Here is a 72,089-nt window from a genome sequence, read left to right on the forward strand (position 1 = left end):
GCACTAGGTAGCGTTCACAGAAGTTGCCACAGTACTTTGAGACATTCACAGCACTAGCTATAGCACCAGAATGTGCCCACAGTACCAGATTGCACCCACAACACTTCCCACACCTTATATATGCCAGTAATAATAAAAATGATAAAAATAAAGGGCCCTGGAGGGGGGCATTCTAACAGAGGTCATCTCAGCATCCATTAGAGAGTCTGTTAGAAAAAAAAAATATTTTCACCTGTGTGTCTCTTAACCCCCATTTTGTGTTTCTTATCCCATCTTTTAAATGCCTTTCCCCTCTCAGTCTATCTACCCCCTAGTTTACTTTATCCCCCATTTCCCCTTTGTCTCTTACACCCCCCTTTCCTATTTTTGAGTTTTACTTCCCCTCAGCCCCTTTGTGTGTCATTGTCCCCTCTGTATGTCCCTGTCCCCATTGAGCTCCTATGTGTGTTATTGCCCTCTGCTCCAGCCCCTCAGTATGTTCCCATCCCCTTTCCAGACCCTCAGTATGTGTCATTATCCCTTTCCCCACCCCCTCCCTTTGTCATTGTCTTCTTTTCCATTCCCTGTGTTTCTGCTCCCCACCCCTAGACTGCTAAATGCATGCACACACACAGACTACTTAATATACACACACAGATTGCTGAATACACACAGAGACTGCTGAATACATACACTCAAAACTGAATGCACAAACAGTCTGCTGAATACACACACACACAGATTGCTGAATACATGCAGAGACTGATGAATACATACACTCACTGCTGAATACACACACACACACACAGACTACTGAATACATACACTCACTGCTGAATACACAAACACACAAAGCAGCCCTCCCTCATTCATTGGCAACACTAAGGATCCAGTCTCTGTAATAGGTTCAATATGACTTTTTTCAAAGGCTACGATATGGTTGTAAGGTTATTAAAGGTTGGGATAAGAGAGATAAGTTTGATATGACCTGCTAAAGAGAGTACAATCTTCTCATGACTCACAGCTGCAGTCTAGGAGCAAGACAGGTTTCTGACATTTTAGACATTATGAAAGGGTATGCTGCCATTTCCCAGTGTATTTTGTATGATTTGTGCAGCCCCAAACACACTGTGGGCAGAAGTAATGCACCTAGTTAACCCTTTCCAGACTGTAACCATTTCCCTTTTCTATTATGTATCATAGTCCACATATGTGATAATAGTGAATCTGACTACATGGGACATACAGTAGACTATCCATCCACTGGTGTCCCCCCACACTACCATTGTGCCTCACTTTACTGATCTGAGGCTGTCCCCCCATTCCTCACTTACCTAATCTGTAAACTGCCACTCCCATGCCTCACATACCTAATCTGTAAACTGCCCCCCATGCCTCACCTTCCTGATCTGTAGGCTGCCTCCCGCCCATGCCTCACTTACCTGATCTGTAGGCTGCCTCCCCCCAAGCCTCACTTACATGATCTGTAGGCTGCCCCCATGCTTCACCTACCCGATCTGTAGTCTGCCACCCCATGTCTCACTTACCTGATCTGTAGCCTGCCCCCCATGCTTCACTTACCTAATCTGTAGGCTGTCTCCCCCATTACTCACTTACCTGATCTATAGGCTGTCCCCCATGCTTTACTTACCTAATCTGTAGGCTGTCTCCCCCATTACTCACTTACCTGATCTATAGGCTGTCCCCCATGCTTTACTTACCTGATCTGTAGGCCTGTAGGCTGCCCCCCATCCCTCACTTACCTGATCTATCGGCTGTATCGCCCTATCCCTCACTTACCTGATCTGTAGGCTGCCCCCCATGCCTCACTTCCTGATCTGTAGGCTTCCCCCCAACCCTCACTTACCTGATCTGCAGGCTGCCTCTCCATTCGTCACTTACCTGATCTCGAGGCTTTCCCCCATCCCTCACTTACCTGATCTGTAGGCTGTCTCTGTAGGCTCCCTACTGCCGACGCCCATGACACCTACCATTAAAATTATAGACTGATCATTCAAAATCAGTAGGGGATCAAATACTTTTTCCCCTTACTGTAATTTTAGTGCTTTCAGACAGGGTTGTGTTTTGATGTAATGTTGGCTTTTAAATGCGGATGTACATTTGTGTGTAGTATTGGTGTTTGAGTGAAGTGATGGGTTTAATTATAATGTTGGAGTTTGAATGCAGGGGTGTCTTTGTATGTAATGTTTGTGTAAGATTGCAGGAGCGTGTTTGCATGTTTTGTTGGTATTTGCTTGGCTGTATGTACATACTGTACATACTTACACAGATATACTTACAAATTAACACAGTGATACATATATATATATATATATATATATATAGACACATTGACACATACACACAAATTCACATACACAGATACACAATGACATATGCACACAACCTGACACACAGATGCACACACCGACATATATACACACAGATGCACATCCTGACACACACGCATACAGAAATGCACACCCTGAAAAACAGATGCACACACACATACACAGATGCACACCCTGAAACATGCACACACCCTGACACGTACAATCTTACATACGAAGACACATACACACACAGATGTAATAATTGTTATATTTACAGCCACCCACCTGTTAGCTTACATTTTGTGCCCATGAGGGTAGCTTGCTTGGCTGAGGTTGAGCAGGTGCATGGGCCTGTTGCAGCTCACTTCTTTCTCTTCCTCCAGGTGCAGCCTGTGCCACTGCCTCTTACTTACATTCTGCGTGGCACGTTGTATGAAGCTGTAAGGAAGTGATCTGTATTCACTTTTACCCAGTGGGCCGATGTTACAGTGGGTCTGCTCACCGTCTTAAAGCGCCTTGGCCTTTGTTCAGCAATGCCCATCGTGTGGACCTAAGTGCTTGGGACACCCAATAGGCCCCCTAACTGTGCCAGTCCCAGTGCAGTCGCACCAGCTGCCCCGCGCTGGTTATCATATTAAAGGCAGCCAATGAGCCATTAACTGTGTCAAAGCAATCATACTTCCATCATTCTGATACTTTGAAAGCACTGCTTTCATTTTTTGAAAAATGGCTACATACCTGCTGTTAAACACTCAAGTTGAAATGGCTGCTCCAGTGTCCATGACCATTTCTGCTTTTTGAAGTGGTCATGAAGGAAGAAATTAAACACATCTAGTCCAATCTGTCTTGATACACACCCTGGTATAACCTGAGATAAGCTTCTGTTTCTCCCTTTTATCTTGATTGGCATCGGCTACAGTGTTTGCTTACAGTGTCACATAATATGAAGCTTTAAGTTTAGCTGTAAACAAGTCTTTATCTTGAAACAATAAAGTAAGTGATATTTCATAGATACCAATTAACATAGATATATGTAAAGATAGAGCATAATGTTTACAGTGCAGTGTGATTCGTTTGTAGTGATAATACTCCTAAATGTTTTTTTATTTTAACAGTTTATTTGGTAATCAGCAGTTAAGGGATTAAAGGGACAGTATAGTCACCAGAACAGCTACAGCTTAATGTAGTTGTCATAGTGTCTAGAGCATGTCCCTCCAGGCATTTTAATGTAAACACAGCCTTTTCAGAGAAAATGCAGTTTTTACATTACTGCCTAGGGACACCTCCAGTGGCTCTGCATGGAAACACTGAACATTTCCAAATGAGATGGATTGAATCAATGTATCACTATGGTGAGATGCTAATTGGACAGCGTAACTTTCCAATGGCAAAGCATTGGACTGGCTGAGAGTCAAGTTTGAAGATCTCAACCAAGACTGTGGGTCAGGTCGGGCGCATGCAGTGCCGGAATAAAAGGTGAGTAAACTCACTTTTTAAATTGGTTACAGGGGTCCGGGTAGCGAAATAGTGATATTACAGCTATAGTGACAAAAAATAAATGTTTGTATTCCTCTCACTATATTTTTCGTTTATGTACATTTGAACACTTGGCAGGAATAACATTCAATATGTAATGATTCTGAAGACATTAAATGAATTACTAACCAATGAAATGCTAGCATTATTTGGAATGTCTGTCGTACATTGCAATTCATTGAAAGATTGTCTTTATAAACCCTGTGCCTTGACAAATTGTTAAATTGCACCAGAAACTCTCTCAGTTTGATCATTCATCCCAACGCAGTTGAATCAACAAGAGTGTGGCTGTAAATTGTTCGATTCTCCAGGTAAAGAGAATGTTAGTCAACCGTAAGAGGACCCCGGAAAGGAAAGAACCCTAACAGTGTGTCAGCACGAGCCAGTGAGTGTGAGTATGGATCTGTGCATGTCCCACTCCAAAACCACTCTATCAGTGAGTGTGAGTCAGAAGCAGGTGGGTGTTTGTTTTTTTTTTTTTTGCATATCCTGGAAACTTAAAATGTTTTCATGGGGTAGGTAATGGGTGAGAAAATAGTGCAGCGCACTCAGACTACAAAAATACAAAAAACAAAGAAGGCTACTAAAATGCCTAACTAAGTATAAATATGGGGATTTGGTTCCACCATATGGCCATATGTTGTTAAGCCCACCACTACTTTCAAAGTACCCCATTATCGGTGGGTCCTACACTACAATGTGGGAGACAAATAAATAGTAATAGTGTCATAAATAAAATAGTGTTAAATACTAGTAAGAGCATAGTGAGTATACAAACAAAAGTGATGAAAGCAATTAAAAGCAGTGTTAAAACTAAATAATTGATGTGTTAGTGCTGAAAATGAGTATACTCACTAATGCAGATGACTGTGTTCACTGGAAAAAATAATAAAAAAGTGACTAGACTAATGACAAACTCCTCCTTAATATACACACCTGTGGCCACCTCTAAAGGAGACTCTGAAGCTGGGGGGGCCTGGGCGGGGTGCTTAACCCCTAAGGAATCTGGTCTGGACTCCAAATATAGTATTAACAGAGAAAGGATAGGGGGCACTCCCGAGACCTGAATTTTGCATGAAAGGTGCTGCCGCTGTGACCAAAATTTCATGAATGGCCCTGTTGACCTTGTGAACTTGCTACACCTCTACAGTTAGCCACTCAGCACTTGTTCATACAGATAGGGAGGAGGGGGAAGAGAACCAAATTTTTCTTGGTGCTAGGCAGCCAGTAACTAATACAAATTAGACTGGTCCCCCCTTATATAAGCCTTGGTAAGCACCCACTTAATTAAGTTTTTTTTTATTATTATTATTTTGTCCACCCACTTGCTTAGATATTTATAATGTCACTTCATTTAAAGGAGTCTAGGTCACTGGATTTGTTATAGCCAAGTTTTGTTAATTATCCATGGCATATTGTATTCACAATAAGGACAGTCCTTTATAGGACACTAAAGTTCACTAAATAGGGAGAAAATAACACAGAAAATGCACAAAAATTTATTTTGCCAAGCATAAGAAAAAATGTCCTATTGATAACATTTATTAATATGCAAGTTCACCATATGATTTATTGGAGAACCATTGGATTTATTGGAGAACACATGAAACTTCTGATCCCACTAGAGAAACACTTGTTGTGGGACCAAATTTAATGCCAGTCCCTAAGAATTTTACCTCCACACCATCCACTCCAGCTGATACTCCAGTATCTACACCAAGGCCAACCTTGACACCAAGAGGACCAGCGGAGGCAGAAGCACTTGCTATCTCTGCTTTGGCCATGGCACTTACTCCAGTCAAACTGGCTTCTGCACCAGCTGAGGCGTTGGGACCTCTAGCTTCAGCTTCAAACACGCTGACCTCAGCCCGTGCCTTTCCAATACCAGCTTCCGCATATGCTCCAATCTTCGGAATTCTCTTGCCAGTTTTGTCATTGAAGAAATTTTTGTAGGTTTTAGCAGAAGCAAAGGTTTCTTTTGCAAAAGCATCAGGCTCTCGGTCAAATGTGTCAATCATATTAAAGACACCAGAAGGACTTGCAGTTGCAGAAAATGGTGATATACTTGGCCTCTTAGAAAATGCCCGTTTTTTTAGAACTGGTATTGGTTTCTCAGAAAAGGATTGAATCCTATGAGGTATATCAGATATCCTGTTACCAGATATGGAAACCTTAATCCCAGAACGTCTAAAATGACGCTGTTTCTCCCAAGTGTACTTCTTTGGAACATAATCATTGTAATTTTCCTGTATTTCATCTTCATCTTCAATAAATTCCATTTCCAAATGCAGATTCTATAATGTGATTAAAAGAAAGAAGAAAAAAAAAAAACCACACACCACAAGGCCAAGTTTAATACACTGAAAACATGAACTCCTAAAAGATTAAGGCATTTTAAAAAAAAATTAATGTATGCAGTGCATTAGTGAACATGGCTTTTTCACCATGTGTAACACAAATTAACCTTTTTTTTGTTGAGAATATATATATATATATATATATATACACACATACATACATACACACATATACCAGATACAATTTGTATCTTGTAATACCTTTATCGGACTTACAGAATTTTGTAATGACAAGCTTTCGGGAGAACCTCCCTTTCTCAAGTCTAAAGCATTTCTGAGCAAAGACGACATATAGAATTTAAAGTTCAGTTGTGATAGAGGTGTTAAATATATATTATTTAAAGGAAGAACATAGGATATTCACACACACAGTAGTGAAATAGCTGGATATTCTACAATAGAATTCTGGCATTTGAAGTACAGGTACCAAAAACGTGACATCACGTTCAGCATGATGTGTAGTGTGTGGTGCAAAACTGGAACACAGTAGGTTAGAAATAAGGAACAATAAAGGTAAAACATTAAGACCAAAATTAAAAAAAACATACTGCCACAACACAACTAGTCATAACCTAATCTAATGATGCAAAATAGAACAAAAAAAGGTTGCGCCTAAAATATACAGTAAAACATATAAGAGTGTATATAATAAATAATATAAAATAATACAATTTAATATTAAATATTAAATGAAATATAAATGGATAATTGTCAATAGTCCAAAACACTTATCATAAGTCCATAATGGTAGATGCCGTGTATAAGAACAGGGATCCTGAGGCGTAAAATGGGGTGTGTCTTCACAAAGGTGTCCTTGAAATCCAGTGAAGTAATATGTGAAGAAAAAAACAAGAGGAACTCCAATGGCACAGTATATAGATGAATAAAATGGTAAATAAAATAAAAGTAGTCTTACTCACACTTTTCAGAGCTAGAACCTAGCTCTGATATAACGCACGTGAAGTGGAATAATCCCCACTCAAGGATATGCGGAGTAATATTGATTGCCGAGTATCTGGCTCAGATTCAACGTCCAAGTTGGTATTATTCGACCCAGGGAGATAAAATAAAGTATATAGTGCTCTCTGTATAGTAATTAAAAGGTATAAAAAGAGAATAAATATACTACTCACAGTATATAGAGCAGGCTTGTACTGCTCAATGTAGGCACTTGGGTGGTATCATCCCCACCTAAGGATCCTTTAGGCTTCTCGTCAGGTAGATAGTATATGTATAGTCAGGTGAAAAAGAAATCAAAATGGCTATAAAATGTTTTATGCCAAAGTATTTTCTTTATTGTAAAGTAATAAAAATAATATCTAAACGCGTTTCGCCGCAAGGGCTTCTTCAAGTAGATAATAGTAAAATAGTAATGGACTTATGATAAGTGTTTTGGACTATTGCCAATTATCCATTTATATTTCATTTAATATTTAATATTAAATTGCATTAATTTATATTATTTATTATATACACTCTTATATGTTTTACTGTATATTTTAGGCGCAACCTTTTTTGGTTCTATTTTGCATCATTTCTTATCATTAGGGGATTATAGGGGACTCCCCTTTAAGGATTGCAGCCTTACTATTATTTTCTTGTGTGGCAATCTAGCGCTGATTTTTTCTCTTTCCATAACCTAATCTAAACCTGAAGATAACTTATTGTCAGGATTACTACTTGATCCAGCATGTAGAATTGTGTCACACAGAGGACTAATGGGTAAGGTATTACTGGGCCTTAGAATGGCTGGACTGACGTACCAAAGAATAGTCAGGATACTAGCCAAAGTCAGGGAACACAGAAAGGGACATGATAAAGGAAAGCCAGAGGTCAGGGATACCAGAATACAGGGAAGTCAAAATCAAAAAACAGAATATAACTGTTCAGGAACACACTCTCAGACAACCACTAGGAAAACCACGACAGGACAATGAGGAAAGGTAATTTTGAGTTTAAATACATGCTTTACCTTTCTGATTGGCCAAGATCGATCTTTGACCCCCAAAACGTGCGCGCCCGGAGCCGCGTGACATCACGCTCATGCCGATGTCGTAAATCACGTGAGTGCACGTGGGGGTGTAATTTGCTGTGGATCCGCAGCGGCCATTAACATGCCACTAGTGTCAGTCATGCAGACGCACGACCTCTGGTTGCAGAGACCGCAAGGTGAGAGAGTATGTTACACTTATGTGGGTTCCTTGCCAATGAGCCAAGGGTCTACAAGTCTCGGGTGCAGGATTTTATGGGTGCATCCCATGTTCTTGGTTTAAATAACCATTCCTCTTTATGTTCTCTGCTCCTTTCCCACTGCTGAATGAGCATCACAGATTATTAATATTTTGGGTGATAGAATTTTTTTGGTAAACCTTTCAAATGTATACAACAAATGTTTGCTTTACCACCCCCTCTCTCTCCGTCCTTATCCCATCCTGGGTGTAAATACCTTCATATAACAGTCTCATCTCCATCCCTGTTAGTTAGGACTCACTTCAAACACCCAGATCCAAGCAATACTAAATCTTTCAATTTTTTCTGATCACTTCCCACCCTGGTTTCCAGTAAATGTATAGCATGTTCCTCCAGGTGTTGGAGAGATGTATCTACTGGTAAAATATAAAGGAAATGAGGAAGTAATTGAATAAGATCTCAGTTAACTTCCTTGGCCCATCACTTCCAAATTCCCGCTGCTACCCCTTGTCTAAAATCTCCCTTATATCTAGCTAAGCCAGGGCTCGAGTCCTGCAGGAACGCATGGGAACGGCGTTCCTGCACTTTTTCCAAAGCAGGAACGCCGTTCCCGTTCCCAGTCCTGCAGGACCTGCCCTGCTACCTGCACACAGGGCCCATCACACACTGTGTTTCCTCTCCGGCTCTAACTCTCGCGAGACCCGCGGCTGTCAGAGCGTTGCCACGGGTTACCATGGCAACGCTCCGCACAGGCGAGTCTCGCGAGAGTAGAGCTGGAGAGGAAACACAGCGTGTGATGGGCCCTGTGTGCAGCGGCTGGCTCCCCCACCGGACCACCAGGCAATCTCCCCCCTCCCTGACAAGGTAAGCAGCAGGGAGGGGGGAATAAAGTAAACAAATATAGACAAATAAAGTTAAAAAAAAATGCTCCCCCCATCATCCAGCACACACACACACACACACACACACATCATCCAGCACACACACACACACCATCCAGCACACACACACACACACACACACATCATCCAGCACACACACACACACCATCCAGCACACACACACACATCATCCAGCACACACACACACACCATCCAGCACACACACACACACACACACACACACACCATCCAGCACACACACACACACACCATCCAGCACACACACACACACACCATCCAGCACACACACACACACATCATCCAGCGCGCACACACACACATCATCCAGCGCGCACACACACACCATCCAGCGCACACACACACACACCATCCAGCGCACACACACACACACACACCATCCAGCACACACACACACACCATCCAGCACACACACACACCATCCAGCACACACACACACACACCCCATCCAGCACACACACACCATCCAGCACACACATCATCCAGCACACACACACACACACCATCCAGCACACACACACACACCATCCAGCACACACACACATCATCCAACACACACACACACACATCATCCAACACACACACACACACACCATCCAACACACACACACACCATCCAGCACACACACACACCATCCAGCACACACACACACACACACATCATCCAGCGCGCACACACACACCATCCTGCGCACACACACACACACATCATCCAGCGCGCACACACACACCATCCTGCGCACACACACACACACACACACCATCCAGCACACACACACACACACACACCCCATCCAGCACACACACACACACCATCCAGCACACACACACACACACACACACACCATCCAGCACACACACACACACACACACACACCATCCAGCACACACACACACACACACCATCCAGCGCACACACACACACACCATCCAGCACACACACACCATCCAGCACACACACACACCATCCAGCACACACACACACACACACACCATCCAGCACACACACACACACACCATCCAGCACACACATCATACAGCACACACACACACCATCCAGCACACGCACACCATCCAACACACACACACCATCCAACACACACACACCATCCAACACACACACACCATCCAACACACACACACCATCCAACACACATACACCATCCATCACACATACACACACTATCCAGCACACATCATCCAACACACACACACACATCATCCAGCACACACACACACATCATCCAGCACACACACACGCATCATCCAGCACACACACACGCATCATCCAGCACACACACACGCATCATCCAGCACACACACACGCATCATCCAGCACACACACACGCATCATCCAGCACACACACACGCATCATCCAGCACACACTGCATTCATTATACACAATCTGCACTTACTACAAACACACTACATTCATTATACACACTCTGCACTCACTACAAAGACACTACATACACTGCATTCATTATACACACTCTGCACTCACTACAGACACACTACATTCACTATACACACTGCATTCACTACACACACTGCATTCATTATACACACTGCATTCATTATACACACTGCATTCATTATACAAACTCTGCACTCACTACAAACACACTCACACTACATATGCTGCATTCATTATACACACTCTGCACACACACACCATCCAGCGCACACACACACACACACCATCCAGCGCACACACACACACACACACCATCCAGCACACACACCATCCAGCACACACACACACACACCCCATCCAGCACACACACACACACACACACCATCCAGCACACACACACCATCCAGCACACACATCATCCAGCACACACACACACACACCATCCAGCACACGCACACCATCCATCACACACACACTATCCAGCACACATCATCCAACACACACACACACACACCATCCAACACACACACACACCATCCAGCACACACACACCCCATCCAGCACACACGCACACACACACATCATCCAGCGCGCACACACACACCATCCTGCGCACACACACACACACACACACACCATCCAGCGCGCACACACACACCATCCTGCGCACACACACACACACACACACACACACCATCCAGCACACACACACACCATCCAGCACACAGACACACACCATCCAGCACACACACACACACCCCATCCAGCACACACACACCATCCAGCACACACACACACACACACCCCATCCAGCACACACACACACACACACACCATCCAGCACACACACACACACACACACACCATCCAGCGCACACACACCATCCAGCACACACACACACCATCCAGCACACACACACACACACCATCCAGCACACACATCATCCAGCACACACACACACACCATCCAGCACACGCACACCATCCAACACACACACACCATCCAACACACACACACCATCCAACACACACACACCATCCAACACACATACACCATCCATCACACATACACACACTATCCAGCACACATCATCCAACACACACACACACATCATCCAGCACACACACACACATCATCCAGCACACACACACGCATCATCCAGCACACACACACGCATCATCCAGCACACACACACGCATCATCCAGCACACACACACGCATCATCCAGCACACACTGCATTCATTATACACAATCTGCACTTACTACAAACACACTACATTCATTATACACACTCTGCACTCATTACAAAGACACTACATACACTGCATTCATTATACACACTCTGCACTCACTACAGACACACTACATTCACTATACACACTGCATTCACTACACACACTGCATTCATTATACACACTGCATTCATTATACACACTGCATTCATTATACAAACTCTGCACTCACTACAAACACACTCACACTACATATGCTGCATTCATTATACACACTCTGCACTCACTACAAACTACATTCATTATACACACTCTGCACTCACTACAAACACACTACATTCATTATACACACACTGCACTCACTACATACACACTACATTCATTATACACACTGCACTCACTACAAACACACTACATTCATTATACGCACGCATTACAAACACATTACATTCACTATACACACTCTGCACTCACTACATTCACTATACACACTTTGCACTCACTACATTCATTATACACATTCTGCACTCACTACAAAGTACATTCATTATACACACTCTCCACTTACTACAAACACACTACATTCATTATACACACACTGCACTCACTACAAACACACTACATTCATTATACACACTCCACACTCACTACATTCATTATACACACTGCACTCACTACAAACACACTACATTCATTATACACACTGCACTCACTACAAACACACTACATTCATTATACACACTGCACTCACTACAAACACACTACATTCATTATACGCACGCATTACAAACACATTACATTCACTATACACACTCTGCACTAACTACAAACACACTACATTCACTATACACACTTTGCACTCACTACACACACTACATTCATTATACACATTCTGCACTCAATACAAACACACTACATTTATTATACACACTCTGCACTCACTACAAACATACTACATTCATTATACACAATCTGCACTCACTACACACACTACATTCATTATACACACTGCACTCACTACACACACTACATTCATTATACACACTGCACTCACTACAAACACACTACATTCACTATACACACGTTGCACTCACTACAAACACACTACATTCACTATACACACGTTGCACTCACTACAAACACACTATATTCACTATACACACGTTGCACTCACTACAAACACACTACATTCACTATACACACGTTGCACTCACTACAAACACACTACATTCACTATACACACGTTGCACTCACTACACACACTACATTCATTATACACATTCTGCACTCACTACAAACACACTACATTTATTATACACACTCTGCACTCACTACAAACATACTACATTCATTATACACACTGCACTCACTACACACACTACATTCATTATACACACTGCACTCACTACACACACTACATTCATTATACACACTGCACTCACTACAAACACACTACATTCACTATACACACGTTGCACTCACTACACACACTACATTCATTATACACATTCTGCACTCACTACAAACACACTACATTTATTATACACACTCTGCACTCACTACAAACATACTACATTCATTATACACACTCTGCACTCACTACAAACATACTACATTCATTATACACACTCTGCACTCACTACAAACACACTACATTCATTATACACACTCTGCACTCACTACAAACACACTACATTCATTATACACACTCTGCACTCACTACATACACACTACATTCATTATACACACTACACATACTACATTCATTATACACACTGCACTCACTACACACACTACATTCATTATACACACTGCGCTCACTACACACACTACATTCATTATACACACTGCAATCACTACAAACACACTACATTCACTATACACACGTTGCACTCACTACACACACTACATTCATTACACACATAATGAATGTAGTATGTTTGTAGTGAGTGCAGAGTGTGTATAATGAATGTAGTATGTTTGTAGTGAGTGCAGAGTGTGTATAATAAATGTAGTGTGTTTGTAGTGAGTGCAGACTCACTACAAACACACTACATTTATTATACACACTCTGCACTCACTACAAACATACTACATTCATTATACACACTCTGCACTCACTACAAACATACTACATTCATTATACACACTCTGCACTCACTACAAACACACTACATTCGTTATACACAATCTACACTCACTACAAACACACAGCATTAATTATACACACTCTGCACTCACTACAAACACACTACATTTATTATACACACTGCACTCACTACAAACACACTACATTTCTTATTCATACTCTGCATTCACTACAAACACACTACATTCATTATACACACCCTGCACTGCACTATATGCATAGGAGTGTCATTTTTTTTTTTAGGGGGGGGGGGGACTCTTGGGTGAGTTCCCACACTTTTTTTCCCAGGACTTGACCCCTGAGCTAAGCGCTTTATATAAAAGAGCTTCAATGGCTAGATCTCAGCTCACGGGAAGGGCCCTTTTTACCTTTTATATTGGTCAATGTATATTTTACGCTCTCCCCTAATTGTACAGCGTTGCTGAATATGTTGACGATTTAGAAATACCAGTAATAAAAAAATAAATATGGAAATATTGTTAGACATAGACAAAGGAAATTCTAATATTCTCTCTGTGTTAGATGAATGTTAAAAGGTTAGTTAACAGGTAAAATAAGATAAAAATGAAGGTATGCACTACATTATAGTCTTGTAAGAAAAACAAAACAAAACATTTTTATGAGGCACGTGTCCAGGAAAAAAAAAAAAGTTCATTTAAACCACTACATCCAGACATAGTTATTCAATTAATTTATAGATATTTAAACCCAATTGGCAAACTTTAGACAAAATAAACATAGAAACACACACCCCAACTAAACGCCACACTACACACTTTTAAAAAAATATATTTCTACTTTCTTCTTTTACCATTTTCTGCCCCTAATATTTTTGTGCCTAGAGCAACCACCCTTCCTCACTGCACAAGGGCACTATATCCACTCCAGCAAGCTGTAGTTGTTCTGGCACATTTCAGTTTTGTTTCCTAGTTTCAAGGGAATCAGTCTAAGACTAAAAGTATCAATTTATAGTACAGAATTCAAGCACAGAAGAAAAATTTAACATTGATTCAAGAGATACCTGGAAACTGCACTGATAGGGTAATTCCACAGACTAGACACATGTTACTGAGAGCATGGTCTTAGACACCTCCAACTTTCATACAACATTCTTGCCTTCTCTGAGCAGGATGAACCTAGCAACATCTGAACTCATGAAGAAGTCTCTCAAACCCAGGTCACTATCTGAATAACCCAGTTTAAATAGATACAAATTACATCAGTTATATGCATGAGTAAAAGAGTGAAGGCCACATTAAATAAGATCTGTCAACCCACATGATTTTGTTTACATTATTTTATACTTATCCCTATTGTGACAAACGCTCTTTTCATCGGACGTTTGCCACAAACTCCTGAAGGAGTGTGAAAGCTGACCTCCTGACCACCAACTATGATCTAGGTCTGAGACCCCGTTCGAGAGTTACCCTGTCCAGCCGCCATTAGCAGCTTTCCGTGGGTGCCCCTGGTTCGGCTCTTTTCCTTCATTCGAATGGAACCTAATGCTAGCTCCCTGGTGGCCATTCGCAAGAACCAAACCCACAAATGGTCCTCAGTGGTACTTAGCTGCGACTGCTATGGAACTAATTTCAGCATGAGGTGACCGTGCGGTTCCCGAACAACTTGGTAGGGGTTTTGGACCACTTTGCAACCCGCAAGGAGAGAGCTTTTTTAGAGGGAAGATGCCTTAGACTAAGGGTAACAAACGCTATCTGAGAGCCACCCCATATTGCGGCCGCAGGAGCTCCCGAAAGTTGACCCTGGAACGGTTTTGGGCATAGGACCACATGTGCGGCCGGTCATAACTTGAACACAGTGGCGTTTTCCCTATACTGCATGGATCTGAGCGCTATTTGGCGCTCAGATCAGGGCTTTTTGGGGATGTATTTGTAGTGTTACTGTATATTTTTATGATGTTTTGGGGTATTTTTATGTTTTATATTTTTGTGTTTGCCTCTCTGTTCCTGGGAGATAATTAGCTTACCAGTCTTTAACTCAATTATCTCCCAGGCACAGTGATCTTTTGGAAGGGCTTGCATTGTATTGTGTGGATACCCCCTGCTGGGGGTTGTGTATGTAAGCAGGCAACTTGGCCATAATAAACCAGTTCCTTTACATCCTTCACTCAGTCTGCGCTAGTGTTTGGGTAGATCAGCTATACTCTCTATTGGAGAGCTTAATTACTTGAAGCTGTACTCAGGACCCTGTTCCAGGGCGGAAAGCGACGGAGAGACCCCAGCCAAGCTGCGGCGGCTAAGGGCTGAAGCACTACTGTGTCCCGGTGGAGATGTGGAATGCGAGCTTGATGGAGGTACCCAGTTGGAGTGCCAGGCGGTCCATAACACCTATATTTAACAAATTTGTATTAGTGAGGTGTGAAAAATTACATTCAAAAGTAGCCATCCACAAATTTGTTATCCTTTAACTGGTGATATCAATATCAGAAGACCAACCGGAGCAGTAAATACTAGACAGAGTGTTCAGTGTTAAAAAATAAATAAGAAGGAAGAAGGAACATGAAAATGTGGACAAATACCAAAGACCAAAGCCGGCCAAAGACATTGTGATGCCTGGGTCGAAGGATGAAATGCTGCCCTCCCTGACCAAATGCACGCCATGCAGACTTTTTAAAAAGGCAATGTTTACAGTGCTGCCTAGGAACACTTCTAGTGGCAGTCACTCAGATGGCCACGAGAGGTGCTTCCTGGCTTAACTGATCCAATGCAGAAATGCATGAGAAGATGCTAACTGGGACAGGGTGGCGTTTTGCTGCGCATGCGCAGTAGCCTCCTAATGCTTTCCTATGGGAAAGCCTTGGATTGGCTGAGATCATCAAATTCAGATTTGATGATCTCAGGCAAGGAGGCAGAATGAGACTGGAAATAAGTTGAATAAAATCGGCTTTTACTCTAACAGGGCCCTGGTAACATAAACATCACTTTTACAACTACTGTATAGTCTTAACACTATGAAAATATACATACACAAACACAAACTGCCCAATACATAATAAATACATGCACATTGCCCAATACATAGGCACGCACATTTCCGAATACATACCCACACAAAGACACTGCCTAATGCATGCACACATTACATACATAAACTGCCTAATGCATACACAGGTAAACTACCTAATACATACATACACTCAGTCTCATTCACAGACACAGGGCAGATGCAATGATTTCTGCTGCCCTAGGCAAAGATCCGTTTTGCCGTCCCCTCATGTCACTCACTCACTGACAGACACACACTGGCAGACACACACACACACACACACACAGAAACTCACTGACATACATACAATTACTAGCTTACAGACCCACTGTCAGGGTACCTGAAGTCTCTACCTCTGAGAGAGGTAGAGACTTAGAAGTTTATCCGTCCAGAAGGGCTGTTTCCTCCGTTCCTCGCGGTCCTTCCGGCCATTTACACGCCGGCCGCGAGGGATCCACTTCCTTTTGTAACACGATGTCCAGCAGTCGACGTCATGACGCCAACCCGGACCGACCTGTCACTCAATTGTCTGGAGACTAATCAGGACTCGTCGGAGGCGTGTCTACTCTCTTGAGCCAGGGTATTTAACAGTGCTTCTTCCATTTGCTCATTGCCCTGTCGTGGTTCTAGCCTGTCTAGTCACCCAGCGCTCTTGTATTCCAGTTATCCTTTTGGTTCCGACCCGGCTTGTTTGTTTTACTCTGCTTATCTCTGTTACCCTTTGACTCGGCTTGTTCCTCGCTTACCTGTCTTCTCGTTCCCTCGACCTCGGCTTGCCTTTGACCATTCTCTATATCTCCGTACGTTAGTCCGGCCATTCTAAGGTCCGGTATACGTACCTTTCTACTGTCTGTACTCTGCGTGTTGGATCCCTGTCCCGATCCTGACATTACGACAGGGCCAATGGATCCTGCAAGTACAAACAGTCAGCTTGGTCCTTCCGATCCTAGGTTTGAAGCCATGGAACACAGAATGGATCAGATGGCCCTAGCACTACAGGCGCTATTATCTCGTGCTAATAACCCACCAGAGGAGACACGTACTACTTCTATTTCTCCTGTGAGTTCAGGCCTAGAGGTAGCCACTGTAGGTGCCTCTTCCCGCATTACCCCACCAGTACGTTATGGGGGTTCACCTGAAAAGTGTCGTGGTTTTTTAAACCAGATCAGTATCCACTTTGAATTACAACCTCGCTCCTATCCTACAGATAGGGCGAAGGTTGGATTTATTATCACCTTACTCATTGAGAGAGCTCTGAGATGGGCCAACCCATTATGGGAGAATGATAACCCGTTAGTATATAATTATAATGCCTTTGTAGCTGCCTTTAGAAGAACTTTTGACCCTCCTGGCAGAAAGGTCACTTCTGGCAGCTAGATTACTTTTGCGCCTGAGACAAGAGAACCGAACACTTGTGGATTATGCACTAGAGTTCAGGTCTATGGCGGCAGAAGTTAAGTGGAATGAGCAGGCTTATATAGATGTATTTTTGAACGGGCTATCAGATGTAATCCTTGACGAGGTTGCTACTAGAGAGCTTCCTGAAAATTTGGAGGATTTAATTTTGTTCATATCTCGTATTGATGAGCGTTTAAGAGAGAGACAGAACACTCGAGAGAGGAACCTTAGACCTTCCTTTAAATTAGCTCCCGCATTTCAAAGTCCTGATTCCACTACCTCACTGTTTCCTGAACCTATGCAGATAGGCAATACTCGCCTCTCAGAAGAGGAAAGACAGTACAGGAGAAGGGAGGGATTGTGTATGTATTGTGGAGTCAGAGGTCACTTACGCCTGAATTGTCCTAATCGCTCGGGAAACGCCCGCACCTAAGTTTCTCTAGAGGACAGGCCTTGGGTGTTTCTATTTTGTCCTCTACTCATAACTATAAAGATCACAGGCTTCTGCTACCAGTTTCTCTAACTTGGGAGAAGGGAGTACTAAAGACCATGGCTTTGATAGATTCCGGAGCTGCTGAGAATTTTATCGACCAGGCCTTTGCTACTAAACACACTATCCCATCCCAGTTAAGGGATACACCCTTGGCCGTTGAGGCCATAGATGGTAGACCTTTACTTGAGCCTGTTATCTTTCGTGAAACCATACCCGTTAACTTAACTGTTGGTATCTTACACGAGGAGAACTTATCGCTTATGCTTATTTCGTCCCCTTCTGTTCCCATAGTCCTGGGTTACCCATGGTTAAAGAGACATAACCCTATTATTGATTGGGAGTTAGGGGAGATACTCTCATGGGGCCAGGGTTGCCAGGAGAGGTGTTTACGGAGGGTTTCTCCATTGGGTATAATTAACACACCAAGTAGTTCTACCCAGTCTACAGATTTACAGATACCGCCTCGGTACCTGGATTTAAAAGCAGTATTCGACAAAAAGAATGCTGATACTCTACCTCCACACAGGACTTTTGACTGTAAAATTAATCTGCTACCTGGTACCATGCCTCCGGGGTAATGTATATCCTCTATCCACCAAAGAGAATTCAGTTCTAGAGGAATATATCCGGGAGAATCTAGACAAGGGATTCATTAGGAGATCTTCTCCTCCTGCCGGGGCTGGTTTTTTTTTTGTTAAAAAGAAGGATGGTTCCCTAAGACCTTGCATTGATTACCGAGGTTTGAATAAAATAACCATCAGAAACGCCTATCCGATTCCCTTGATTACCGAGCTGTTTGATCGCCTAAAGGGCTCTAAAATTTTCACCAAGTTGGATCTCAGAGGGGCATATAACTTGGTGAGAATCCAGCAAGGACACGAGTGGATGACAGCGTTCAATACCCGTTATGGGCATTATGAATACACGGTCATGCCCTTTGGTCTTTGTAACGCACCGGCAGTATTTCAGGATTTGATTAATGAAGTTCTCAGGGAGTTTCAACATGATTGTGTTATTGTGTACCTGGACGACATACTTATACACTCTAGAGAGATTGAGACCCACCACAGACAAGTCAGAAAGGTATTACACAAACTTCTTCAACATGGGTTATACTGCAAATTGGAGAAATGTAGTTTTGACCAGTCTCAGATAGACTTTCTTGGTTACGTGATTTCTGGGGAGGGCTTTAAGATGGATCCCGACAAACTCCAGTCTATTTTAGATTGGCCATTGCCTAAGGGACTCAAGGCTATTCAGAGGTTTGTTGGTTTCTCCAATTATTATAGGCGCTTTATTAAGGGATACTCTTCTATTATTGCGCCTATTACCAATATGACCAGACAGGGGGCTGACACTAAGACTTGGTCTACTGAAGCTCTCGTTGCTTTCAAGACTCTCAAAGAACTTTTTGCCTCTGCTCCAATTTTAGTCCACCCTGATACGACACTGCCGTTCCTACTCGAGGTCGATGCCTCTGAGACAGGCGTAGGCACTGTTCTGTCACAAAGGTTGGGGGTGGACAAACCACTACACCCTTGTGGTTTTTTTTCCAAGAAACTGTCTGGCCCTGAGAGCAGATATGACATCGGTGATAGGGAATTATTAGCGGTCATTATGGCTTTAAAGGAGTGGAGACATTTATTGGAGGGGACCTTACATCCTGTTACCATTTTAACGGATCACAAGAACTTGTCCTATATTGGGGAGGCTAAGCGACTGTCCGCCAGACAAGCTCGTTGGTCCTTATTCCTGACCCACTTCAATTATGTACTTACTTATAGACCTGGTTCTAAGAACTCTAAAGCCGATGCTTTGTCCCGCCAATATGAACCTTCTACTATATCTGAACCTGTTCTTTCCTCTATAGTTCCGAAATGCAATATTATCGCTAACACGAACCTCAGGATTCACTCTCCGTTACTTGCCGAGATCTTAAAGTTGCAACATCTAGCCCCTAAACAGACTCCCGGGGGTCGACATTTCTTTCCTCCTGCTCTTCAACTGGAACTGTTACAATGTTTCCACAACAGCAAGGTGGCTGGACATCCTGGCATTCGCAAGACGTGCGCTTTGATCTCTAAAGACTTCTGGTGGCCTGCTTTACGTAGGGATATCAAAGATTTCATCGGTGCGTGTGAGGTTTGTACTAAGACCAAGCAACCTCATACGCTTCCATGTGGATTCCTGCATCCCTTAGAGGTTCCAGAAAAGCCCTGGTCCTGCTTGGCTATGGACTTTATTGTCGATTTACCTATATCTAAAAAACAGACTGTTATCCTCACTGTGGTTGACAGATTCACCAAGATGGCTCACTTCGTTCCCCTGCCTAAACTTCCATCTTCTCCCGAGTTGGCAGAGATATTCGCAAGGGAGATTTTTCGTTTACATGGGATACCCTCCCAAATTGTATCTGACAGAGGTTCCCAATTTGTTTCTCGTTTTTGGAGATCCTTCTGCTCTCAACTGGGTATCAAATTGAATTTCTCTTCCGCCTATCATCCTCAGTCTAACGGAGCTGCTGAACGCACCAACCAAAAGATTGAACAATATTTACGTTGTTTTGTTTCCGAACACCAGGACGATTGGGTCGGTTTGATTCCTTGGGCGGAGTTCACGCACAACAATCTCGTTTGTGATTCTACTCATTCAAGCCCCTTCTTCATGAATTATGGCTTTCATCCATCCATTCTTCCCTCGGTTTCTCCTTCCCAAGGGGTACCGTCGGTTGATGTTCATGTTGCCAATTTGAGGAAGTTGTGGGATCAGACTCGACAAATTCTTCTGCACAATTCTATGCTGGTTAAGAAACACGCTGATAAACGTAGAAGGTCGGCTCCGGTTTTTGTTCCAGGCGATAGAGTATGGTTAAGCACTAGAAACATTCGTTTAAAAGTGCCTTCCATGAAGTTCGCTCCTCGTTATATTGGACCTTACAGGGTTCTGACTAGAATTAACCCAGTTGCGTATCGTCTAGCCCTCCCATCTGCCTTACGCATCCCTAACTCCTTTCATGTTTCATTGCTGAAACCGCTAGTCTGCAACAGATTTTCCTCCACGGTATCCTCTCCTCGCTCTGTTCAGGTGGAGGGTCAGGAGGAGTATGAGGTCAACTCTATCATCGATTCTCGAATATCCCGGGGGAGAGTACAATATCTGGTCGACTGGAAAGGATATGGTCCTGAGGAGAGGAGTTGGGTACCTCAAGAGGATGTTCATGTTCCTCGCCTCCGCAGGGCGTTTCACTCCCGCTTTCCATCTCGTCCCGGTTCCTTCCGCCCGGTGGGCGTATCTGAGAGGGGGGGTACTGTCAGGGTACCTGAAGTCTCTACCTCTGAGAGAGGTAGAGACTTAGAAGTTTATCCGTCCAGAAGGGCTGTTTCCTCCGTTCCTCGCGGTCCTTCCGGCCATTTACACGCCGGCCGCGAGGGATCCACTTCCTTTTGTAACACGACGTCCAGCAGTCGACGTCATGACGCCAACAGGGGGCTGACACTAAGACTTGGTCTACTGAAGCTCTCGTTGCTTTCAAGACTCTCAAAGAACTTTTTGCCTCTGCTCCAATTTTAGTCCACCCTGATACGACACTGCCGTTCCTACTCGAGGTCGATGCCTCTGAGACAGGCGTAGGCACTGTTCTGTCACAAAGGTTGGGGGTGGACAAACCACTACACCCTTGTGGTTTTTTTTCCAAGAAACTGTCTGGCCCTGAGAGCAGATATGACATCGGTGATAGGGAATTATTAGCGGTCATTATGGCTTTAAAGGAGTGGAGACATTTATTGGAGGGGACCTTACATCCTGTTACCATTTTAACGGATCACAAGAACTTGTCCTATATTGGGGAGGCTAAGCGACTGTCCGCCAGACAAGCTCGTTGGTCCTTATTCCTGACCCACTTCAATTATGTACTTACTTATAGACCTGGTTCTAAGAACTCTAAAGCCGATGCTTTGTCCCGCCAATATGAACCTTCTACTATATCTGAACCTGTTCTTTCCTCTATAGTTCCGAAATGCAATATTATCGCTAACACGAACCTCAGGATTCACTCTCCGTTACTTGCCGAGATCTTAAAGTTGCAACATCTAGCCCCTAAACAGACTCCCGGGGGTCGACATTTCTTTCCTCCTGCTCTTCAACTGGAACTGTTACAATGTTTCCACAACAGCAAGGTGGCTGGACATCCTGGCATTCGCAAGACGTGCGCTTTGATCTCTAAAGACTTCTGGTGGCCTGCTTTACGTAGGGATATCAAAGATTTCATCGGTGCGTGTGAGGTTTGTACTAAGACCAAGCAACCTCATACGCTTCCATGTGGATTCCTGCATCCCTTAGAGGTTCCAGAAAAGCCCTGGTCCTGCTTGGCTATGGACTTTATTGTCGATTTACCTATATCTAAAAAACAGACTGTTATCCTCACTGTGGTTGACAGATTCACCAAGATGGCTCACTTCGTTCCCCTGCCTAAACTTCCATCTTCTCCCGAGTTGGCAGAGATATTCGCAAGGGAGATTTTTCGTTTACATGGGATACCCTCCCAAATTGTATCTGACAGAGGTTCCCAATTTGTTTCTCGTTTTTGGAGATCCTTCTGCTCTCAACTGGGTATCAAATTGAATTTCTCTTCCGCCTATCATCCTCAGTCTAACGGAGCTGCTGAACGCACCAACCAAAAGATTGAACAATATTTACGTTGTTTTGTTTCCGAACACCAGGACGATTGGGTCGGTTTGATTCCTTGGGCGGAGTTCACGCACAACAATCTCGTTTGTGATTCTACTCATTCAAGCCCCTTCTTCATGAATTATGGCTTTCATCCATCCATTCTTCCCTCGGTTTCTCCTTCCCAAGGGGTACCGTCGGTTGATGTTCATGTTGCCAATTTGAGGAAGTTGTGGGATCAGACTCGACAAATTCTTCTGCACAATTCTATGCTGGTTAAGAAACACGCTGATAAACGTAGAAGGTCGGCTCCGGTTTTTGTTCCAGGCGATAGAGTATGGTTAAGCACTAGAAACATTCGTTTAAAAGTGCCTTCCATGAAGTTCGCTCCTCGTTATATTGGACCTTACAGGGTTCTGACTAGAATTAACCCAGTTGCGTATCGTCTAGCCCTCCCATCTGCCTTACGCATCCCTAACTCCTTTCATGTTTCATTGCTGAAACCGCTAGTCTGCAACAGATTTTCCTCCACGGTATCCTCTCCTCGCTCTGTTCAGGTGGAGGGTCAGGAGGAGTATGAGGTCAACTCTATCATCGATTCTCGAATATCCCGGGGGAGAGTACAATATCTGGTCGACTGGAAAGGATATGGTCCTGAGGAGAGGAGTTGGGTACCTCAAGAGGATGTTCATGTTCCTCGCCTCCGCAGGGCGTTTCACTCCCGCTTTCCATCTCGTCCCGGTTCCTTCCGCCCGGTGGGTGTATCTGAGAGGGGGGGTACTGTCAGGGTACCTGAAGTCTCTACCTCTGAGAGAGGTAGAGACTTAGAAGTTTATCCGTCCAGAAGGGCTGTTTCCTCCGTTCCTCGCGGTCCTTCCGGCCATTTACACGCCGGCCGCGAGGGATCCACTTCCTTTTGTAACACGACGTCCAGCAGTCGACGTCATGACGCCAACCCGGACCGACCTGTCACTCAATTGTCTGGAGACTAATCAGGACTCGTCGGAGGCGTGTCTACTCTCTTGAGCCAGGGTATTTAACAGTGCTTCTTCCATTTGCTCATTGCCCTGTTGTGGTTCTAGCCTGTCTAGTCACCCAGCGCTCTTGTATTCCAGTTATCCTTTTGGTTCCGACCCGGCTTGTTTGTTTTACTCTGCTTATCTCTGTTACCCTTTGACTCGGCTTGTTCCTCGCTTACCTGTCTTCTCGTTCCCTCGACCTCGGCTTGCCTTTGACCATTCTCTATATCTCCGTACGTTAGTCCGGCCATTCTAAGGTCCGGTATACGTACCTTTCTACTGTCTGTACTCTGCGTGTTGGATCCCTGTCCCGATCCTGACACCCACACACATACACACACACACACACCGTCACTGACAGACACACACAAACAGGCAGACACACACACACACACACACTCACTGACATACATACACACTGACAGACAGACACTTACTGACACACACACAAACTCACTGACAGACATACACTCACACACTTACTCACTGACAGACACATACAGACACTCACTGACATTCATACACTCACTGGCAGACACATACAGACACTCACTGACATTCATACACTCACTGGCAGACACACACACACACTTACTGACCCACACAGTCACACACACAGACACTCACTCACACATACTGACAGGCAAACACTCACTGACAAACACACTCACTGACACACAAACAGGCAGGCACTCACTGACTGACAGACACACACACTCACTGACAGACATACTGGCAGACACACACACACACACTGATAGGCGTACAATACTTAGTGACACACACATACACAAACTCACTGATAGACCCACACACATGCAAGCAGTCACTGACAGACCCACACTGACATGCACACACACTGACGTACATCCACAGGCAGACACTCACTGACTGACAGACACACACACACACACTCACACCATTTTATTTTTTTAGGCCTTCCCTACCTCCCTGGGGTCCAGTGTGGGGCATCTCCTCACTCTTCCAGCATGCTGCTTAGTATGCCAGGGCCCAAATCATATCATATTCCGGCTCCCGGCAACACAGAGACCGCGCGAGGGAGGAGTAACAGGCTCCAAGAACAGCCCCTCGCTCGTCACCTGGCTTCTCCTTCCCCCTCTCCTCCTGTCACCGGCGTTTGTTGGCAGAGCAGGCACCTGCCATCAACCTGCCTGCTCTGCCTTACCTAGCACCGTTTTGGGATGCCCTGAGGTGGTGTTGCGGTCACCGGCCCGCCGAGCCTCACGGTCGTGCCCGACCGGCACGACCGCTCCGACTACACGAGCTTACCTGCTCGTCGGCGAGCCGGGAACCGCGCGTGTAGTTCTTCCGGGCATCACGCCCGAATCCAATATGGCGCCGACCACGTGGTCGCGTCTATGGATAGCCCCGCCCCCGAGAATTATACTAACGTGTGCGTGACGTCACGACGTCAACGCACACGTACGTTCTGGGGTCAGAGGTCGCCCTCTGACCAATCATAGCTTAGAGAGGGGTATTTAAACCCCTAATTCACCCTAGTACTTTGCCATGTCGTGGTTTCAGTTTCCTGGTTTCCTGAAAGTGCTAGTTTCGTGTTTCTGATTTCCTGGTATCCTGATCCTTGGCGTTTCCCTGGTTATTCTGATCTCTGGTTTCCCTGACTTGGCTTGTCTTATCGGTATTGAGTATTTTCTGGCTTCCTTGACCTCGGCTTTCCCTTTGACCATTCTCTGTCTCTAGCGTATTAGTCCGGCCATTCTAAGGTCCGGTTTACGCTCTGTCCTGTTATTTTTCCTTTTCTGACTTATGTATATGTTTACATAGATTCTGCGTGCTGGACCACATTACTAGTCGTGACATTACGACATGGCCATGGATCCTGCAGAACTATGCAAACATATGATCGCCTGTGAAAATAGGGTGGAGGATATGGACCACAGGTTAGACCAATTTGCTCAGGCATTTCAGACCTTGCTCCAGAGGACTGCCTATTTAGAGGTCCCTCCTGTACCACCTGTGGTTCCGCCACCTGTAGTGGTTCCCGTACCACATAAACCACCGTCCATAACTTTGTCACCGCCCCCTCGTTATGGAGGTGATTCTAAGGAATTTAGAGTTTTTTTAAACCAAATAGAATACCACTTTGAGGCCTCCCAACAGATAGATCTAAAATAGGCTATCTGATGAACCAATTAACTGGAAAAGCCTTGACTTGGGCTAACCCCTTATGGGAAAGTGGTGACGCAATAGCCTGTGATTACAGTACCTTTCTTACGGCCTTTAAGGCTACATTTGAACCTAAAGGCAGGGAGAGGAACGCTGCCAAAGCCCTTATGAGAATCAGGCAAGGCAATCGTTCTGTAGCCGATTATGCAATAGAGTTCAGGACATTAGCGTCTGAGGTTGATTGGACCAATAGCGGTCTGGTGGCTGCTTTCTCTGAAGGTTTAGCTGAGAATATACAAGATGAAACTGCAGCTAGAGACCTTCCGGTTAGTCTTAATGAGTTTATTGCCTACATGATAAACATTGATAACCGGCTCAGAGAGAGAGAGAAAAACAAACAACGTAACAGACGTTCTAATTTGTCCATAGCTCCTCGTTTCTCTAACCCAGTGGTGAGTAGCCAAACGCCTCTTCCAGAACCTGAACCCATGCAATTGGGTAGTGCTAAACTCACTGAGGCAGAGAGACAACACAGACGTAACGAGGGGTTATGTATGTATTGTGGCAAGAAGGGACATCTAAGATCGTCATGCCCGGTTCGGCCGGAAAACTTGCACACCTAAGGCACGTACGGGGACCGACCTTAGGTGTGATGTATATGTCCCCTAAATTGACTAAGAACCGTTTCCTGGTCAAAGTAACCTTATCTTTCGAGAACACTACTGTTCAGTGTGAGGCTATGATTGACTCTGGGGCAGCGGAGAATTTCCTAGACAAAGAGTTCTCTGCTAAACATCTCCTGCCCTTAAGACATAAAGAGAAACCTATAGCAGTCGAGGCCATTGATGGAAGGCCTCTTACCCAGCCTTTCATCACACACGAAACTCTGCCAATCACTGTTTCAGTGGGTATTCTCCACTCTGAAGAAATTACCTTTCAAATCATATCTTCACCTACAGTTCCGATAATACTCGGTTTCCCTTGGCTCCTGAAACACAATCCACGTTTAGATTGGATTGAAGGAGAGATTGTGAGTTGGGGTGAGAGATGCAAAGGTGTTTGCTTTAAGCAAATCCCACAACCTATTGGCACCATTAATGTTCCTGTTACACCTCCCTTGACCACACAAATTCCTCAGCAGTATATGGATTTGAAAGAGGTATTTAACAAGGTCCAGTCAGAAGGGTTACCTCCTCATAGACCTTATGACTGTACTATAGACTTATTGCCAGGGACTATGCCTCCCAAGGGAGGAGTCTATGCCTTGTCCCCCCAGGAAAATCTTTGTTTGGAGGAATATATTAAGGATGCTCTCAGAAAGGGTCATGTCCGTAGGTCCTCCTCACCAGCCGGGGCTGGATTCTTCTTTGTCTCTAAAAAAGAAGGAGACCTACGCCCTTGTATTGATTATAGGGGTTTGAATAGGATTACCATAAAAAATGCCTACCCTATTCCCCTTATATCAGAGCTATTCGACAGATTAAAGGGAGCTCGAGTCTTTACCAAGCTCGATCTCCGAAGTGCCTACAATCTAGTCAGAATTAAGGACGGTCACGAATGGAAGACCGCATTTAACACCAGAATGGGACATTACGAATACCTGGTTATGCCGTTTGGATTATGTAACGCTCCAGCGGTATTCCAGGATTTTATCAACGATGTCCTAAGAGAGTACCTTCACATGTTCGTTCTAGTGTATTTGGACGACATTCTCATCTATTCCCCAGACCTAGAGACACATCACGAACATGTGAGAATTGTACTGAAAACCCTGTTACAGAACGGCCTTTACTGTAAACTGGAGAAATGCCAGTTTGACCAAACGGAGATACAATTCCTTGGATACGTTATATCTCCGTCTGGTTTCCAGATGGATCCACGTAAACTGGAGGCAGTCTTACAGTGGCCATTACCCAAGGGCCTTAAAGCTACTCAACGCTTTATAGGTTTTGCGAATTACTACCGCAAATTCATAAGGGGATTTTCCTCCGTGATTTCCCCTATAACCAATTTAACAAAAAAAGGAGCAAATTGTATATCTTGGCCCAAAGAAGCAAGAGAGGCATTTGAACGATTAAAATCTTTATTTTCCTCAGCACCTGTCCTGACCCATCCTGATCCATCCAAACCATTTATCCTAGAGGTGGATGCATCAGAGACAGGAGTTGGAGCCATTCTGTCTCAAAGAGAGAGTCCTGATACGCCTTTACATCCCTGTGGATTTTACTCTCGCAAACTCACACCTGCAGAGAGGAATTACGACATAGGGAATAGGGAACTTTTGGCCATTGTACTTGCCCTTAAGGAATGGAGGCATCTCTTGGAAGGTTCCAAAGAGCCACTTTTGATCTTTACTGATCATAAGAATTTGGCTTATATTGGGGACGCTAAGAGACTGTCCTCTCGTCAGGCTAGGTGGTCATTGTTCCTCTCCCGATTCAATTTCGTAATTACATACAGACCTGGTACTAAAAACACCAAGGCAGATGCACTTTCTCGGCAGTTTGAGACAGATGAAGTTCCGGAACAGGTGATATATCCTATTGTACCTCCTGAATGCCTCATTGCCACTACAGTTTCCGAAGTGTCTTCTCCACTCTTCTGTGCCATAATAGCAGATCAAACTCAGGCACCTGTGGGAAAACCTCCGGACAAACTGTATGTGTCACCTCAGTTTCAAAAGAAGGTACTAGATTTGTTCCATGACAGCCTCACAGCGGGCCATCCTGGAGTCCATAAAACTCTCTCTGCCATCTCCAGGAGATTTTGGTGGCCTGCTCTTAGAAACGATGTCAAAGATTATGTTGGGGCATGTCAAATATGTGCTGTTTCTAAAGTTCCTCCCAGGTCACCTCCTGGACTATTACAACCACTGCCCATACCTAGTGCTCCATGGACCCACTTGGCCATGGATTTCATTGTGGATCTACCCAGTTCAAACGGGTTTAATACAGTCCTTATGGTCATTGATAGATTCACGAAGATGGCACATTTCGTCCCACTTAAAAAATTACCATCTGCTCAAGATCTAGTTCAAATATTCTTGAGAGAGATCTTTCGGTTGCACGGTGTACCCAAAAGCATAGTATCTGACAGAGGTACCCAGTTTGTTTCTAGGTTTTGGCGTTCCTTTTGCAAACAATTGGGCATCGAACTCTCCTTTTCGTCAGCATATCACCCTCAAACAAATGGAGCAGCAGAGAGGGCGAATCAGTCTTTAGAAGCCTATTTACGTTGCTTTATAAATGCCAATCAATCTAACTGGTACGAGCTCTTACCCAGGGCTGAGTTCGCCAGAAACAACGCCACTCATGAATCTTCTAATCACAGTCCATTCTTTGTTAATCAGGGTTATCACCCCACTGTTTTTCCTTCTGCATTCTCAGACACAGAAATCCCCGCTTTGAACACCCGTTTAGATTCGATTCATGATACTTGGGATTCCGTCCATTCAGCTCTGCAAAAAGCCTCATTACGAGCGAAGGTCCAAGCTGACAAGAAACGGGGCGCTAATCCTGTCTATATTCCAGGTGACAGGGTGTGGCTCTCCACAAGACATATCAAGCTTAAGGTCCCGTCCATGAAATTTGCCCCTCGGTACATTGGTCCCTTTCGAGTTACCCAACGTATTAATCCAGTGACCTATACTTTGGCATTACCGGCTCATATGAGAATAGCGAATACTTTCCATGTGTCTCTGCTCAAGCCCCTTACTTGCAATCGCTACACAAGGGTATCCACTCCTCCTCCGCCCTTGGTAGTGGGTGATCAAGAGGAATACGAAGTCCGTTCTATCATGGACTCCAAATTATCCAGAGGTGTCTTGTCCTATCTCGTTGACTGGAAGGGTTATGGTCCCGAGGAACGTTGTTGGGTTCCTGCTGACCGGGTCCATGCGCCCCGTCTTATCCGGTCATTTCACAACCGCTTTCCTCTTAAGCCGGGTCCTTCCCGCTCGGTGCGCGGTCTTCGAGTGGGGGGTACTGTTGCGGTCACCGGCCCGCCGAGCCTCACGGTCGTGCCCGACCGGCACGACCGCTCCGACTACACGAGCTTACCTGCTCGTCGGCGAGCCGGGAACCGCGCGTGTAGTTCTTCCGGGCATCACGCCCGAATCCAATATGGCGCCGACCACGTGGTCGCGTCTATGGATAGCCCCGCCCCCGAGAATTATACTAACGTGTGCGTGACGTCACGACGTCAACGCACACGTACGTTCTGGGGTCAGAGGTCGCCCTCTGACCAATCATAGCTTAGAGAGGGGTATTTAAACCCCTAATTCACCCTAGTACTTTGCCATGTCGTGGTTTCAGTTTCCTGGTTTCCTGAAAGTGCTAGTTTCGTGTTTCTGATTTCCTGGTATCCTGATCCTTGGCGTTTCCCTGGTTATTCTGATCTCTGGTTTCCCTGACTTGGCTTGTCTTATCGGTATTGAGTATTTTCTGGCTTCCTTGACCTCGGCTTTCCCTTTGACCATTCTCTGTCTCTAGCGTATTAGTCCGGCCATTCTAAGGTCCGGTTTACGCTCTGTCCTGTTATTTTTCCTTTTCTGACTTATGTATATGTTTACATAGATTCTGCGTGCTGGACCACATTACTAGTCGTGACAGGTGGCCAGATGGCCACCACCTGGCCCCCCTGTGACAGGGCTCCTCTCGGCGCTCCCACCTTCAGGCGCTTTGAGGAATGACCCGGCACTGGGGGCAGCTCAAGAGCCACTCGCCCAGATGTTCATTCCACCCATCTCACACAACTCCTCAGTGATTTGGACTGATGCGGCCAGTACTGCAGGGTACTCTGTGATATTTGATAATGAATGGACCCATGCATGCTGGCCCCCAGAAACTAACCAATTATGTAATTTCATGGATTCTTCTGCATTATTCAAAAATTGTAACAGTGGTTGTGGCAGCATGTGTATGGGAGGGGAATTCAGCAGCTAATGCATTATTCCGTTTTAAATTACACAAGTTTTTCTGGTATCACCCCACGGCAAACAAACAAGCAATGAAGCCTTCACTGTACCAAGAGTTAATCATGGACTAAATGCACTGTTATCTTATAACAAAACTCTGTTTCAATTAGCTTTGTCAGATAATACCATATTTTAAACATACAATAGAGCGTTTAAAATATTTACGAATTTTGTTTTTGCTATTGGGATAATAAACGTGTTTTCCATTGAAACACTGGTTGCATTCGCTACCTTTTGCCACATTTCACTAAAACCAGCCCACCACACCATCTAATTATACCTCACCGGAATCCAACATCACATGTTTACTTTATTTCCCAATAACGTACCTTTCCTTTCCTCTTATCCCGTAAAGAGCATTTTAAAAGGTATCCAGAAACTTGACTTCACACATAACCCGCAATGACTGCTGGTAAATAGTCCCAAGTTCCAAGATATCTCACCTACTAGACACTGCACCAGTCGAACAACATCACTAAGTTCTCAGACCCCAACTACTTAAAAGAACAAGAACTAGTCAAATCTAGTGACTATTATATCCTGTCTCTAAGACAGTCAAAAACTAGTCATAGAGGTCCTTTACTATCCAACATATATAGTATGGTGTCCTGTCAAGATTCTAGACTTACTCACTAGTTTGCTTACTGGTAGTTCACTTACATCACCACTACTCAAGCTACATGGAAACCTGCTTACCATACACAAATTTATTATGTACCTTCGAACCCTAATAATTAGGCTAGACCTAAATCCCACCACTTACTCAGGTCATTATTTTCGAATTGGAGCAGCCTCATTTGCAGCCTGTCCCAACGTTCCCACTCACACAATGAAAAGAACGGGCCGATGGAAATCGTCAGTATATTATAGGTACATAACATGGGCAAAAACAAAAGATTAGGAATGCATGTACTTGTATATTGAAGTATAGCATTACATTTTTTGGCCTCTTTATTACAGGCCTAACCTTTTGTCGTTTCTGGCACACCCACCACAACCGACTTTGTTAGTTTCTATCCAGAATACAATCTGAACTACAATATATATATAATATTTTTATTTTTTAATTATTATTATTTTTTTGTATATATTATTTATTATATTTAATAATAAAGCCAGTATATTAGCAACCCTTAAAAGTAAAAGGGGAGACAGGGGAAGTTTAAGCTGAATTCCCAGTGAGATGTAGGAGACCGTTCCTGGAAAGCAAGCAGCTGTGCCACAAGCACTAATGAGAAGGAGACAAAAAGGAGACAAAATGAGAAAGGATAATAAATTTTATAGGAATAAATTTGATTACAATTATAATCAAATTAGACGCTGGAATAAATATAACAATAATAAAATTAGGAATACCAACTACAAGAATGATAAACATAGAAACAATGACAACAAGCCAAACAGAGCTAAATGCCATAAGTACTGTATTTTTTTTATTTATTTTTTTATTTTCTTTGTTGCCTTATTATACCAAACTACTTAATAGGGGTCTACACTTTGCACCATAATGTGTCCCTACGAGATTGGAACTATTTAATAACCTTAATAATTTTATACAGAAATTGACTATATTGAGATCTATTAATCTTTCAAATTATAATAAAATAGGGGAGGCTATTAAACATCTGGATAGCCCCTTTAGATAAACAATGTTTATACAACTTAGTTACCGCCCCTAGTTGATTGTGTTGGTGACAATTCCTGGACTCTGAACCCTATTGAGATATTAGATGATGAAAATTACTTCTTAATAAGGAATTTTAGAAGATGTTAACTTTTGACCTCACTCAATCTATCCGATTAAAACTACAGAAGTCTGCAGGAAAGCTTTGATGTTGAAAAGCATAACCAATTATAATTATAAGTGCTCCATATACCATTCCATTATTCCATTACATCCCAAAAATTCATAAGAACTGAATAAATCATCTAGGTAGACCCATTATTTCTTCCATTGACTCAGTTAGAGCACCTTTATTTAAGTTTATTTATATTAATTTGCAAAAGTATGTTAGGCAGGTACCATCTTATGATAAGGATTCTGGCAAACTGCTGTCATTATTGATGGATCTTCATTCGCATTGTCATTATAACAATAGATGTGAATGTGACAATAGTTAACAACAGATGTGAATGCATTATATACTAATTTAAGCATGAATTTGGTCTTGAAGCAATACAATACTATGTAACGATCCCTTACTATCCACACATCAAGGGGACCACCTGATTAGTTATTTCTACTTTAATAAGCAGTTTTATTTGCAAATACAGAGAGAGGTGATAAAGTCTAGATTTGCGCCTTCATATGCCAACCTTTCCATGGGTTACTTGAGGAGTGCTATATTTGGCAGGATAACCCATGATGTCACAACCTAGCCCTCAATTGCCGCTTTATTTATGGTATTATAATCGTGTGGGATGGTGGGGAACAGGTTACTATATAATTTTTTATCATGGATTAATTCTAACCCATTTAGTCATTGATTACTATTAATATGGGAAAGGACAATACAATCAAGTTTCTGGACCGCTTACTTAGAGGTGAAAATTCTCAGGTAGTTACAACTCCATTTCCAAAAACAGCGGATGTTAACGGTTATCTGCATTGATAGTGCCCATCAATCTCAATGGATTAATAACACTCCCTATGGCCAATTGTTACGTTTCACAGCGGAACTGTTCTTACATCTCTGACTTTGGTAGGGAAGCTTTAATCCTAGCTACTAGATTTTTTGAGAAATATTATCAAGTTAGCCTTGTTATAGCTTCTGGGCATAGAATAAATTAAGGCTTGGTTTAATTAACAATGTAGATACTAGGAACAATAAGTTCCAATATGCCGATGTTAATTTAAATACCATAGATCTGGATACAGTTGAGCCATCATCAGTGAATGTATTAACAGCTTCATCTAATAATCGTAATAGTAATTAAAAAGTCGTAGTTATTGGGGGGGCGGGGCCTGACCAGCATGGAAGACAGGCGTGCGACTGCAGAGCTCCTCAGACAATAGGGCAATTTCTGTCATTTATGGCCCTAAACAACTCAAAACTGGCAACCCAAATAGACTTACCTGACCCACAAAGGGGCACTAAACTGACACTGAGGTCTGCAACCAATCTGAGGCCGGCTGGCCGACTGACTTCTGACATGAGGCCTGGCGCTCGTAGAGCGGGAGAGGCGGCCGAACTCCCGGTCCAGCGCCACAAGATGCCGGCGCATAGCAAGCAGGAGCCCCGTTACTCCCCCCCCCCCTGGACCATCGGGGGTGATCGCGGTCCACATCAGGGAGGCAAACTTAGACCAGAGAGGGTGCAGTGGGGGACTGCACTGAAAAGCACGCAACACGACGCGGCAACCAGCATGGCGGATGCCACGCGTCCCCCCAAGCCTACAGATCCACAGCATGGGACCCTACAGAGGTTGGATGCAATCTTTGACAATTTCTGGCGCAAGCTGGAGGCCAGACTACAACGGCTTACCTCATTACAGACAAGCGAGCGACACATGAGCAACCAGCACAGCGCTACCAAAATGGCCACCATACCGCACCTGAAGTGGAGCAACTTGGGCCTACCAACACTAGAGCAGAGGGAAGCCTGTGAAACCAAGATGGAAATCAAGCAAGCAGCACCCACCAAGAGGGCGTTCGAAACTGCAGTCCTGACTGCCTGACACCCTTCTGGGCTGGGAGCCCACCAGGACTTCACTCCATGCCATCCATACACCCGTGGGGACACCCGGGACAGGGAGAACCCGCGGTCCCCCGAGCCAACCACCGAGATTGGGAGGCTCCATGGACACAAGGCAAGGGCTCTCACTAAGGCCCGGAGCCGGAGAGGCAGGAATCTGGGACGCAGAGGAAACACCCGAATGGAACGGCGAATCTGCCAAAACACAACATACCCACCTGTCTCCAGCGGCCATTGCACACAGACCGACTGGGAGAAACAATACCGACCTGTGGACATTACCTCTGGGCAACTCTGACAAGGCCACTCTGGGGGCCAACACCATACCAGCCACTGGCGTGGGCTGAGGGATGCACTGAGACTCTTCAGTTAACTCTGGCTGGAGTGCTGGGTAACACACCTTCTGATTAGCTAAACCATAACGCATACGTTTGTTATATTTTCCTAGGATCTATTGTAGCCTAAAATCCTGTCTCCTCGCTAAGCAACATGCCCCTAGAATAAGTTAAGTTGTGAAGGCCTAGCCTGACATAATATATACCAGACACCAGCCTATTTACAGCATAAGTACCACGTTTAGTCTGATATGCCATGAACCCAGCCTGTTTCCACTAATGGTCTCCCCCACACATCACACACCACTCTCCCTCCATTTAGTATCACAGTGGCTCCAACAGTCTCTGCCTCCCCATATCTGCCTAGCATGTTCCAAGCATTTAATATACAGAAAACTCCATTTGTTTCTTGAATAGCTTAACTGCAGCATATATTTAGAGTTTTCAACATATTTGCCTTGCTTTTGCATCTCTATACCCTATATGCTGATTTAGCATGATTCAAGCTTGTACCTAAATATAAAATTAGTGCACTGTTCTAACGTACCCCAATGCTCTCAATGTTATGCTATCATTGTTCTGAAACTTGCATGTGGACTGCCTTTGGGGTACCACATGCCTGTATGCTACCCTCATATGCACTGCAAAAAAAAAATCGTAGTTATTAAAACATAGATACAACTTAATATAGGGATAGGAAGGTAAAAACTGGACGTAGAATAGCAGATAATGATTTAACATCTACCAATATACGACCAGTGTTTGTAACAAAGTTCAACATGTATTATGAATATCCTACGCAACTATGGACCAAATCTTAAGAGGGGTCATTGGCGGCACTATAGTCTACCAGTTCAACCAAAAATCACCTTCAGAAAGACCTCTAATTTTAAAAATATCCTAGCACCCACCAGTCTTACTGATGTGGAACTGAGGATTCAGGAAATGAAACCTAACAATTTCACTTTTAATTGTGGGGCCTCTAAATGTACTACTTGGCACTACATCAAACATGGTGTTGATTATGGTGTTTCTAATACTACCCTAAAAGAGCATGCTGTGACACAAAGGATTACGTGTAACATCTAATTTATCTTCTTAGCTGCCCCTGCGGGTTACAGTATGTGAGTCAAACTTTCAGACCTTTAAACAGAGGTTCTTGAAACAGATGAGATGAATGAGGTCATGGATTTTTCTACCCTTTAGTGGTATATATCGTAATTGTATTATCTATATATCTTGAAAAAAGTACCATTGACAGGACTGAAACGTCGATAGTTCTATCGGTATGTTATCCTATTTTTGTTGTTCTTTTTATTATTATTATTATGCTTGTAACGGATCCACTGGCACCCCGACTTGGTACCTCCGTTAATGGATGCTCCTAGTGCTTCCTGAGGGCTCCAAGCACTCTGGCAGACACCACAATCACCGAATCAGAGAAGCATATGAATCCTCTCAAGCCTCTGAATGCTGTAGACAGTTGAATAGGAACCATACGAATAGGTTTGCAATCCTAGCAGTCAAACTGGAACAGCATGCAATAAATCCTTCCCCCAATAATGAGACGACACATCACTTTGAGGGTAAAACAGGAACTCTGGACTGGCTCATCCAGCCTGGCTTTTATTACACTAATCCACATACAGGCCACACCCAGGGGGAGGCATAAAATAACCAATCACATACATGGTTCAGCCCACACATCCCCTCCCCTCAGATAACATTAAACTCAATTATCCGGTACACTTTTTCAGCCAAGTTCTGGATGTACCCCAAAACCCGGGGGTACACCTTTAAATCCAGCATCGCTGGATAGCCCTTATTCAGGGGGACAACATATTCAAAATTCAAGTAATTCGGATGAATGGTTCGTGAGATATGGGGTTCCAAAGATTTGACCGACCGCATGGGTAAAGTATCCGAAAACAGTTCCATGCATTTTGGCCCTGCGGTCGGTCACAAACAAGGGAATGAAAACAGGCGAATTGCCTGTGTTATAGAGCCTGGAGAGGGTTTGAATGAATTCCCTTGTTTATGGGGCTCTTTCTACCGAACGGCGGGTCATTCGGTAGTTTCCATACGAATTTCTGGAAGTATGGAGGTCTCAGCGGTGTTTGCCTAGTCAAGTGTCCGATTTTAGTTCCAGACACTCGACGGCAAAACACCGCTGTTCGGTAGTTTAAGATGGCCGCCGCCATGTGTTTGTTTCCCGAATGGCGGCCACCCAGAGGACAAAGACCACACTGCACTGATTGCCAATTACCTGTTTGCAACATTGTTGCAAACGGTAATTGGAGGCACACTCATTCCTGGGTGGTCTGGTTGTTCGGTAGTTTCACTCAATATACTGAATGGAGTGATTCTACCGAACAATCAGAATGCTGCATACAAATCACCCAGGATAAACTTAACACATCTATAAATACATATATAATATTACAGGCAGTACACTTGAATATGCTTCACAATCTTAAAGGGACAGTAGTCCCAAAAGTCCCAATATGTCCATAGATGCTGTTAAAAGGGCCAGTAGCAGCAATATACAGTACAATATGCCCCAAATAACCCAGGGGCCATAGTCAGTAGGTAGGAGGCTAGCAAACAGGCTTCTCCAGGGCCCAGTGGCGAGGTTGGTTTCGCCACATTTCTCCCCTTTTCCAAACAGACTAACAGGGTACCTGACCTCTTGCCGGTCAGTGCCCTTGTTAGTCCAGCAGCCCACCCACAAAACAGAAACAGCAGTACAGCCCACCCACAATAAATGGTTACTACACCTGAGTAATGGAAAAACTTGTCCAGGTCCAGGTGCCTCACCCCGGCTGTGTGGGGGACTGGTAGGCTGTTTTGGTGGGTTGCTGAGTGGGCAGAGACCAGCGGTACTCTGCCCTGGTGCCAGCACTACTACAGGAGTAGTCTGGTTGGAGCCTGGTTGCTGGAGACCGACTGTCTCCCCTTTGGCTAAACAGCCCTGTTGTGGGGGGGCAGGACCGACCGTCCCTACCCCCTGTGCTGGAAGTGCAGAGACCACGGTCCCATCTGCACAGGTGTGGGGCTTACAGTCTCCCCCTGGTACATTAAGCTGCCGCTGGGGAGAGGTGGTAACCAGCTCCTCTCCCATTAGAACACTCTGCCCATTGATGATCTGCCGCTGGGGAGAGGTGGTAACAATCTCCTCTCCCATTAGAACACTCTGCCCATTGATGATCTGCCGCTGGGGAGAGGAGGTAACAATCTCCTCTCCCATGCCTACTTTCAGTCTTTGTGGAGGGAGACCGACTGTCTCTCCTCCCAATTCAGTGTCCTGCTGCTGGGGAATAGAGACTGGGCTCTCTATTCCCAAAAAATCACGCTGCTGCTGGGGGGTAGGACCAACTACCTCTGCCCCCTGTAACTCAGCCTTCCGCTGGGGAGGGAGGACGCTGCTCTCCTCTCCCTGCACTTCACACTGCCTTCCCGGCATATCACTCTGCTGCTGGGGGGTAGGACCAACTACCTCTGCCCCCTGTAACTCAGCCTGCCGCTGGGGAATGGAGACTGGGCTCCCAATTCCCAACAAATCACACTGCCGCTGGGGAGGGAGGACGGCCCCTTCAGCTCCCTGTAGCTTGGGCGCAGAGACCACGGTCCAATCTGCGCTGGTGTGGGGCTTACTGTCTCCCCTTGGTGTGCTAAGCTGCTGCTGGGGAGAGGGGGTAACAAACTCCTCTCCCTTACACACTTTCAGCCGCTGGGGAGCAGGGCTGACCCTCTGTACTCCCTGTAGGCAGGGCGCAGAGACCACGGTCCCATCTGCGCTGGTGAGGGGCTTACTGTCTCCCCTTGGTGAGCTGTGCTGCCGCTGGGGAGAGGGAATAACAAACTCCTCTCCCTTACACACCTTCAACCGCTGGGGAGAGGGGATAACAGGCTCCTCTCCCTGCACCGTAGACTGCCGCTGGGGAGCCAGAACGGCACCTTCAGCTCCCTGTAACGCACACTGCCGCTGGGGATCTGGGCCGACTGCCCAGCATCCCTGTAGGGCCGGTAGAGAGACCGCAGTCCCATCTCCACCTGCCATTGGTGGGTCTTCCCAGGACCAATCCGTGAGGCCCCTCAACATTTGTGAGTAAGGGCCACCTGCTTCCCCACCTGGCAACTCTGGTTGGTGCTGGGGATCTGGGCCGGCTGCCCAGCATCCCGGTGGAGTGACCTTGGTCCCATCTCTACCTGCCTGTTGTGGTTCCTCACAGGACCAGTCTATGAGGACCCCCACTTCGGGTTCCTCCCGCCGCCTCAGGGAAAGACGGCTAACCTCCTCGGATGCAGCCTCTACCCGGCTGCTGTAACGCTCCTGCTGCTGAGCATACTTCCTCTCTTTTGCCAACCGGAATTCTCGGTCCAGCCTTGTGTTTCGCTCGGCCATGACCTGGTTCCAGATCACCCGGCGTGTCTCCATGGGTATATCATCCCCATACTCAGCCACTCGCTGCCTCACCTCGGCCAGCCAATCATCTCCAGAGCCAGAACCTTCCATACTTGTCTGCTCCCAGGGGCGCTGCACGACTGCTAGCGTTGCCCTCAATTGTAAATCCAAACGCACTGTGTCTCCGAGCTGCTTTACCTCGCACTAGGACGCCATCCCACCGCTGCCACCAATGTAACGGATCCACTGGCACCCCGACTTGGTACCTCCGTTAATGGATGCTCCTAGTGCTTCCTGAGGGCTCCAAGCACTCTGGCAGACACCACAATCACCGAATCAGAGAAGCATATGAATCCTCTCAAGCCTCTGAATGCTGTAGACAGTTGAATAGGAACCATACGAATAGGTTTGCAATCCTAGCAGTCAAACTGGAACAGCATGCAATAAATCCTTCCCCCAATAATGAGACGACACATCACTTTGAGGGTAAAACAGGAACTCTGGACTGGCTCATCCAGCCTGGCTTTTATTACACTAATCCACATACAGGCCACACCCAGGGGGAGGCATAAAATAACCAATCACATACATGGTTCAGCCCACACATCCCCTCCCCTCAGATAACATTAAACTCAATTATCCGGTACACTTTTTCAGCCAAGTTCTGGATGTACCCCAAAACCCGGGGGTACACCTTTAAATCCAGCATCGCTGGATAGCCCTTATTCAGGGGGACAACATATTCAAAATTCAAGTAATTCGGATGAATGGTTCGTGAGATATGGGGTTCCAAAGATTTGACCGACCGCATGGGTAAAGTATCCGAAAACAGTTCCATGCATTTTGGCCCTGCGGTCGGTCACAAACAAGGGAATGAAAACAGGCGAATTGCCTGTGTTATAGAGCCTGGAGAGGGTTTGAATTAATTCCCTTGTTTATGGGGCTCTTTCTACCGAACGGCGGGTCATTCGGTAGTTTCCATACGAATTTCTGGAAGTATGGAGGTCTCAGCGGTGTTTGCCTAGTCAAGTGTCCGATTTTAGTTCCAGACACTCGACGGCAAAACACCGCTGTTCGGTAGTTTAAGATGGCCGCCGCCACGTGTTTGTTTCCCGAATGGCGGCCACCCAGAGGACAAAGACCACACTGCACTGATTGCCAATTACCTGTTTGCAACATTGTTGCAAACGGTAATTGGAGGCACACTCATTCCTGGGTGGTCTGGTTGTTCGGTAGTTTCACTCAATATACTGAATGGAGTGATTCTACCGAACAATCAGAATGCTGCATACAAATCACCCAGGATAAACTTAACACATCTATAAATACATATATAATATTACAGGCAGTACACTTGAATATGCTTCACAATCTTAAAGGGACAGTAGTCCCAAAAGTCCCAATATGTCCATAGATGCTGTTAAAAGGGCCAGTAGCAGCAATATACAGTACAATATGCCCCAAATAACCCAGGGGCCATAGTCAGTAGGTAGGAGGCTAGCAAACAGGCTTCTCCAGGGCCCAGTGGCGAGGTTGGTTTCGCCACAATGCTATTTATAAAGTGCCATCAAATTCGCTTTACAATGGGTGGACGAACAGACAAGTAGTTGTAACCAGACAAGTTGGACACACAGGAACAGCTATTGCCTTACAAGACCTCTGAGTGCGCTCTATCGAGTGTATTATATCTTTTGTGGCTGAAGTATAGCACCAAGGCGAAGATTCATTGAAGACCACGAGTGAAAAACTCAAGAGAGATAATATATAAATATTGATGGCAACTGAATATATGCAAAACAATATATTTATGTTTTTATAATCTCTGTCTACATACTATACTCTGTGTTTCAAGCTGCTTGAGGACCTATAGATGCTAAAAATTGTAAATTATGATTATATCACCTTTGAGATACTGCTGTATTGTGTTAGTTATCACCATGGTTTCATTTTAAAAAGGTAAAGTAATACTGTTTTATTTAGGTTTGATACCATGTATTAGATAGAAAGTACTGTTATAAGATTACAATTATCTTATGTATGTTATGAGTCTTATGGCTATATTGGCTTTATGTAAAGGATGCTGCCGTGAGAATATCCCTTTTAACGTGTTTGGTCTGTTTAAGAGTTTTACTAATTACATGTTGCTATCAGAAAGATGGCTAATAGGTCACACATGTAGCTCTCCTTCCTAGCCATTCAGTCTTGAAAAAGTCCATTTAATAGATGAAACGCCTTGACTATTAATTTGTTTCTGTCAGCAGCTCTCTCTATATAGCCTCCACGTATCCAACTGACAGACACTACATATTACTGGTGTGGCGGTAGGTACCTCTTCCACCGATACAGAATTCTGGCTCTCTCTATTATTATGCTATTCTGCTCCTGGCGGGACTTGCCTTCTACACTATTACCACACACTTTTTCCAGTCTTGGATGATGTCCCTATACATAGGTTTAGCGTTCAGAATTTCCTGCATTTGTATACATTGCTGAGCACACAACATTTTAGAGCAAGAGCATATGATTATTGCTGACAGTTCAGTTTCCCTTTAAAAAAAAAAAAAAACTCTAAGCACCATAACAACATTGTAATTGGTTATAGTGCAGGGAGTGCATTGTGCTGTAACAGTTATGGTGCTTGAAGCAATGTCAGAACTACAGCTGGTGCAGCTGCACTGGGGCCTGCTAGCCTACCAGGTAGCCCATCCACTTAGGGCAAACCCTAGAGGCAGGCAGATGTGGTGACCAGTCGGGTGCTGCAGCCCATTAGAACACAACCAGGCCTCCTTGATGTCGGCAGCCACTGCAGGTAAGAATGGACTACCTGTCACTTCATGCAATCAAGCACCAACACTATATGCAAACACACCCTTGACATCAAACACACACACTACATACAAACACTATGTTGTAACCAACACTACATACAAACAAATCCCTGTATTAAAACACCAATATGAGTGACCCTTTAAGAAAACACTCTTCCCAACATTTCAAATGTACAAAAAGAGACACTGGAATTTTAGTGGTGTGACTGACTGTGTGGCCAGGGGCAAAACCATTAGGTGACTTACAATGTACAAAACAAAAATGTAATTTAATCCAAGAACAATGTAACTTGTTTACATAGACTCATTTGTAAACACGTGTATTGTAGTTTAAAGACATTGCTGTGAATATTACTGCAGTGGAGCTCTGTTATACACTGAGACAGAACAACAATACGGAACTAGAAAAAAAAAAGGGGGACAGAGGGAGAGGGAATTTGTCCTACATAGGGACACTTGGGAGGTATGAGGAAGAGTATCTAATTTACACTGCCGGTATATATATATATATGGTCAGGAATAATAAGCTGATAGCATATTAAAAAGTACTTATATATAATTTTTTATAAATTTTCAATTCAAGTTTGTTTTGTTTGTTATGTTCGGTGATGTTCTATTTGTCTTTAATATTAAATATCATATACATATCTGTATATTTAGTGACTGAATTCCTTGGGTATAAGAAATCCATAAAAAAGCCAGGTAAGTAGCAGATTTTAAGACAGCATTGGTTTGCAATTCGAAGAGAGCAGTGTCCAGTAAGTCCAAGATTGATCGGAATTGGAAACTGACAATAGGGAGTCAATTGGGAGTTTTTGTAATTCTATTCAATGCTTTTAATGGGATTAGGTGATAGAACAGGTTTACTGTTGGGAAAGGTTATCAGCATATGATGTTGAATGCCTGTTAGAGTTAGATCTTGTTGTGAGACAATTTTAGTTAAAGATGGCAAAAAGTGGTGACACCAGAGTCTAGACAGAATACATGTTATATGAAAGTCGGAAACAAAATTTTATAAACAACTTTTATGCCCTGTTTTAAGATTCTTTTTAGTGTTTTACACAATCCTGCTGAAGCTAATATTTTGCTATGAGACAGGAGTATGTTTAGTCTAAGATTAGTTTCATGGAGCGTGTTCGCTGTGGGATGAACTTGGAAAACTTCCTGGAATTTAGAAAGCGAAAAGCGTCAGCAGTGGTGTTACACATTCCAGGTGCATGAATATATTCTATATAGTACTGGGATGTACCTGCTAACCAAGTTCACTTGCTGAATAATGTCATTGTATTGAGGGATTGTGACCGTCCTTATTGGTGTTGTGGCATGCTGCTTGAGTATTGGTAAAGCACCTAACTGCTTGCCCTCTCCAGAAATGTTCCCAAAGAGATGCTGGAACTATCAAGGGGACATTTTCTAACAGAGCAGAGAAACTTGAGAAAAGATCATAATGAACCTTCAGCATTTCTCAAGTAGTCCAACCATTGGCACACATTCACATTAAATATTACCTAGTTGCCTGGCATCAAGCAGCGAGAATTTATGATCACAAATCCTGTCAGCCTTCACACTGTTTCTCCTGAACATTATTGCCCAGGCATGGGGAAATTTCCTGGTTTCCCGGTGGGCCAGACTTGTCCTGCCTGGATCCCCGGTGGCATGCCAAACATCCACAGCCTGGTCACACCCGCATTCCTTTACAACCCTAGATTTTCCACCACTGCCCTTATGTCTCCAGTCATCAGGAAGGTTTGCTTTGGGTACCGGTAATATTTTATGCGAGTATGTACTGCAATTTGCAATGAATGTCCGGTGATAGGCAGAGAATTTGAGCTAACGCTCTCAGCCTATCACCAGCTCCAAAGCCAAACCTTACTGATCTCTGCGGAAGAGGATGATACACCAGATCAGTGCTGTATCTTTAACAAGGCTAACAAGGCATTTGCTAAAAACGCCACCCCCAAGTGCCCTGGCAGATGCCCTGTTAGCCTCTTTCATGGGGGACCAAGAGCTGGTCGACTGGCCAGCATAGGACCCTCCTGAGGCATTCAGCTGCTCATATTACGGGTAGAGAGGGAGCGCTATCCTCTGAGCTCTTCCTGCTCAGCTACCTCGCGCGCACCGCAGTGATGTCGGGAGCCGGAATGTGACGTCACTCCGGCTTCCTGCTTCACTAAGTGGCGCGCGAAGGAGCTGAGCAGGAAGATCACAGCTCCCTCGCCTCCTGCATTTGCTGACTGACCACCCGTCTGTGCCTGCATGCCAGCCCCTCTGACCCCAGGGAAGAATTCACTCCGGCTCTCCCAAAGGTAAGGAGGCTGGGTGGATTGAAATTAAAATTTAAAAGTATATGTATAATTTGCAAGTGTGTGAGACAATGTGTATGATTGTGAGTATGTTAGTATCAAGGTGTCTATGAGGAAATGTGTGAATGTATGTGTGTGACTGAGAGTGAATGGGTGTGCCTGCTGTCAGTGTGTGACTAAGTAAATGTGTGTGGCTGAGTGAATGTGTGTGTCTGTCATTGTATGTCTGTGAGTGGGTGTGTATCTGTTAGTGACTGTATGTGTCTGTCAGTTTATGTCTGAGTGTGTGTCTGTTAGATAAGCGAGTGTGTCTGAGTGAATGTGTGTGTGCCAGTCAGGGCCAGACTGGCCCACCGGGAAACCGGGTAATATCGTGGTTGGCCACAGCACCTGGGGCTGGGCTGACAGCCCTATTCATCAATGGTCAGGCTCCTTTAATCCCGGCCGGCCATGTGCGAGCTGTGCGGCCGCACAGGGCCCTATGGGAGCAGGGGGAGCCAGGCGGCCGACACAGCTCGCACATGGCCATATCATAAAAAAATAAAAAATAAACAATATTCCAGTGGAGGCAGAGCTTAGCATACGATGGGACGGGGCTAAGCGTGCTGCGGGGGCTCAGCTAAATGAGCCGGGTAACTGCAGCATGGGAAGCAGGAAGTAGTCCCTGCTTGCCCATCAACCGGTCTCCAGGAGCTCCAAGAGATCTGGAGGTAAGAAGCAGGTCAGTGTGTGTGTGTGTGTGTGTGTGACTGTCTGCCTGTGTGTGTGGGACTGTGTGTGTAACTGTCTGCCTGTGTGTGTGTGTGTGTGAGTGTGTGACTGTCTGCCTGTGTGTGTGTGAGTGTGTGACTGTGTGTGTGTGTGTGTGTGTGTGTGTGTGTAACTGTCTGCCTGTGTGTGTGTGACTGTCTGACTGTGTGTGTGTGTGGGACTGTGTGTGTAACTGTCTGCCTTTGTGTGTGTGTGTGTGTGTGTGTGAGTGTGTGGGACTGTGTGTATGTGTGTGAGTGTGTGACTGCCGGCCTGTGTGTCACTGTCTGCCTGTGTGTGTGTGTGTGTGTGTGTGTGTGTGTGTGTGAGAGAGTCTGCCTGTGTGTGTGTGTGAGTGTGACTTCGTTCGTGTGTGTGTGTGTGAGAGAGTGAGTGTGTGGCTGTATGCCTGTGTGTGACTGACTGCCTGTGTGTGGCTCTCTCTGTGTGGCTGTGTACCTGTCTGTGTGTGTGGATGTCTGCCTCTGTGTGTGTGCACATCTGCGAGTGCTTGAGCTTCTGTGTGTGTGTGTGTGTGCGCGCATCTGCTAGTGAGGGAGATTCTGTGTGTGTGCGCGCCTGCTAGTGAGTGAGTTTGTGTGTGTGTGTATGTGCCTGCTAGTGAGTGAGCTTGTATGTGTGTCAGTGAGCTTGTCTGTAGGGATTATGTGTGTGTGTGTTAGTGAGCTTGTCTGTAGGGAGCATGGGTGTGTCTGAGCCTGTCTGTGGTAAGCATGTGTGTGCAATGAGCTTGTCTGCAGTAAGCACGTGTGTGATTGTGAGCTTGCCTGTAGTGACCATATGTATGTCAGTGAGCTTGCCTGTAGTGAATCTGTGTGTTAGTGAGCTCTTCTGTAGGGAGCATGTGTGTCTCAATGGGCTTGCCTGTAGGGAGAGTGTTTGCGCATCAGTGAACTTATCTTTTGTGAGCGTGTGTGTTTGACAGTGAGCTTGTCTGTAGTAGGCTTGTGTGTGTCTCAGAGTTTGTCTGTACTAAATTTGTGTGCATCAGTAACCTTGTCTGTGTGTGTCATTGAGATTGTCTGTCAACGAGCCTATTTGTGTGCATCAGTAAGATTGTCTGTGTCTGAATGTGAGTATGCTTTACTGTATAATTTAATTACCCTGAAAAGACTAATATTTTTAATTAGAAAAAGAAATATACCAATAAAATATATATATATATATATATATAAACACACTACATAGTACAATGACTTATGGGGCTCGCATAGATTTTTTTCCAAGGCTGCTTCGTATCCCCAGTCTGGCCCTGGTGCCAGTGTGTGAATGTGTGTGTGTCAGTGTATGTCTGAGTGTTTATCTGTTAGTGAATGTGTGTGTCAGTGAGTGTGTGTGTCTGTAAGTGAATGTATGTCACTGTATGTGTGTGTATCTGAGAGTGTGTGCCTGTCAGTCAAACTTTGTGTTCATCTTAAATAGGAATAGGTGTGGCCTTGGCAGGAAAGGGCGGGGCAACTTTAAATTGGGGGGTGCCCAAGTTTCGTCACGCCAAGAGCAGCACAAATCCAAAATACACCACTGCACAAGATGGTTATTAGAAATGCCCCACAGTTACTGAACTGACATTACAAGCAACTGATACAGTATCAGTTTATCTAAGAAGAGAATGGGCAGACTAAGGTTTAGTGTTTATTCACTAAGCACTAAACTAAAAACAGCACCGTAAAATATAGACCAGAGTTGTTCAACTATGTCCAGTCTAGGCCATTACGATCTGCTGAAGACTTATGTCTATCTTCTGTCCGTACTCCCACTTCTGATGCTTGCCTTCAAGATTTCTCGAGGGCTGCACCGTTCCTGTGGAACTCACTTCCCTCCTCCGTTAGATGCTCACCCAGTCTCCACTCCTTCAAAAAATCATTAAAAACCCACGTCTTCATAAAAGCGTATCAATTAAACTGTTAATTGCTCCCAACTGATTGCTCTCTTGCAACTGTCACTAGTCTAATACTATCCTTACCTTTTGTGTCACTTTACCCCACTCCCTCTAGCATGTAATCTCATTGAGCAGGGCCCTCAACACCTCTGTTCCTGTGTGTCCAACTTGTCTGGTTACAACTACATGTCTGTCCGTCCACCCACTGTAAAGCGCTGCAGAATTTGTTGGCGCTATATAAATAATAATAATAATAATAATAATAATAATAACAGTGTTGCCCTCTTAGCCTGAATTTTGCAATCTGGTTTTCAATTCACTACAATTTTGTGTTTTGTGAGACCTTCTTTCCCCACAAGCCCTGCACTGGTTGTAAGTCGTTATGAGGCTTGTAGTGTCCCTTTAATGCCTCACTTATTGTACAGCGGTTCTAACATTAACAAAACATAAATGTTTAAAACCAATGTTTGAAAAACCATATTGATAGCAAAATCTAAAGCACAAGAATTTGAAATATAATCATACATAAATCATGCGTAATAGCATTTACATCATGTCTTGGGGATACTTGAAATACCTTACATTGGTAACAGTTCAGAGTAGATACATCTACTGCAGGAAAGGGAGTAAGCCATTCAACCAAACCTCTGGTCTACACATATACAATACCCTCTTCAAAACATCTTTACCAACTCCTCCCCTTTACAAATGTCCTGCCCAGACATAGATGTTTCTATAGTAAATCGGGCTGGCAGATAGATGTACCTTTAATTAGAGTGGCCAAGTGGGCTGCGGGTAGAGAATCTTGTGCTCAATGAGCACTTCCTTACAGATTGGGTAGAGGATACAGAAGATCCTCTACCTGTGATCCGCTCATCTGCGTTACATACAGTGACACGCAGGAAGTACCATACGACTAGGGCCAGTCCAAGATATTGTGCAGCCTGTATTCAAGACTCAAATGCAAACCCTCTGTCCACAATCATGCGATCCCTCCACAATCATGCATTCAGACACAAGCACAACAATGCTGTTACACATGTATACACACACACATACTCACAGACATGGCCAGTGCAAGAATTGTCACCCTAGCATCATATCCCACAGCATTAGATATTGCACCAGACTGCACTACACTTCAATTTCTCTCACCCCTCCTTCTATGCCTCTCCCTCACCCTCCCTTCCATGTCTTTCCCCATGTCTCTCTCTCCCCCTCCCATCCATGTCTTTCCCCATGTCTCTCTCTCCCCCTCCCATCCATGTCTTTCCCCATGTCTCTCTCTCCCCCTCCCATCCATGTCTTTCCCCATGTCTCTCTCTCCCCCTCCCTCCCTCTCATGTCTCTCTCTCCCCCTCCCTCCCACTCCCTCCCTCCCTCTCCCTCCCATGTCTCTCTCTCCCCCTCCCTCCCTCTCCCTCCCATGTCTCTCTCTCCCCCTCCCTCTCCCTCCCATGTCTCTCTCTCCCCCTCCCTCTCCCTCCCATGTCTCTCTCTCCCCCTCCCTCCCTCTCCCTCCCATGTCTCTCTCTCTCCCCCTCCCTCTCCCTCCCATGTCTCTCTCTCCCCCTCCCTCCCTCTCCCTCCCATGTCTCTCTCTCTCCCCCTCCCTCCCTCTCCCTCCCATGTCTCTCTCTCCCCCTCCCTCCCATGTCTCTCTCTCCCCCTCCCTCCCATGTCTCTCTCTCCCCCTCCCTCCCATGTCTCTCTCTCCCCCTCCCTCCCATGTCTCTCTCTCCCCCTCCCTCCCTCTCCCTCCCCTCCCTCCCTCTCCCTCCCATGTCTCTCTCTCCCCCTCCCTCCCATGTCTCTCTCTCCCCCTCCCTCCCTCTCCCTCCCCTCCCTCCCTCTCCCTCCCATGTCTCTCTCTCCCCCTCCCTCCCATGTCTCTCTCTCCCCCTCCCTCCCTCTCCCTCCCATGTCTATCTCTCCCCCCTCCCTTCCATGTCTTTCCCCATGTCTCTCTCCCCCCTCCCTTCCATGTCTTTCACCATGTCTCTCTTCTCCCCCCTCCCCCTCTCCGCCCCTCCCTTCCATGTCTTTCCCCATGTCTCTCTCTCTCCCCCCTCCCTTCCATGTGTTTCCCCATGTGTCTCTCTCTCCCCCTCCCTTTCATGTCTCTCTCCACCCCTCCCTCTCTCCCCCCTCCCACTCTCTCTCCTCCTCTCCATTCCATGTCTCTCTCTCTCCTCCTCCTCTCCATTCCATGTCTCTCTCTCTCTCTCTCCTCCTCTCCATTCCATGTCTCTCTCTCTCTCTCTCTCCTCCTCTCCATTCCATCTCTCTCTCTCTCTCTCCTCCTCTCCATTCCATGTCTCTCTCTCTCTCTCTCCTCCTCTCCATTCCATGTCTCTCTCTCTCTCTCTCCTCCTCTCCATTCCATGTCTCTCTCTCTCTCTCCTCCTCTCCATTCCATGTCTCTCTCTCTCTCTCCTCCTCTCCATTCCATGTCTCTCTCTCTCTCTCTCTCTCCTCCTCTCCATTCCATGTCTCTCTCTCTCTCTCCTCCTCTCCATTCCATGTCTCTCTCTCTCTCTCCTCCTCTCCATTCCATGTCTCTCTCTCCTCCTCTCCATTCCATGTCTCTCTCTCTCTCCTCCTCTCCATTCCATGTCTCTCTCTCTCTCCTCCTCTCCATTCCATGTCTCTCTCTCTCTCCTCCTCTCCATTCCATGTCTCTCTCTCTCTCCTCCTCTCCATTCCATGTCTCTCTCTCTCTCCTCCTCTCCATTCCATCTCTCTCTCCTCCTCTCCATTCCATCTCTCTCTCCTCCTCTCCATTCCATGTCTCTCTCTCTCCTCCTCTCCATTCCATGTCTCTCTCTCTCCTCCTCTCCATTCCATGTCTCTCTCTCTCCTCCTCTCCATTCCATATCTCTCTCTCTCCTCCTCTCCATTCCATATCTCTCTCTCTCCTCCTCTCCATTCCATGTCTCTCTCTCTCCTCCTCTCCATTCCATGTCTCTCTCTCTCCTCCTCTCCATTCCATGTCTCTCCCTCTCCTCCTCTCCATTCCATGTCTCTCCCTCTCCTCCTCTCCATTCCATGTCTCTCCCTCTCCTCCTCTCCATTCCATGTCTCTCCCTCTCCTCCTCTCCATTCCATGTCTCTCCCTCTCCTCCTCTCCATTCCATGTATCTCTCTTCCTCTCCATTCCATGTATCTCTCTCTCTTCCTCTCCATTCCATGTCTCTCTCTCTCTCTTCCTCTCCATTCCATGTCTCTCTCTATCCTCCTCTCCATGTCTCTCTCTCTCCTCCTCTCCATGTCTCTCTCTCTCCTCCTCTCCATTCCATGTCTCTCTCTCCCCTCCTCTCCATTCCATGTCTCTCTCTCCCCTCCTCTCCATTCCATGTCTCTCTCTCCCCTCCTCTCCATTCCATGTCTCTCTCTCCCCTCCTCTCCATTCCATGTCTCTCTCTCCCCTCCTCTCCATTCCATGTCTCTCTCCCCCCCTCCATTACATGTCTCTCTCCCCCCCCTCCATTACATGTCTCTCCCCCCCCTCCATTACATGTCTCTCCCCCCTCCATTCCATGTATGTCTCTCTCTCTCCCCTCCATTCCATGTATGTCTCTCTCTCCCCCTCTCTTCCATGTCTCTCACTCCCCCCTCCCTTCCATGTCTCTCACTCCCCCCTCCCTTCCATGTCTCTTACTCCCCCCCTCCCATGTCTCTTACTCCCCCCCTCCCTTCCATGTCTCTTACTCCCCCCCTCCCTTCCATGTCTCTTACTCCCCCCCTCCCTTCCATGTCTCTTACTCCCCCCTTCTCACATGTCTTCCTCCCAATCCTTTCATATATACCTCTCCTTTCCAAGTGGCAGTGCTTCCCTTAGAGACCCAGCGTCGCCTCTGCACACACTGCTCTTACACCTCTCAGGGGAGGGGGTATCATCAAAGTTCAGAGCAGCGTGCTGTACCTGTTTCAAAGTGAGCTCCGGGTAGTCAAGTGACACCCGGCGCTCTTACACAGAGCACAAAGGGGGGACACTCCTTGCTGATTTGGTGTGTGCAGTTCTTTAATGGGGCCGCATGCTACCTTAGTACCAGCCTGCCGCAACTGATCACATGGGAGGCAAGGAGGGGCGAGTCCGCAGCACAAGGAGGAACCATACATCACCAAGCTTTATCACTTAGGAGCATCACTGAGGGCTCTCTGCACCTCCCTTCGGCAGCAATTATTTTGAGCCTGGGCATGGTGCACCCTGTGCACGGCCCAGGATCGGGCCTGGCTCTGCGCCAATCAGCAGCTCCTCATAGAAATATATTGAATCAATACATCTCTATGGGGAGCATTCAGCGTCTCCATGAAGTGCGTGGAAATACTGAAAGTAGGTGCTGCACAGAAAGCGACTCTAGCAGCAGTCAGGTGACGGCACTGTTACTTGGCAGCAATGGAAACAAACACTGCCATTGCTCTGAAAGGAATGTTTATATTGAAAAGTCTGCAGTAACAGGCTATAGACACTAGAACCACTAGTGGATCTGGTGACTATAGTGTACCGTTAAATGACAGCCTTACAGGATAATAAACATGTCTAAGATACACTACTGTGCAAAAGTTTTAGACACGTTACAAAATATGGTAAAGTACGAATGCTTTCAAAAACAGAAATGCATATATTTTATTTTTATCAATTAATAAAATGCAAAATGAGTGAACCAAAAAAAAAATCTAAATTAGATTTTCAATATTTGTTGAGACCACTCGTTGCCTTCAAAATAGCCGATCTTATAAAATTATCTAGATTAGCAGTTTTGCTGTTAGTGCTTTAATTCTGCCATTTGGATTTAATTTAAAAGTGAATTTCAAATTTAAGTCAATATAGTCAAACTAGAAAAATTCTCTAAATCAGCCATGCTTTAACTTCAGCTATTCTGGCCTTGAATTTGAAATTCACTTTAGTAAACAAACCTGTCGGAGTCTAGTTAATAACTTTTTAAAAAGTAATATGAGTTAGGAAATGCAAGGGAATAACGGCAAAAACAGTGGAGAAAAGCAATGGAGATCAGAAATAAAAATGAAATAGTTAGATAAAGAAAGCATGGAAGAATGATGAAGTGATGGTAAAGAGATTGGGGAGCTGTGGGAGTTTGGGGTTAGACAGTGATAGAAGAAAAAAGGAAAGAACAAAGTATGGCAGAGTAAAGCTGAGAAGAGAACATGAAATGAAATTAGAGTAAAGGAAAAAGGGAGATAACGTAAAAAAAAAAAAAAAAAGTGTAGAGAGAAACATAGGTCTCACATTCTTTCTCCTTCCCCAGCATGCAAGGCTGCATTCTCTGGTCTCAATATATACCTTCCCAGTGTCCTTATGTAAGAGGTGACAGTCCCTATTTTAGTTGTATAAATTGTTACTAGTAAGTCCAATAAAAGTTCCACGTCCCACTTCACCCTTGAAAGTGAATATGTCCCTGTTTGTCCATTTGAATTGTTGGGAGTAGGAGGTATATTAACTTCTCTCTTCTCATCTCACAAGGCAGTCTGTCTGAACCAATCTTACCAGCCCCTTATCACAAACTTTGAAATCCTTTCTTCTTAGAACTCACTTACCTTACCTTCTTGCCAACAGCTAGAAGCCAACGCTTGGTGTGCAGCCTAGAACTGAACAGGGGAATATACTGAGTCTGGCAAAATAAAGGTTCCTAGCAATGTTAGCCCAAAAGGGTGCCTCACACTGCTAGCTGACTGTGCTCTCTAGATAATGTACGGATGTTTATAAAAGCTGGAGCACTCAGAGCAGTGAGTCAGTTTTAACTCCTTAAAACCGCAGCCAAATGTACAAGTTGTGATCAAAACAAAACGTACACAAAACCTGGCATTTGCGCTATATGTCTGTCCGACCGTAATTAATCTTTCATATTAAATGCACCCACACTTATTATATATCATTTTATTCAGGGGAAACAGGGCTTTCATTTAACATCAAATATTTAGGTATGGAACATAATTTATTATGAATAAAATATAAAAAAAATGGGAGAAAATAAGATTTTTTAAATGTTCTTAGTTCTACGTGACATTTTAACTGTGAATGTCAAAATACTGTTTGCTTTTACTACAATAAAATACACATATTTGTATTCAGTATGTCTCACGTGTAAAACAGTACCCCCTATGTACAGGTTTTATGGTGTTTTGGGAAGTTACAAGGTCAAATATAGCGTGTTACAATTTTCAGTTTTTTTCACATTGAAATTCGCCAGATTGGTTACGTTGCCTTTAAGACCGTATGGTAGCCCAGGAAAGAGAATTACCCCCATGATGGCATACAATTTGCAAAAGTAGACAACCCAAGGTATTACAAATGGTCACAAACACTGGCCAAAAAAAAAAAGACTGAACATACCTCATTTGCAATACCTTGGGTTGTCTACTATTGCAAATGGTATGCCATCATGGGGGTAATTTCCATTCCTGGGCTACCGTACGGTCTCAAAGACAACATAACCAACCTGGCGAATTTGAATGTGAAAAAACTGAAACACAAGCCTTATATTTGACTCTGTAACTTTTGAAAACACCATAAAACCTGTACATGAGGGGTACTGCTATACTCGGGGGACTTCGCTGAATACAAACATTAGTGTTTCAAAATGTCAAATGTATCACAACAATTATATTGTCAGTGTAAATGCCATTTGTGTGCAAAAAATGTCACTTCCACTGACGATATCGTCGTTGTAATACATTTTACTGTTTTGAAACAATAATATTTGTGTTCAGCGAAGTCTTCCGGGTAAAACAGTACCCCCTATGTACAAGTTTTATGGTGTCTTGGAAAGTTACAGGGCTAAATATAGTGCTAGCAAATTAAAATTCCCTGAACTTTCGGCCTAGGTTGTCAGGCATGTCCTGCAAATTGTAATTAATAAAATGACCTAATTATGTAAAATTATTACATTAATATATATGTAGAATTATTATATATACACACACACACTATATATATATATATATATATATATATATATAATTTTTTTAAATTATTTGTATTTATATTATAGGTATATATAGAGTGATATATACGTATATACTTATGTATATAGATATATATATATATTATTTTGTTCTACATGTATTTTGATATCTATATATATATATATATTTTATATTTTAACATATATATATAAAATTATATATATATATATATATATATATTAATATTATAATACACTTAGACAGTGTATGTGTGTATATATATGATCTAAGTATATATTGTTTAATTTTACACTGTTTTAAACTGTTTTATTTTATTTTTCAGACAGCATGGAGAGTACCTGTGCATAGCCTTGGATGGAAAAGAGGAAGGAGGGGGACTCCCTGGGCTCCCAAGTGAGTCCCATACCGCGATCGCTAGCGACCGGGTAAGTACATAAGATCGCAGGGCGTTCTATGCCGCCCTGCGGTCTTAAGGGGTTAAAACGGAACTGTCAGTTTGCGGTTAGCTTTTTTTTTTTTCTTTTTTTGTCCATCTATATCCCCTTGTATCTATTTATTTGAAAGTCACCTTAGTGTTTTTAGTTACACCTAAGAAAAAGTAAGGACTTTTGAAAATGAACGGAGGTTAAGCAAAGTTCAATACCAGTTACTAAGGTCAAAAGAATCCTACAGAAGACAAATAGTAGAAATTAACAGAGGAGAAAAAATTGGGGGCATTTGGATATTGCAATCTGGAGCAAGGAAGAAAAGATAACAGCATTTAAAAAATCAAATCACAATGGGGAGTGTAATCATTTAGCTACATGGGGCATAAGGAAAGGACAACTGAAAGAGAAAATGTTAACTTTTTGATGGATGTCAAGTTCCTCCCCTGCATTCCTCCTAAGCTTTCCAGCCTTCTATTGCACAAACTCAGAGAGGGAGCCTGGTATCACCAGAATATCTGTTAACACCTTTACTGCCAAACGATTTGCAAAAAAACACCCCTAGAATCTGAGTGTTTCGGGTATTCTGTTAAGTAATTTTGAAATATATTTTTTTATATTCTGTATTCTGTTAAGTAATTTTGAAATATATTTTTCATTTCACTATGCATAGATAGCACATTATTTAATGGAAACAAAAATGTAAAAACAAACGTATAGCAGGTGATTAAATGGACACTATAGACACCAGAACCCCTGTAGCTTCACAGACACATTTTGTGTCCAGAACGTCAGTACCTGCAACAATTTAACTGATAGGTAAATACATCAATCAAATACAAAAATGTGTTGCTGCGTCACTAAAACAAATAAACTGTAGATGCTCCATGCTTAATTTCTATATTAAGATAAGTTCCATGTATGGTAGAATGTGCTATAGGTATATACACCGATTAGCCACGACATTAACCCCTTAGTGACCAGACCTTTTTTCAATTTACTTACCGTTAAGGACCAGGTCTGTTTTTACATTTCTGCTGTGTTTGTGTTTAGCTGTAATTTTCCTCTTACTCATTTACTCTACACACACACATATTATATATCGTTTTTCTCGCCATTAAATGGTCTTTCTAAAGATACTATTAGTTTCATCATATCATATAATTTACTATAAAAAAATATAAAATATAATGAAATAATTTAAAAAAACACTTTGACCCCCAAAATCTGTTACGCATCTACAACTGCCAAAAAAACACCCATGCTAAATAGTTTAAAAATGTTGTCCTGAGTTTAGAAATACCCAATGTTTACATGTTCTTAGCAAGTTATATGGCTATAGGTTAACGTACATGCTGTTTCAAAATATATATTTTAAAAATTCATCAATAGTGACATTGTAACACTGTTATCTGTCATATCTAAATCACACCTCCCATTTACATATTTTTTTTTTCTTTTTTAATTCTTTATTTTGGTGTGCATGGTGATTAGTACATACAAGCTCTTGGTGCCCCAACAGCATTCCGCGAGCATTTTGTCAAGTATTACATTAGGAGCAGTGGGATAACAAGTACAATTTTATATATTTAACAGCTGTATAACAAGAACTTTCTACCAGATTGCATATAGAATGATTAGTGACTAGATACATTGTATGAAAACTGTGCGAATAATCTCGAGGTCTGCATCAAAACACACTTTCTGCACTGTTTATGCTAGCATGCATACATGTCTAGAATTGTGATGTAATTCCAGTAAAATACAAGTTTAGCAGGCTAAGATTGCCACAAGGCATATGTATGTATATGTGTTTGTAGTATCAGTTAGTTAATTACACGTAGCTAAGATACTGTTATCACTGTACTGACCAGGTGCAGGAATGTAAGAACTGGAATTACGCGTCCCTCTCCTTTGTATCAGATGAGCCACGTGGTTAGACCGGATGGATGAGTTTAGACTCTATTTATTAAATAGGTTAAGGGTATGTGTGGGTGTAGTTAATTGTGGGAGGAGCTACAGTGCTATATAAGGAATGTACTCTATGTATTCAGTACTCAGACTTTGCTGTATTTTGGTGACGCTAGTCCCTCTGAGTCCCGATCGGTGATCCAATAAAGAATCTCTTCCTTCCTGAAGAAACCTGTGTCCATCTCTCTGTGCTTGGCTTCCGTCAGTTTCTCCGGTATCATTTGGTGCATTGGCCGGGAAGCTCATCGTTCAACGGTAGCTGAGAGGCAGAGGCGTGAGACGGTCTATCTTTGCCCACGTTCTCTACGGCTGCACCCCTGAACTTCTGCGTGGACCTCCCTTCGTCTCGGCGCCACTGGTCTGTTGTCCAGGAGATCATCGGCCTCTACGTGAGAAGTGCTGGGGTGTCCCCGTCGATGAGTGTGAACTCAGGTTCAGGAACGAGGAGGTAAGACAACTGCTGTTTTAGACGGCAGGACCCACTAGGGGTATACCGATTGTGCGGTAGGCCCAAAGGGGTTTTGAATCTGTGTATCTGCCCCCTCTGTCGGAGGGAAGGAGCGAAGGCGCACCGCTCGATCGAACGCTCTTTAGTCAGACCGTTTGATTTGGTTAGTCAGGCGGGGTCCTGGTGTAAATAGCCCTAGCCGGACACCGGTGTCTTGTCTAGACTAGCGTTCTAGGGTGTATATTACGTTCGCTAGGTCGGAGGGACCGGGAGACTAAGCGGCGCCTGTGTAAATTCGGTTCGCTAGTTCTCATCCTATCTGGGCTAAGTGGGAAGGCGTGTAAATTTGGAACCCACTAGACTTTTGATAGTGCGACTAAGAGGCGCCTGTGTAAATTCGGTTCTCTAGCTCGCTATATATGTGGTGATTGGGCAGTGTGGCTAACCAAAACGGGTGTATATAGTTTTAGGTAGTCCATTCAAGGTACTGGCCAATAGTTTAGTTGGGAATTGTAAATGTGTTAACGATTGTTTTAGTAAAGTGTATATCTTGTTAGATAGCGCGAGCTCAGCCGTCTAGCGAGAGTGTTAATAGTGTGTTGCTGTATTATAGTGCACGGTACCATAACCCTGTATATTTACTGACATTATATAATAAGTACTAATCATTGTCGTCCATTGCATGTTTAACACCATAACCACTAATAATTGTATTGTGACCTTAACTTGTGCTTTGACCTATGCTAACCGTACTGTAACCGCTATTTGTAAAAGACGATGTTACTGGGGTGTGTTATAGACGGGTAATTCGTATATAGAGAATTATAGCGTGGGTGACTGTATAGTTACGCCAAAGGGCATAATATTGATTATATAGTGACTGGTGTAACAGCTGTGTGTGTACGGGAATTCCCTGAGTGTTTATTGTTATTGTGTACGTTTCACTTGGTAACCGTACCACGTGGTGCTGTTGCCAGAGGAAACGGGTGTGACTGTTGAATAGTACGCGTGTATAGTATTCGTTGTCGACGACGTTCCATTGTTAAGTATGGGTGCGTCGCAGTCAACGATTCCGGATCCCTTAGGATGTATGGTTAAGAATTTTAAAAAGGGATTCAAAGTTTGTGATTTTGGGGTAAAGATGTCTCCTGTACGTTTGGTCACTTTGTGTACTAGGGAGTGGCCTACTTTGGTTGCGGCATGGCCGCCACGTGGCAGTTTGGATCCAACTCTGGTACAGCGCTTACACGTGGCTGTATCGGGTAGGCCTGAACTTTACGGCCAGTTTCCTTATATTGACTGTTGGAGACAGGCCGTAAATGACTCGCCAAAATGGCTCCAGACATGCCACGAGGAGCAGTGTCGCCTCATGGTAGCTAGGACTTGCTCGTCCACTAGGACTGGTGTTAGGCCCATTTTGGACACGCCCCCTGAGTCCGAGATCCCTTTGCCGCCCCCTTACTTTCCGTTAAGAAGAAGTGACGCAAACGCAGGAAGTCCTGCACCCCTCCCCTCATTACCCTCATCCACTTCCGCTTCCTCCTCCAGTACAGGATCCACCCCCCTCGTACTAAATCTCCCCTTCCGGAACCAGAATCCACCCCCATTAGAAACGAATATCCTGATTTGGCGCCACTTCAGACTTCCGGTCAAGCTTCATCTAGCTCGGCTCGAAGTGTTTTATTTACGACCTTTTCCCAAAACCGACCTCCCACATCCCCATACCCTATCTCTCCCCGACCGGAACCCATGACTGACGCCTCTCTACGTAGCCCCATCCAAACCCGACAGTTGACTGGTGCCCAACAATTAAAGCACTATCAGATGCCTCTTCGTCTGAATCCCGGGTCAGCTTATATCGATGCCGCAGGTCAAATGGCACACGCTGACCCAGTCTTCGTATATGTCCCATTTACCACAACCGATCTTTTAAACTGGAAGACCCATAATTCCTCGTATACTGAGAAACCACAAGCTATGACTGATCTGTTCACCTCAATAGTACAGACGCATAATCCGACATGGGCTGATTGCCAGCAGTTACTAATGACTTTATTTAACAATGAGGAAAGGACAAGAATAAATCAAGCAGCCATTAAAGCATTAGAGGATAGAGCCCGTGCTTTGAACCAAGCCAATCCAGCAGCATGGGCCGCGACACACTATCCCAACACCGATCCCGATTGGAACGTAAATGGTGCTGATATGGTTCAACTCAGAGCCTATAGAGACGCTATAATTGCTGGCATGAAAGCCGGAGGAAAGAAAGCCATTAACATGTCGAAGACAGTTGAGGTGATCCAGAAAAGCGATGAAGCGCCCAGTGTCTTTTATGACCGATTATTGGAGGCATACCGCTTGTATACCCCCTTTAATCCGGAAGACGCAGACAATTCCCGAATGGTTAACTCCGCCTTTGTCAGCCAAGCATACGGAGATATTAAGCGCAAGCTACAAAAGTTAGAAGGGTTTGCAGGTATGTCCATCACCCAACTAATGGAGGTAGCAAATAAGGTCTATATGAACAGGGATACAGAAAGTAAGAAAGAGGAAGAGCGCAAGATGCGTAAAAAGGCTGATATGCTAGCGGTAGCGATCGCAGGCGTAGATAAACGGGGCCCAGATAGAGGCAATAATAGATGGAGTAGGGAGCCTTTGAGTAGGGATCAATGCGCGTATTGCAAGGAAGAAGGGCATTGGAGGAACGAATGTCCGCAAAGAGAGCAGTACGAGAGAGACCAACCCAGGGCAGGCTACGGAAACTTTAGAGGTAGAGCGAGAGGTAGAGGAGGCCCCGGAGGGAGTAATGGTTATAGAGGGAGTAATGGGAACAGAGGAAGTGTTAGGGAAGACAGGTATATTCCAGCAGCGCAAAGGTCCCGCGATAGAGAAGGTAGGGACTTTGTAGGATTGGCTGACACTGTCATGGAGGACTATTGATACCGACCGGGCTCCATCCCCCTTGGTCGAGCGGAGCCTATGGTCGATGTATCAATAGGGGGGAAAAGGAGTGCGTTCATGATCGACACTGGTGCTGAACATTCAGTGGTGACTAATCTAGTTGCTCCTCCATCTGGAAGGACTATTACTGTGATAGGAGCAACTGGAAGAAGTGCTGAAAAACCGGTTCTTAAAAGTCGACTCTGTACATTGGGAGGCCACGTAGTAAAACACCAATTCCTTTATATGCCTGAATGTCCAGTCCAATTGCTGGGACGTGATATGCTATCAAAATTACAAGCGCAGATTACGTTCCTACCAAATGGAACAACATCCTTAAAGTTTAATGGACCTTCAGGTATTATGACTTTATCCGTACCAAAGGAAGAAGAGTGGCGACTTTATACAGTGTTGACTAGCCAAAACCCTAGGAGTGATGAGACATTGTTTAACATACCAGGAGTTTGGGCAGAGAACAACCCACCAGGACTGGCCCGCAATATTCCACCAATAAAAATTGAACTGAAACATGGGGTTTATCCAGTGAGCCTAAGACAATATCACATTCCGCAGAAGGCTAAGAAGAACATCCAATCCTATCTGGATAAGTTCATACGGTATGGTATCCTAAAATTCTGTACTTCCCCCTGGAACACCCCATTGCTGCCTGTTCAAAAGCCCGGTACAGATGAGTATCGACCTGTACAGGACTTAAGAGCAGTCAATGATGCGGTTGTTAGCATACATCCAGTTGTACCCAATCCATATAACCTGCTTGCTTTAATTCCGGGCGGGGCTACTTACTTCACAGTCTTAGATCTCAAAGATGCCTTCTTATTCCTCCGAATTGCCGCAGAAAGCCAATGTATTTTCGCTTTCCAATGGGAGAACGCTGTAACGGGCTCAAAACGCCAAATGACTTGGACAAGACTGCCCCAAGGGTTTAAAAATTCACCTACCCTATTTGGTTCAGCTCTAAGTCAAGATCTACTGGATTTCGAGTCTATCCCAGGAGAATGTGTATTGTTACAATATGTAGATGACTTGTTGATAGCAGCAGTTACAAAAGAAAAATGTCAGCAAGCAACGCACGATCTACTACATATTCTCTGGAAGGCAGGATACAAGGTGTCCAGGAAGAAGGCTCAGTTGTGTTTGCCAACTGTCAAGTATCTGGGATTCCATATCTCTGAAGGTCAAAGGATTATGGGGCCAGAGAGAAAAGAAGCTGTCTGCCAAATACCAATACCCAAGAATAGAAGACAAGTGCGAGAATTCTTGGGGGCAGCAGGCTTCTGTAGGATATGGATTCCCAGCTATGCGATACTGGCAAAACCTCTGTACGCAGCCATCAAAGGTACAGAGCACGACCCCTTCTTATGGACCCAAGAACAGCAAACGGCATTTGAAGATGTGAAGAAGGCTTTGATGAGTGCCCCAGCATTAGGTCTACCTGATCACACACAACCATTCTACTTATATGTACACGAGCAAAGAAGAATGGCTGTGGGAGTATTGACACAGTACTTGGGATCATGGCAAAGACCTGTTGCCTACATGTCTAAGCAACTGGATGCAGTGGCCAGCGGACTTCCACCTTGTCTAAGAGCCGTAGCTTCAGCCGCCCTGCTAATAGCTGAAGCCGATAAACTCACTCTGGGTCAAGAACTTTATGTACGAGTCCCACATGCAGTACAGACGTTGTTGGATTACAAAGGAAATCATTGGTTTAGTAACAGCCGTATGACCAAGTATCAAGCAATGTTGTGTGAAAACCCAAGAGTGCATTTAGAGACTGTAAACACCTTAAATCCAGCTACCCTTTTGCCGCAACCTACTGAAAGTCAACATGATTGTTTGGAAGTAATGGATGAAGTATTTTCAAGTAGACCAGATCTTCGTGATTTTCCCATCCAGAACCCCGATGTTCAATATTACACCGACGGCAGTAGTTATGTGAAAGAAGGGATCCGCTATGCAGGATATGCAGTGACAACAATAGACAAGGTGATAGAAGCTCGGCCACTGGCGAAAGGAACATCAGCACAAAAGGCAGAATTAATAGCACTAACACGAGCGTTACAATTGGCTGAAGGTTTAAGAGTAAATATCTATACGGACTCTAAGTATGCGTTTTTAACCACTCATGCCCACGGAGCTTTGTATAAAGAAAGAGGACTACTGAATTCAGAAGGCAAAGAAATCAAGTACGCAGCTGAAATCCTACAACTATTGGAAGCAGTGTGGGAGCCGAAAGAAGTCGGTATCATACATTGTCGAGCGCATCTGAGAGGAGATGGTGATGTAACCAAGGGAAATCGGATGGCAGATAGTGCAGCTAAGCGTGCTGCTGAATCAGGAAGACAGGAGTATGTGGGGCATATAGCTGCTCTTATACCAACTCCACTGTCCCAATGGACTCCAGTTTATACAGCTCAAGAAGAGGAGTGGTTAAAGACTGAACCGGGAAAGTATTTGGAGAACAAGTGGTATCAGCTAGAAGATGGAAGAATAGTCATACCAGCATCACTAGCGGTAGAAATTGTCCAAAATTATCACAACGGGACACATTCTGGGAGAGACAGTACTGAAGAATCTCTCAGGAAACATTTCTACATACCAAGATTGTCCAACTTGACTCAGGCCATTGTACGCAGATGTGTAACGTGTGCTAAGAATAATGCAAGACAAGGACCAGTAAAGCCACCAGGAGTCCAGTTTATGGGGGGACTCCCCATGTCCGATCTACAAATAGACTTTACAGTAATGCCTAAATCGGGTGGACATCGTTACCTGTTGGTAATTGTGTGCACCTATTCAGGCTGGGTAGAAGCATGTCCTACTCGTACAGAGAAAGCAGGAGAAGTTGTAAGATTCCTGCTACGAGAAATAATACCCCGATATGGACTACCCTGTTCTATAGGATCGGACAATGGTCCAGCTTTTGTTCATCAGTGCCTACAACAACTGACTCATATGCTTGGTATAAAGTGGAGGCTTCATACTGCATATAGACCCCAGAGTTCTGGTAAGGTAGAGAGAATGAATAGAACTATAAAGAACCAGTTGGCTAAAATGTGTCAGGAAACCCAACTTAAGTGGAACGTTCTCTTACCCATAGCTTTATTGCGAATCCGCAGTACCCCTACCAGAAGGATGGGCCTCTCTCCTTTTGAAATCATGTATGGGCGACCACCTCCCGTACTTGGTAACTTAAGGGGGGACTTGAGTCAGTTGGGAGAAGGAATTACCCGGCAGCAGGTTGTAGAGTTGGGTAAGACTATGGAGGAGGTACAGAAATGGGTACAAGATAGATTACCTGTGAATATTTATCCCCCTGTTCATAGTTATCATCCAGGAGACCAAGTGTGGATTAAAGAGTGGAATAATGTACCGTTAGGGCCCAAGTGGAGAGGTCCTTATGTTGTTCTTTTGTCTACCCCTACAGCGATAAAAGTAGCCGAAGTAACTCCGTGGATACATCACTCCAGGGTTAAACCAGCAGCAGTCGATTCTTGGCAAATTACAGCAGATCCAGAGAATCCCTGCAAGATCCGGTTGAAACGCACTACTCAGTCGGAGTAACGAGGAATTATTGTGGATTACAAATTTTATTGTTACAGGTGTGAGTGAGAAGGCCATAATAAAGCCTGTCCGCTTACCAACACATAGTGTATAAGCCAGGAAAGTCTCGAAGGGACACCTGTGAAGACGAGCAGAACTCCATTCCCTGCAGCCCTCACATCCTGGAAGCTGAGGTTCCATCGCACGGACGAAGACTGAGGATGACGGCGAAAGATGTGCTTTTGATTGTGTTTATTTATATGTGTTTTTATATTCAGGAAGGTAGAGGTACCGACACTCCTAGCTGTGAGGTATGCATTAAGACTACGAGAACAGGTAACCATATTTCCCAAACCCTAATTTGGCATTCACAATACGAATGTAAAGGAGAGGTATCAAGATGTAGATACCTAAATATAGACTATAGTGTGTGCCATTTAGGAGTAGGAGAACCTAAGTGCTTCAGTCCAGAGTATCAACCTCGTACAATTTGGTTGACTCTCAGGAATGGAGATCCTCAGGGGACCCTAATTAATAAGACGGTGTTAGAATCCGTACATTCTTCGGGTGTTCTGCTATTTGATGCATGTAAGGCGATATCAAGTGGTAGAAAACCGTGGAATGTATGTGGGGATCTTAGATGGGAGAGGACGTATGGGTCTAATGATAAATATATTTGTCCCAGTAGTAAAAATAAATATGTGAGTCCTAGATGCCCAAATAAAGACTATAACTTTTGTCCATATTGGTCTTGTGTGGGGTGGGCGACTTGGGGACAGACAGTAGATAAAGACATGATAGTGACTAAGTTGCCGACTAGCCCTTATTGTAAGTCTATGGAATGCAACCCAGTCCATATACTTATTAATAACCCCGACAAGTTCCTAGATAAGTATGGAAATTTATTTGGGTTTCAGATATACGGGACGGGTTTAGATCCTGGGACATTATTGTTTATAGGAATAGAGACTGATACGGTATCCTCCCAGACTCATCAAGTATACCATTCCTTTTATGAAGAGATGAGTATAGATAATAAGATCCCCCATAACGCTAAAAACCTGTTCATTGACCTAGCTGAAAGTATTGCCGGTAGTCTTAATGTTACCAACTGCTATGTGTGTGGAGGTACTAACATGGGAGACCAATGGCCTTGGGAAGCAAAGGAGGTAATGTCCGGTTCTGAGGCAGTTGACCAACTAATATCTACACAAGCCGATTATCATTTGAGTGTTAGAGGTAAATCTGAGTGGAGATTAAAGACCTCCATCATAGGTTATGTTTGCATAGCAAGGAAAGGAATAATGTATAATACTTCTGTAGGAGAATTAACTTGTCTAGGGCAAAAAGCTTATGATGATGATACTAAAAATACAACTTGGTGGTCGGCTTCAAATGTCTCAGAACCATCTAACCCGTTTGCTAGATATGCCAGTTTAAAGGATGTGTGGTTTGATTTATCCATCACATCTACCTGGAGAGCCCCAGCAAATTTGTACTGGATCTGTGGTAAGAAAGCCTATTCGGAGTTGCCACAGGACTGGGAAGGGGCATGTGTGTTGGGTATGCTCAAACCATCCTTCTTCTTGTTACCGATTGAAACAGGTGAGACTTTAGGTGTTAAAGTGTATGATGTGAATCATAGGAAGAAAAGGGGACCCTTAGAGATAGGCACCTGGGAAGATAATGAATGGCCTCCCCAGCGTATCATAGATTATTATGGGCCAGCCACGTGGGCAGAAGATGGTACCTTTGGTTATAGAACCCCAATTTATATGCTCAACCGTATTATAAGATTACAGGCGGTGGTTGAGATTATTACTAATGAGACCTCACAAGCACTCAATCTTCTAGCGAAGCATAATACCAGGATGAGGACAGCAGTGTACCAAAATAGATTAGCCTTGGATTACCTTTTGGCAGTAGAGGGAGGTGTATGTGGGAAGTTTAACCTGAGCAATTGCTGTCTTCAAATAGATGACGAAGGGCAAGCAATAGCTGAGCTTACTAGCCATATGGTTAAACTAGTGCATGTGCCTACTCAGGTATGGAAAGGGTACAATCCAAGTAGTTGGTTTGGTAGCTGGTATGAGTGGTTTGGAGGGCTTAAGGCAGTGGTAGGTGGAGTCCTACTGATTTTACTGTTGTGTCTACTCCTACCGTGTCTTATACCCTTAGTAGTTAGGTCTGTGCAAAGCCTGATAGGAAGTATAGCAGAGAGGAAGGCTGCTGCACAGATAATGGCGATATATAAGTATAAGGCTCTAGATCAAGGAGAACCAATGCAGGAAGATGAGTGTTAAAAGATTCACATCATAAGATAAGTCTGGTCTGGTTCATGGTAACCTGAGGTATATGCAAACCAAGGTTAAGTGATGCCTCAAGTAATTGTGAAATATCAGAGGCATCAAAGGGGGGAATGTGATGTAATTCCAGTAAAATACAAGTTTAGCAGGCTAAGATTGCCACAAGGCATATGTATGTATATGTGTTTGTAGTATCAGTTAGTTAATTACACGTAGCTAAGATACTGTTATCACTGTACTGACCAGGTGCAGGAATGTAAGAACTGGAATTACGCGTCCCTCTCCTTTGTATCAGATGAGCCACGTGGTTAGACCGGATGGATGAGTTTAGACTCTATTTATTAAATAGGTTAAGGGTATGTGTGGGTGTAGTTAATTGTGGGAGGAGCTACAGTGCTATATAAGGAATGTACTCTATGTATTCAGTACTCAGACTTTGCTGTATTTTGGTGACGCTAGTCCCTCTGAGTCCCGATCGGTGATCCAATAAAGAATCTCTTCCTTCCTGAAGAAACCTGTGTCCATCTCTCTGTGCTTGGCTTCCGTCAGTTTCTCCGGTATCAGAATAGAGCACGATATTGTCAGTGAATTCTAGAATAGCTGGTAGTGCTTTAAGTACTGGAACTGACATCTTAGTGCTTATAAGTGGCAGGGCCGCCACCAGAAATGTTGGGGCCCCTGACAAAGCACAAAGTCTGGGCCCCCCCCCCGGCCTGCCTCCCCCCCCCAATGAATGCAGTATGTGTGTTAGTGTAGTGAATGCAGAGTGTGTGTGTTAGTGCAGTGGATACAGTGTGTATGTTAGTGCAGTGAATGCAGTGTGTGTTAGTGCAGTGAGTGTTAGTGCAGTGAATGCAGAGTGTGTGTCAGTGTAGTGAATGCAGTGTGTGTCAGTGTAGTGAATGCAGTGTGTGTCAGTGTAGTGAATGCAGTGTGTGTCAGTGTAGTGAATGCAGTGTGTGTGTCAGTGTAGTGAATGCAGTGTGTGTGTCAGTGCAGTGGATGCAGTGTGTGTGTGTTAGTGCAGTGTGTGTCAGTGCAGTGAATGCAGTGTGTGTGTCAGTGTAGTGAATGTAGTGTGTGTGTCAGTGCGGTGGATGCAGTGTGTGTCAGTGCGGTGGATGCAGTGTGTGTGTCAGTGCGGTGGATGCAGTGTGTGTGTTAGTGCAGTGAGTGTGTTAGTGCAGTGTGTGTTTGTGCAGTGAATGCAGAGTGTGTGTCAGTGTAATGAATGCAGTGTGTGTGTTAGTGTAGTGAATGAAGAGTGTGTGTTAGTGCAGTGAATGCAGTGTGTGTGTTAGTGCAGTGTGTGTCAGTGCATGCAGTGTGAATGCAGTGTGAGTGCAGTGGATGCAGTGTGTGTGTGTCAGTGTAGTGAATGCAGTGTGAGTGCAGCGGATGCAGTGTGTGTCAGTGCAGCGGATGCAGTGTGTGTCAGTGCAGCGGATGCAGTGTGTGTGTCAGTGCAGCGGATGCAGTGTGTGTGTCAGTGCAGCGGATGCAGTGTGTGTGTCAGTGCAGCGGATGCAGTGTGTGTGTCAGTGCAGCGGATGCAGTGTGTGTGTCAGTGCAGCGGATGCAGTGTGTGTGTCAGTGCAGCGGATGCAGTGTGTGTGTCAGTGCAGCGGATGCAGTGTGTGTGTCAGTGCAGCGGATGCAGTGTGTGTGTCAGTGCAGCGGATGCAGTGTGTGTGTCAGTGCAGCGGATGCAGTGTGTGTGTTAGTGCAGTGTGTGTCAGTGTAGTGAATGCAGTGTGAGTGCAGTGTGTTAGTGCAGTGAGTGTCAGTGTAATGAATGCAGTGTATGTATGTGAATGTAGTAATAGTAATTTAAATGTATTTTTGTTATTCCCCCCTCCCTGTTTCTTACCTGGTTCAGGGAGGGGGGAAGATCCTTTGATCCCTGGTGGTCCGGTCAGGTGGAATTGTGGGCCCCCCGGCTCCCTATACTTTACAGCATTTCCTGCTCTCACTCCCGCGAGATGTGGTGTGCGCGCCGCGCGGAGCGTTGCCATGGCAACGCTCTAACGGCCGCCCGTCTCGCGGGAGTTAGAGTGAGTGAAATGCTGGAAAGTGCTTCTGCAGTCTGCTGGGCCCCCTCTGCAAGTATAGGGAGCCGGGGGGCCCGCGGCTGCACATATATATAGCGATGATCGCTATATATATGTGCAGAAAGTAATTGTGGGGCCCTGGACTGCCAAAGCAGTCCGGGCCCCCCAGGACCGCCGGGCCCGTGACAACCGTCACGGTTGTCACCCCCTGATGGCGGCCCTGATAAGTGGTGTAAAACACGCTAGGATAATTTGCGTGGCGTAAGACTAATAAGTCAAGGGAAGGGGAGCAAAAGATAAAAACTAAACATAACCATAGAGCAAAGAAAAGCGAGACAGAGACTGTGCCTGCATGGGTGAGACAGTTAAACACAGGTTTCTAGTCTGAACTATATAACTCATATCATTGTGAGCATAAAGCAGTTGTAGAGAGAACATGTTTTGCCTATGCATGCTAGTTATAGCATCTGGATCAATCATTGCATACCGACATTTGAGTGTTGAGAGTGTCAAGCGCCGAGAGGAGAACCACATATTAGGCTAACTGCAGGGTTACTCTTCAGAAAAAGACTCTGAACATAGATGGAAATATGCAGTGTGTCACAAGAGTGAACAGCTTAATGGGTGATATAGGTAAAAAAGAGAGGATGGTGGAATAGGAGCCACCCCACTTCTAATACCGTCTATAGATAGGGCATAGTCCAATATAGCAAGCTTTGGCCCAAGATATTCCGGTCCCCGACCCATCAGACCCTCCATCCGCTCTGTCTTGTGGCTTTGTGTGAGTTGCACTTACCGAGTGTGTTCTGTGCTGCTGTGTCTTTCTATGATGCAGCTTTAAGTGGAGCCTCCAGGGACTCCAAGGTCGGCGAGGGGAGGGAACAGTGGCAGCTGTTTGCCGAGGCCTCCCTTTCAGTAGTGGTCCCCTCTCCGGCGCCATACACCCTGCTGCGTCAGAGGCATGGACCGGCTGCTAAGTTAAGGCCAGCGCTAGCAGCACCGATGTTATGCTTTGCGTCTTGCTAGTAAGTGCACGCTGATGAAGTTGCTCCCGGGATCGTAGGAAGCTTTCCTTGAAGGCATTGTAGGGAGATTGTGGCAGTATACTGATGGCGCCAGTGCTTGGGGACAGACTTTAAGTATAGGGTGAGTAATCGGCCGCCATCTTGGGTGTGCCTCGAGGGCCGGTGTCTTGATGTAGTGTTCAAGATTTGGAGCTTGTGCCGGGTAGCTTGCTCTCAGGTCCCCTGCTTGTTTTGTCATCAGACCTGCTGTGAGGGTCCCCGCCAGGGTCGGTGGCGGGCCCTGCGCTCTTATGGACTCCGTGGTGCAGGAGCAGTAGGTGAGGTGCCTTGGGTCACTGCCATTTTGCAAAGTAGGCCTTGGGTGTTAGGCTCCTCGTAGCTCGAAGTCTCCCCAGTGGGGACCGGGATGACCCCCCCGGTCCAGAGGGGGGTTGAACGGGGCCGGCAGGCGACTCAGGAAGTGTGGCAGCTGGAGAGGGAGGCATGGTGGCGGCCGTCCACCTCGCCGCCGTGTTATCAAAATACACTTAGAATGAATATATATATATATATATATATATATATATATATATATATATATATATATATATATATATATATATATTCGTGTTCGGGCACTCATATGATATAGAATAAGATGGTTGTAGCGATGTAGCTTTAGGAATAATCAGTTGAGGTGTGCCGAAACCGACGTATGCGGTAGGCCGGTAAAAAGTGGGCAAAAAGAGAAATATTAATGCAAAACATTATACAGGATCATAGTGCATTTGTTAACCATCAGGTAGACATTTTAATGAAAGCTTCCTAATTCCTGAATCGGCTGTGGTATGTAAGTCGCATAAGCCTATGATTCCGAGCAGCCCCGTGTCTTTAACGTGTGCGGGGATATCTTAGCTATATAGTGCCTGAACTTACCTGTGGTAAGGACAGTATTGTACAGTGACAGTAATGGTTCAGTGGTGCGTATGGTGGCATGCCCAAGAACGTAACCAGTACCTTAACCGGGCACCAAGCATTGCTTGTAAGATAGTAGGTTATATGCACTGGTTCACACATCTGACTCGTTTTAGTTTTAGGAAGGGAACGGACATAGTGGTTTGTGTGTTTTAGAACAATAAGAGGTCAACAGGCACTCTTGTGTATGATGTTTGCAGCTGATAGTGAGTTATACCTTGAGAAAGCAGTTAAAGGCTAGATAGGTAGCAGTTTTGATGACTGCACTGGTGCATGGTTTGGAAGGTGCATGGTCGAGTGGTTCTGATATGGTTTGAACATTGTATGTCTATGGCCAGTATTTAGTTGTAGCGGGAACGTCCGCTTGGCTATGTCTCTAAGTAAGGTATGGATGAGGTAGGAGGAAAGGAACCTTTGTTGTTTGGGAAGGAGAAATACGTATAGTGTTGAATGTCCGTGAGATAAAGTATAACCGTGTTGTGCGAGAATTTTTAACTTAAGGTGGCAAAAAGAAGTGAATGCCATAAATGCTGAAACTTCAAACCAGCTATCTAAGTCATGGTCCGACATGAAACGCATTGTATAAGTGGAAACCCTGTAGCAAGCGTGTTGAGTGCTGGTGGACAAGGCCAGTTTAGTCAGAGCCCGGCTATGTTGGCGAGGTTCATGTAATCCATGACCTTGACCATAAATGACCCCCTGCCATGGCGGCCATCACGTCAGCTGCCACAGTAGTTTACCATTACGTGTGGTTAGGTCTGCCGTGGCTTGGTTGTCTAGGGACAGCCCCTGATCATCATGCGGGAGTGTGGAAAAAGCAAAGTGGTCTGAGATGAAAGCGCAGCCTGCGGTATGATGCACATGGCAAATTTTAAGGAACCTGGCAGGGATTGTAGTTCCATGCGGTTGCAGGTACCAAGCAGGAGTTGGTAATTGGTGTTGTTGCGACTGTTCCTATTTCTCACGTGGTAACTTGTTGGCAAGGATGCCAAGTCAAGTTGTATGCCCAGGAATGTAACGATAGTGTCTGGGTCTTCTGTGACCTTAGGGAATACTGGGACCCCCAAGTGTTCAGACATACTAATGGCTTCCTTGAAGCTTCTAGAGGGAAAGGCGTTCCCTTTGACCAACAAGAAATCATCTCGGGAGTGTATGACTGTGGGGCATCTGGCTATGTTTAACCACAACCAGCAAATAGTTCTACGAATATATTTAAGATTGTGGCTGCTCTTGACCCGAAAGTTAAGCAGGAGAAGAAATATATGACTGCTGCCCATAAATGCCCTGTAAGTGCCAGTGTAGGGTGGATGATGGCAGTCTGAAATGCACTGTGATATCAGTTTTACTTAACCAGGCTTCCCCCGCTGCTTGAGTGATAGCTGTAATGGTATGAACAATGGTGGCATACTGTAATGAAGACTCCT

The 72,089-nt window shown here is 44.7% G+C and overlaps 1 protein-coding gene across 2 annotated transcripts; it reads right to left on the minus strand.

Annotated features, from left to right (window-relative positions):
• Window positions 1–5,416: 5,416 nt before the first annotated feature.
• Window positions 5,417–53,711, minus strand: LOC134585512 (uncharacterized). 2 transcript variants are annotated; one of them, XM_063440937.1, is made up of 2 exons: window positions 53,598–53,711; window positions 5,417–6,142 (listed from the first exon to the last, which is right to left on the minus strand). In XM_063440937.1, the coding sequence occupies exon 2, from the start codon at window positions 6,125–6,127 to the stop codon at window positions 5,438–5,440; it is 690 nt and encodes a 229-aa protein (XP_063297007.1). In that variant the 5' UTR covers window positions 6,128–6,142; window positions 53,598–53,711; the 3' UTR covers window positions 5,417–5,437. The 2 variants fall into 2 exon arrangements, with proteins under 2 accessions (XP_063297007.1, XP_063297006.1); XM_063440936.1 differs by having other exon boundaries at window positions 53,593–53,711.
• Window positions 53,712–72,089: the final 18,378 nt, after the last annotated feature.

This window comes from Pelobates fuscus, chromosome 2 (assembly GCF_036172605.1).
Source record: "Pelobates fuscus isolate aPelFus1 chromosome 2, aPelFus1.pri, whole genome shotgun sequence".
Taxonomy (NCBI): Eukaryota; Metazoa; Chordata; class Amphibia; order Anura; family Pelobatidae; genus Pelobates; species Pelobates fuscus.

Excerpts from the sequence above, each read along its gene's own strand:
- LOC134585512 (XM_063440937.1), bottom strand. The coding sequence starts at position 6,127 with ATGGAATTTATTGAAGATGAAGATGAAATACAGGAAAATTACAATGAT.